Source organism: Triticum aestivum, chromosome 7A (assembly GCF_018294505.1).
Source record: "Triticum aestivum cultivar Chinese Spring chromosome 7A, IWGSC CS RefSeq v2.1, whole genome shotgun sequence".
NCBI classification, from domain to species: domain Eukaryota; kingdom Viridiplantae; phylum Streptophyta; class Magnoliopsida; order Poales; family Poaceae; genus Triticum; species Triticum aestivum.
This window is the reverse complement of record NC_057812.1, coordinates 598,436,187-598,508,275: the sequence shown is the minus strand read 5'-3', so window position 1 is coordinate 598,508,275 and position 72,089 is coordinate 598,436,187. Positions and strand designations below refer to the sequence as shown.

The 72,089-nt window shown below is 46.1% G+C and overlaps 2 protein-coding genes and 2 pseudogenes across 2 annotated transcripts; 1 reads left to right on the top strand and 3 right to left on the bottom strand.

Annotated features, from left to right (window-relative positions):
- Positions 1-12,650: 12,650 nt before the first annotated feature.
- On the bottom strand, positions 12,651-46,298 carry LOC123148526 (uncharacterized; annotated as a pseudogene).
- LOC123148527 (uncharacterized) lies at positions 41,601-44,617 on the bottom strand. Its single transcript, XM_044567962.1, has 3 exons — positions 44,491-44,617; positions 42,007-42,873; positions 41,601-41,899 (listed from the first exon to the last, which is right to left on the bottom strand). The coding sequence occupies exons 1-3, from the start codon at positions 44,507-44,509 to the stop codon at positions 41,853-41,855; spliced, it is 933 nt and encodes a 310-aa protein (XP_044423897.1). The 5' UTR covers positions 44,510-44,617; the 3' UTR covers positions 41,601-41,852.
- A 3,773-nt stretch (positions 46,299-50,071) lies between the features above and the next one.
- On the bottom strand, positions 50,072-53,125 carry LOC123148528 (V-type proton ATPase subunit E). The gene is made up of 6 exons (XM_044567963.1): positions 52,829-53,125; positions 52,272-52,372; positions 51,902-52,058; positions 51,065-51,261; positions 50,858-50,957; positions 50,072-50,433 (listed from the first exon to the last, which is right to left on the bottom strand). Exons 1-6 carry the CDS (start codon positions 52,928-52,930, stop codon positions 50,398-50,400), a joined length of 693 nt encoding a protein of 230 aa, XP_044423898.1. The 5' UTR covers positions 52,931-53,125; the 3' UTR covers positions 50,072-50,397.
- A 14,898-nt stretch (positions 53,126-68,023) lies between these two features.
- Positions 68,024-69,216, top strand: LOC123153546 (salutaridine reductase-like; annotated as a pseudogene).
- Positions 69,217-72,089: the final 2,873 nt, after the last annotated feature.

Genomic DNA, 72,089 nt, shown 5'->3' with positions numbered 1-72,089 from the left:
CTCATGGCGGCTGCTGTAGCTGGACATCCTCCTCCAACCCACCCCCTATCTGACAAACTTGGTGAGCTCTACCCATCCCCCCTGATTGATTTGATTTGATTTGCACATGAACGCTAGCGATTCTTCTTCTTCTTCCGGACACAAATTGGTCATGTTATGCTGTTGCAGGAGAACGTCGGGCCATGGAGCAGCCCTTCCTTGTGTCAACTTGCTGTTTGCATATTTCCCTTCTCTTTTTCTGAATGATTGATTCATTGATGCAGAAAATTATCCATCTTCTCACCGTGTGTGTTGATTCACACTAGTCATGTAAACTTCACATTTACACTGTAACTCCGCTGTAGAACTGTAAATATACTAGTGCATTCAACCGATTCACTACTGTAAATTACAAATGAGGTTCACAAACTTACACTCATTTATAGTGGTATAATCTACAGTTCTTACAGTGGTTATATGCAGCAGTTTTTTTTCATAATTTTCAAGATGTACTCATGTTAATCACATTGCAATTTTTGTTCTACTGTTCATCTACTTTGTTCTCATGTATACATACTACTGCCTGCCATCATGTGCCACCATATGTTCTAAGTAAGACTAGCAGACTATTAGTGGCTTGTGTACCAATTTTCTCGTGCCCATGGTTGGCGTGCACTGGGGTAAACACAGGACCACGCACTAGTAACTGCACAACTCTGAAATGCTTCCTAATGATTACTCATCTTTGTTACACCATGCATGCACCTACAGCTACAGGGATCTGTACTGCTTACTGAATGAATGAATGATGTGCATCTTTCTTCAGTTTGATTGAGAAATTCCCCCTTTACTGTGCTTAGATATGCCCACTAAGCCACCAGAATGTTTTAGTTACAGCTTAATATTGCCAATCGTCTGACTTTTTGACTATTAATTTTCAATGATGTGATTACCCCTCTGAAAAAGCATGTCCTTTACTGGTATTGACCAGCAGTGATTATATTTCTGAATTGCTGTAGAGGTGACTGAATTTCTTCTATGCATGCAAGGTTGAACTGCCATTTGTTAGTACTGAGATCATAAGCCATGTTCTAGATTAACCCTGGATCAGATGCCAAGTCTGGACTGCAGGTTTCCATTTCGATGTCTTGTCTCCTAGCAGTATGCCTTGTTACCTCACCCTCTAAAGAAAACATGTCCTTAACTGCTAGTGTCCAGGATTACTATGTTTTTGTATTGCTGTAGAGGTGACTGAATTTGTTCCGTAGACGCAAGTTTGGACTTCTAGGAATGATTGTGTGTACCATTATCACATGCCATTTTTTTGATTAGTAAAACATCGTTGACTTGGAACAAGGGTTGGTATTGGTTACTGAATGATGTGCGTTTTTTCTTTAGTTGATAAAAATGCCACCGTTTTTGTGCATAAACACATCTGCCCACCAAGTCACCAAACATGTTGCAAGGCTTAATATTGTTAATGATGTGACTTTTTGAATATTGATTGTCCATCTCACCCATGCTTAATATTGATTATTGCCAATGATGTGATCACCCCTCTAAAAAAAGCATGTCCTTTACTGCTACTGACCAGCAGTGATTGTGTTTCTGTAATCCTTTTATGTCTTGTGTACTAGTGCTAAAATCTTACAGCAAAATACATCTTTCTTTTGAATAACAATATATGAGATTAGCAAGAAATTATATGGTTTGAATTTTGGCGCTGACCTTGTTCTCAATTCTTTTGTAGACTGCTTTCAATGGGGGAAGAAGCTTAGAGAACTTCAATTAAATAGAAGAATTATCCATGATTTCATTACTATGAAGGTGATTGAGTTGGTGTTCTATACCAGTTCCTTATTTACTTTGATGGTTCTTGATACGTGAACTGTTTCATAGGGCATAGTTGTCCATGTTGCATTCTAATCCCTTATTTGAGTAGATGCTTCCTGATTATCCATGTTGCATGTGAATGTGTTGAGTAGATAGAATTGGAGTGAGCAGATCACTATAGGACTAAGGAAAAATCAAAAAGTATGTGTAGGAAAACATCACCGTTCTTGCTCACTTTGCAAAAATGACGAGTACTGGAAATTGTCCCCTTTCACTAATATTTGCTGTTTGCTGATGGTTATACGTCTTTTGCTTGATCTATTATGATTCATGCACACAGGTTGGCTAGAAATAGCCCTGGTTATAGATATTTTTATTATTTTATACATTAATGTATGTTGTTATTATTTGTATGTGTGATGCTTTCAACCTGTTTTACTGTTTCCTCCTCGATTGATCTATTCATGTAATGTTATGTTCTTGTAGGAAGGCAAGTTATCGCACCTGGAGAACTTGCCCATCAGAGGGAGCAATGAAGACATTGTTAGGACAGTACCAGATGTGCTCCTACATGTTGAACAATGTTATGTAGTAGTGAGATAAGGCAAATTATGTAGACATTGTTAGGACATTGTTAGGACAGTACCAGATGTACCAAATCTGCGTGTTGAACAATTCCTGTGCAATGAAATTTTGTATTCCCTGTGTACATGTTGCTTTAATGCCAGATTGTGAAAATTACTCAATTGCCATGATAGTATTGTGCCTGAATTGGCCATGACCCAGAAATAAACGTGGCACAAACGTGGTCTGGGGTGAAAAGGCCATGGCCCAAACAATATTTTTCTGGAAGAAAAAAAACTAATAAGAAATGCATTATAAGAGGCCATGGCCCAGAAATAAAAATGCTAAAATTTGGGCTTGGCCCATGTAGTCAACCAAATTAATACGGAAAAAATATACAGTAGAAAGGCCGAATTGTTGGGCTAGGCCCATGTAGAAAACTGAATTGGACCGGGCTGAATCTTATGCCACACTGGATGCCTACGTGGCCTGGGGAGGTTGCTAGTGATCAAAACGCCACAATGGACATATTTTGGTCATAAACGTCGTCGACCATTCCACAAGAAAGGTCGCTATAGTCAGTTTATGACGGCCAGCTTTTGACCTTATGTTTTTGGTCACAAAAAGGTCACAAATGGAAATTTGTGACCATTCAGTGACCAATAGTGGTGGTCACAAGTTGACATATTTCTTGTAGTGTAACTCTCAGATAGAGCTCACGAGGTTCTTCATCTTCTTTCGTTGCAAACTCATCGGCTTCATCTTGCACCACTTCATAGTTGGAACGTTGAATGCTTGCGCTTCCTCGATAAAGGGAAACCACCTTGTGCCAAGCATCTTTGGCTAGGGAGTAGGGTCGGAGATGAGGGAGGTCTTTGGGAAGGATTGCTTCTTGGATGATGAAGAGAGCATTCTCATTGAATTGATGGTCCACGACTTCTCTAGGAGAGAAGTTGCTCGGGTCATGCGGATAGAAACCTTCTTCAATGATTCTCCAAAGGTTAGTGTTCACATGATTTAAATGACGCTTAAAACGATAAACCCAAGAATCAAAATCCTCCTTTTTATCAATCTTAGGAGGTGGACCGGCATGATTAAAATGAGTAGAAGGAATCGGTCCACCATAAACGGGAGGAGGTTGCACATGGGCAAAGATGCCGGTGCCATTCTTACCACTAGACGAGGGGGCTTTCTCACTAGTAGCTTCCCCCTTATCGGGGTTAGCATCCGTCCCCGTGTTGGCGGGATCACCCACTTTCACGGGTGCGGTGAAAAGTTTAAGCCCTTCTAGGAATTCCTTAAACATGTCCTTGACCTCGGTCATCATGGAGGTTTTCAATGTGTCCAACGCCACATTGAATTCCTACGTGAGATCGAGTTACCCCCATCTCTCGTAGACGATATCGGATTCGCACCGGAGTGCTCTCCCACATCGTCTACGACGTCAACCATACTCTTCGGATGGTAAAGTCCTTAAAAAGAAACCTGGCTCTGATACCAATTGAAAGGATCGATATAGTTGACTAGGAGGGGGGGTGAATAGGCAACTAACAATTTTTAGCTTTTCTTGACCAAATTAAACTTTGCATCAAAGTAAGTTGTCTAGATATGCAACTAGGTGGAAAACCTATATGATGCAATCAACACAAGCACACAAGCAAGCAATGATAGAAGCACAAACAAGCTTGCACAAGTAAAGGGATAAGATAACCAAGAGTGGAGCCGGTGGAGACGAGGATGTGTTACCGAAGTTCCTTCCTTTTGAGGGGAAGTACGTCTCCGTTAGAGCGGTGTGGAGGCACAATGCTCCCCAAGAAGCCACTAGGGCCACCGTATTCTCCTCACACCCTCACACAATGCGAGATGTCGTGATTCCACTATTGGTGCCCTTGAAGGCGGCAACCGAACCTTTACAAACAAGGTTGGGGCAATCTCCACAACTTAATTGGAGGCTCCCAACGACACCATGAAGCTTCACCACAATGGAATATGGCTCCGCGGTGACCTCAACCGTCTAGGGTGCTCAAACACCCAAGAGTAACAAGATCCGCAAGGGATAATTGGGGGGAATCGAATATCTCTTGGTGGAAGTGTAGATTGGGCCCTTGTCACCCAATCCCGAGCAAATCAACAAGTTTGATTGGCTAGGGAGAGAGATCGGGCGAAAATGGAGCTTAGAGCAACAATGGAGCTTAGAGGTGGAAGAGGTAGTCAACTAGAGGTAGGAGACGCCCCTTATATAGTCTAAGAAAAGATCCAACCGTTATCCACTTAGACCAGCCTGCGACACGCGGTACTACCGCTCCAGGGGCGCGGTACTACCGCACGGCCACGCGGTACTACCGTGGGGAACCACAGTACTACCGCGGCAGCTGTAGAGACTATACCATAGGTAGAACTACCGCGAACGCGGTACTATCGCACCCACCTGCGGTACAACCGCGAGGCAGGTTAGGTAAGGTCTGGAAACGGCACGGATGAATAAAATTACATCCGTGCCTACTTCCGTGGTAAAAGAGACGATGCAAATATCCGTCACGGTACTACCGTCCACAGGGCGCGGTACTACCGTGCGGGTGCGGATGTAAAAAAAGTATGTCCGCCCCTACTACCGTGAAGCCACGGCACTAGGCCAGGGAACCACGGTAGTACAGCTCGGAGGGAGCGGTACTTCCGTGGGACCCACCGGTACTACCGTCCTAGGCGTGCGATACTACCGTGCGGGTGCAGACGTAAAAAATTACATTCGTGCCTACTACCGCGGTGCAGTGGTACTTAGCCTAGCTGCCATGGTACTACGACTCCGAGGGAGCGGTACTACCGTGGGCTCCTGCGGTACTACCGCGCGTTGGCACAGTACTACCGCGTGTGCCTGCGGTACTACCGCTCCAGGGAGCAGTACTACCGCAAGCTCAGCAACAGTAGACAGACATTCACATAGAGGATAGACGGGGAGAGCTCCAAGGTGCAAGAGAAAGGAGGAGACAATGAAGAAGACATGTACGTGATGATTCCTCCCAAACCTTTCCGACGCAGACCCCCTCTTAATAGTACGGCTTTCCTACGACTCAAATCCACCAAAAGAAACGTAAAACAACGCTGTATTCAATAGTCTCGAGGGGCACCGAATCTTCTCGTGCCTAGTGATGAAGCATCTGAGAAACTCAAGGCACACGATTAGTCCGCAAATGCATTGTCATCAATCACCAAAACACCTAAGGGATAAGTATGCCCACTCATCAATGGAAATTCTCATGGTTTTGAGAGACTCATTGATATCATGCTTAGGAGGAATAGATCTCAGTTTTAAAGAATCAAGATCAAGAGAAATTCTATCAACATTCCTAGCCAATTCATCAATTTTAAGCAATTTTTCTTCAAGCAAGGCATTGAAACTCTTTTGTGAATTCATAAATTCTTTAACACTAGTCTCAAATTTAGAGGGCATCTTATTAAAATTTCCATAAGAATTGTTGTAGGAACTACCATAATTATTAGAAGAATTGCTAGGATAAGGCCTAGGATTAAAGTTTCCTCTATACGCGTTGTTACCAAAATTATTCCTACCAACAAAATTCACATCCATAGATTCATTATTATTCTCAATCAAAGTAGACAAAAGCATATCATTAGGATCAGAAGAAAAAATCTTAGTAGCAAATAATTTCATAAGTTCATCCATCTTTCCACTCAAAACATTACTTTCTTCAACCGCGTGCACTTTTTTATTAGTAGATCTTTCAGTGTGCCATTGAGAATAATTAACCATAATATTATCTAGAAGTTTAGTAGCTTCTCCTAAAGTGATTTCCATAAAAGTGCCTCCCGTGGCCGAATCTAAAAGATTTCTAGAAGCAAAATTCAATCAGGCATAAAAAATTTGTATAATCATCCACAAATTCAAACCATGAGTAGGGCAATTACGTATCATTAATTTCATCCTCTCCCAAGCTTGTGCAACATGTTCATGATCAAGTAGCTTAAAATTCATAATATCGTTTCTAAGAGAGATGATATTAGCGGGAGGAAAATACTTAGAGATAAAAGCATCTTTGCACTTATTCCAAGAATCAATACTATTTTTAGGCAAAGACAAAAACCAAGCTTTAGCACGATCTCTAAGAGAAAAAGGAAATAGCTTCAATTTAACAATATCATTGTCAACATCTTTCTTCTTTTGCATATCACACAAATCAACGAAGCTATTTAGATGAGTAGCGGCAACTTCACTAGGAAGGCCGGCGAATTGATCTTTCATGACAAGATTCAACAAAGCAGCATTGATTTCACAAGATTCAGTATCGGTAAGAGGAGCAATCGGAGTGCTAAGGAAATCATCATTGTTGGTATTGGTAAAGTCACATAATTTGGTATTATCTTGAGCCATCGTGACAAACAAGCAATCCAACACACGAGCAAACAAGAAACGGGCAAAAGGAGGCAAACAGAAAAGAGAGGGCGAATAAAGCGGCAAGGGTGAAGTGGGGAGAGGAAAACAAGAGGCAAATGGCAAATAATGCAATGCGGGAGATAATGGTTTGTCATGGGTACTTGGTATGTTGACTTTTGCATAGACCTCCCCGGCAACGGCGCCAGAAATCCTTCTTGCTACCTCTTGAGCACTGCGTTGGTTTTCCCTTGAAGAGGAAAGGGTGATGCAGCAAAGTAGCGTAAGTATTTTCCTCAGTTTTTGAGAACCAAGGTATCAATCCAGTAGGAGGCTACGCGCAAGTCCCTCGCACCTACACAAACAAATAAATCCTCGCAACCAACACGATAAGGGTTTGTCAATCCCTACACGGTCACTTACGAGAGTGAGATCTGATAGATATGATAAGATAATATTTTTGGTATTTGTATGATAAAGATGCAAAGTAAAATAAAAGCAACGGAAATAACTAAGTGTTGAAAGATTAATATGATGGAAAATAGACCCGGGGGCCATAGGTTTCACTAGTGGCTTCTCTCAAGAGCATAAGTATTTTACGGTGGGTGAACAAATTACTGTTGAGCAATTGACAGAATTGTGCATAGTTATGAGAATATCTAGGTATGATCATGTATATAGGCATCACGTCCGAGACAAGTAGACCGACTCCTGCCTGCATCTACTACTATTACTCCACACATCGACCGCTATCCAACATGCATCTAGAGTATTAAGTTCATAAGAACAGAGTAACGCTTTAAGCAAGAGGACATGATGTAGAGGGATAAATTCATGCAATATGATAAAACCCCCATCTTGTTATCCTCGATGGCAACAATACAATACGTGCCTTGCTGCCCCTACTGTCACTGGGAAAGGATACCGCAAGATTGAACCCAAAGCTAAGCACTTCTCCCATTGCAAGAAAGATCAATCTAGTAGGCCAAACCAAACTGATAATTCGAAGAGACTTGCAAAGATAACCAATCATACATAAAAGAATTCAGAGAAGATTCAAATATTGTTCATACATAAACTTGATCATAAACCCACAATTCATCGGTCTCAACAAACACACTGCAAAAGAAGATTACATCGAATAGATCCCCACGAGATAGGGGGAGAACATTGTATTGAGATCCAAAAAGAGAGAAGAAGCCATCTAGCTAATAACTATGGACCCGAAGGTCTGAGGTAAACTACTCACACTTCATCGGAGAGGCTATGGTGTTGATGTATAAGCCCTCCGTGATTGATGCCCCCTCCGGCGGAGATCCGGAACAGGCTCCAAGATGGGATCTCGTGGATACAGAAGGTTGCGACGGTGGAATTAGGTTTTTGGCTCCGTATCTGACCGTTTGGGGGTACGTAGGTATATATAGGAGGAAGGAGTACGTCGGTGGAGCAACATGGGGCCCACGAGGGTGGATGGCGCGCCCAGGGGGGTAGGCGCGCCCCCTACCTCGTGGCTTCCTGCTTGATCTCTTGACGTAGGGTCCAAGTCTCCTGGATCATGTTCGTTCCAAAAATCACGTTCCCGAAGGTTTCATTCCGTTTGGACTCCGTTTGATATTCTTTTTCTACGAAACTCTGAAATAGGCAAAAAAACTGCAATTCTGGGCTGGGCCTCCGGTTAATAGGTTAGTCCTAAAAATAATATAAAAGTGAATAATAAAGCCCAATAATGTCCAAAACAGAAGATAATATAGCATGGAGCAATCAAAAATTATAGATACGTTGGAGACGTATCAACCCTTTCGCCCCCTAGAATATATATACTCTTCTTCTACCTACGTTTTAGGGTCAGCATTGGTTTTAGATCATATGAGAGATAGACCTTTTCTCATCCACTTGATACCTACTCCATTGGAGACCGAGGCCTCCTAGGAGAAGATCCCCCAAGTGGATTCAAGACCCCGTCAAGGGAAGATCCTCTTGTGGATTCAAGCCCCCATCTCCTCACGGATTGGGAAGAACTACCGACCATTTGTATTGTCCCTCGTTGTGTTTGGATCATGTGTCTCGTTGTGTACTCGGGTCTAGCACATGTGTAATCGAATCCTGTTGATTTGAGTGTTTGCCCTCGTGTGTTCATCGTGTTCTTCGTAGGATCCGCTCTAGTTGTGAAAGATCGGCCCCTAGGGTTCCACCCTACATCACCCCGTGTCGGGTTTCCCGGTCAATGGGCCAACCCCCGTTAAACTGTACTGTCAGTAGCCCCCGAGCTTGTCTAAATTTTGGAGTCCTACTTCTTCGAGAACGAAATCCAAGCATGCCCCTTTCATATTGGCGATAGGTGCAGTCTGGTCTTAAGTAGCCTGGCTTCGAGATTCTTCGAGCTCATCAACCGTGCGGACTAAATAGTGTATCTTCGAGGCCTTGGAGCTTCTCATCTCGAGGTACCGTGGTCTTAAGGCTTCGCGGCCTATAGTTTTTGACTATGTGGCTTCTAATATTGCAGCCTACAGCTCCTAGCTTCGTAGGGTCGAGGCATCATAGCTTCTAGGCATGCGTCTTCGCAGTAGGGTTTATGGCTTCCCAGCTTACATCTTGATGGTTTTGCATCATGTGCCTTCATGTCTTCGCAACCTACGTCTTCACGGCCTCGCATCGTCCACAGCTAGCCATAAGAACCAAGGCGTTGCTGCCTCTTGCCCCGTCACATCACGTCACCATTGTCGTAAAGGTAGGGAGACGACTAGTTGTCGGTCCTGCTTTGACCACATCGTCGTGATGATAAGGCATGGATCTCTGTGCCCATATTTTGTGTAATGGGAAATCGTAGAGGAAATGGGACATGTGTGATTCACCGAGGCTATCGCTTGGGTTTCCCGATAGGATTCCTAGAGAAAGAGGCATTTCCCCACCTTTTCGTTCCCATCACAGATCTGCTAGTGCTCCTCCTTCCAAGAAGGGGATGGTTGTCATGCCCCCTGAGGAGGAACATGACAATGACGACAGCAAGGAGGACGAGGACAAAGATGACGAGGATGATGATGAGCCCTCCGGGAAGGAGGGAGACCTCGCCGGTGAGGAGGAGGCGCAGCCGGCTTTGCCCGTGCAAGGTATGAAGAGGGGCCGCGGCGACAGGACTTCCGCCACCGGGGCTCAGCCACCGAGGTCTCCCCAAAGATATGAAGATCTCTTGAGGAGGCTGACGCACCACCGATGTTGGTCCTGCCGATCTCGGTGGTGAGGCCTCCAAGTAAGCACAACACTTTTGCGCCCAACCGATGATCCCTTCATCATTTACTTGACCATAGTATGTGGTAGTTGATTTCCCTAGCCGTTGATTTCGGACTTTGTTGTTTCAGACCCGCCCACGCCATCGACGAGGACAACGTGGAGGCGTCCTCAATGTTGAGGATTGCGACTATTGAAGCCCCTAAGTTTGGTCTACTAGGGCGGGGTTGGCAGCTAGAGTACGCCGCCGGAGGTTGCCGCTTTGGAGATCGTTAGGTACAATGTCTTTAGGTCCTTGTTCATTGAGTCCTTAGGGATTTTCACCACCGTATAGTGTGAATCTTGTCATCCTTATGGTTTGCAAGTGTCCTGCCTCCGGCCAGCAATCCTGAGGCCACGGAGGCAATAAACTCTGAGTCGCAAGTTCCGGATCGGTCTGCCGTTGGCAAGGTAGAGATTGGAGGCCCTGGCCCCAATGCAGGTGAGGCCACAGGGTCAGGCGGAAATTGGGCGGTGCGAGGCCGGACGGCTGAGGCCACTGTGTCGCATGTGGCACCACCGGGGACGAGGCACATTGCCTTACCTTCTGTTCCACGGTCTAGTGTGTCGCCCACCTCCTAGCCTAGTTGTACAAGGTGGCTGTAGAGGTGGCCTAGCCGTGACAATGTCCTGCGAGAGCTATATCTCGCTTATAGTGAGTATAGCTCTCGTCTCACTTAAATGTTTTTCCTTCCCAGTCGTTAATGGGCTGACTCGTTTTGGTGTTTTTTCGCTCGCTCACTCTCCTTCGCTCAATCAATCATGTGTTGCTCGGTTCGATTTTCTTTTTTTGTTGTCTTTATTTATTCATGGTTTTCTTCAGTTTTTTTACTTTCTTTTTTTTCATCGGTTTTTTAGTTTCTTTCTCGGTTTTCAATGGGTTTCTTTCTTTTTCCTACGATTTATTTGGTTCCTTTGTTTCTTCTCAGTTTTCACTGGTTTCTTCCTTCGTTTTTTTATTCCCTTTTTGGTTTTCTTTGTCTCTTTCTTATTTCCATTCTTTATCATTGGTTTTCACTGGTTTTCTTTTTCTTTTTAAATTTTTATTTGTCTCTTCTTTTATTTTCATTGCTTTTTTCATTTCTCTTTGTTTCTTTGTCATTTTTCATTGGTTACTTTTTTGTCCAACACATGTCTATTTTTTTCAATACACAATGTACATTTTTAGTGTACACGTGAAACGTTTTGTTGATACTCAGTAAACATTTTTTAATGCATGATGAAAAGATTTTAAAATATATGTTTTGAACACATTGGAATACATGGTCAACACTTTCTCAAATACACGGTGAACATTGGTTTAATGGAAATAAACTTTTTTCACGCACAATGTTCGTATACATAAAAAATATTTGTATATACAGGATTTTTTTTAAAAATGAAGTATAATTTTTTATGTTTGTTGTACATTTTCCGTACACAACATGAACATTTTTATACATGTTATCATTTTAAAATGCAGATTGCACATCTTTTGTATACATAAGAAAAAAATCTATATACTTTAAACAATTTTCAAATCCATGTTTAACATTTTTTTAGATATATATTTTGATGTCTACTTTTTTCATACACATTTTATGTTTTTGTATACATAAGAAACATTTTTCTTTTACACGTTTAACATTTTGCATGTACATGATTAATATTTTCTTCAAATATGTGTTATGATGTCTACATTCTTTTTACATACTATACATTTTTGTATACATATGAAAAAAATTATACATGTTAAACATTTTTAATACATGAGCCACTTTTTTTTAAATAAATGTCTTCAAACATTTTTTGACACACGTGGACATTATTTTAATGTATCTACATATTTTAAAATTAAGCTAACAATTTCTTTACACAGCATTTAACATTTTTCATATTCATAGTTTTTTTCAAGTATTTTTAAGTGCTCGAATTTATGTTTTTAGAACGTTTTCGAAAATATGAACAAATGTAAGAAACAAAAAAAAACAGAGTGAAAAAAATGTACGGATATGCCAGGGGTCGCTACATATAGTCATGCCCTTAGAGCTTCTGCAATAAGGATGGCCGGCATAACCAATCCAGCATGCCTTGACGCTCTTGCCTGTCGGGAGGCTCTAGCCGTATCTACGGACCTGGCATTATCGCATGAATTGATTGCTTTGGATTACCAAAGGGTAGTCAATGACATTCACGGGGACACATAAGAGCATGGTTAATAGCTCAGCCGGCTGCTGGCTTTAAACCATCTCCACGTCACCTATAAAGCCTTCACGCACAATAGACAGGCTTTTAGGCTGGCTGTAAGACTGGCCCTAATAATTACTTAGACATTTAATACTGCATGTGTATATCACCTGTTGTGATCCAATATAAACAACAACTTTGTGGCCATTTCAATCAGCCTCCTAGTGTCAAGTAGGAGTATACTAGATGATCAACTCATACCACATCTAAATTGGAAGTTTCAGATGAACATGCAGCCATGACAGAGGAAAGGACAATGCAGCCTAAAAGAGCAGAGTTGAGATAAGTAGGGGCACTAGTGTAGCTACAAGCATCAGATATATAGAGCATGTCATATATGGAGCCATATATGATACAGATTCAGCCTAAAAGAGCATGGCATATATGGAGCCATATATGATAGAAATTCAGCCTAAAAAAGCATGGCATATATGGAGCCATATATGAAACAAAGCACAGCAGCTTCACATCATACAGATTACAGAGCATGTCACATATGGAGCCATATATGATACAAATTCAGGGTTAAAAAAATGTCATATATGGAGCATATATGATACAAAGCACAGCAGCTCCACACCGTACAGAGAAAAGACGCCTCAAAAGCATCTGATTTTTCAGAGTTGAGATAAGTAGGGACACGAGTGTAGCTACAAGCATCAGATTCTGATTAACTATGTTAACCTAGATGCATACCATGCTTGCGGATCGGAGTCGTCAATATTCTCAGTCGTGTAGCCAAGCAGATGTAGCAGGCGGCGCCCAGCAACGGCCTTGACCCGAAGTACCTGCTACACTCGTTGCTGCAGCCTCGTGAGCAAACATGTCCCGTGCAAAGGAGGCCGCCAGCGGGATGAGGCCGTCGCAGGACGGGCTGCGGCGCCGGCGGGATGAGACGAGGCGTCGCCGGTGAGACGGGTTGAGGCGCCGGCTGGACAAGATGTGGCGTCGACGCCCACCTGCTTGCTTGATTTGACGCCGCCGGTGGTTTAGGGTTGGGGATGGGCTGATTTATGGGTGATTTGGAGGCTTTGAGGCTTCGATTTGTGGCGTGCAGGAAGCGATTTGGGGCTAGGCATGGGAAGAATTGGCGCGCAGGGAGAGGAAGAAGCGCGGGAGGCGCACCGGATCGGAATCGCCAGCTCTGGCGCCCGCCTCAGGCTGCAAGCGGGCGGCTGTTCTTTGGTTTTGGCGTTGTAGCCGGGCGACTGACGGAGCGCCTGCTCCCTTCTCTTTCCTCCCTTCTCTTCCCTCCAGGTAGGATTTTTCTGACGTGGAGTGGCTTGCAGCCGGCTGACTAGACTCTATTGTACTTGCTCTCATGCGAGCACAGTGAAGGAGATCATGACACGGCGGAACAATTCGACAAGCGTTCCTTCATCTAGGCACATAGTCTCGCTAGACTGGATTTTGGTCGCCATATTGGGCTGCTCACACCTAAAGACGTTCATTGTATCCCTATGTTTACTGATTAATAAAAGTGTGTTTAGACTAAAAAAACATACAGTCGAGCCCACTTTGTCCCGCTAGCAGAAGGTAGTCAGCCGAAAAGAAGTGTCATCACCGTAGAAGAAGACAGGACATACAGTTTTCTTTTTTGAGGGGTGACAGGACATACAGCTGAAACAGATGCCGAAGTTCAACAACGGAATGAATGAGTAATCAGCCCGGCCCACCACCACAATCAGGACACTTCCATACTGATGAGAAATTCCTTCCCTGGAGCTCAGAAACCCTCCAAGCTTCTGAAGAAAATCGTAACTGTGCAACCGCGCGGCCAATATGCTCGTTAGAGTACACTTTCGTTCACACGCTGCTGGAGCTGCTCACCTCCGTGTCGTCGTCGAACAAGGTCTTTGACACGGACCCGATCGACATCATCTCGTCAGACCCCGACCCGGCCTGCTCCGGCTGCTGCTTCTTCGCGACCGTCATGGGCGTCTCGCAGACCATGTCGGTGCACGCCGCACGCCGCTTCCTCCGCTTCGAATGCTGCCTGGACCGAGGCACCGCAACCGCCAGGGGAGGCTCCTTCCCGGGGTGCTTGAGCGCCCACACGCGGCGCAGGTCCGGCACCCAGCTGGTGAAGGAGGAGAGCCTGCGCTCCCTGTTCCGCCGCTCACTCGCTCGCGCCAGCTGCTCCTCGTGCCTGTCCTGGTGTCTGCTCCTCGTGTGAAGCGTGGGAGCGCTTGAGCTGCTGGCGCAGTTCCTCTGGCTGCTCCGGCTCTTGTTGCCCTTGCCCTCATCCTGGTTGCTGCTGCTAGGTAGAGAGTCTGAACATGGCAAGTCATCTTCGTCAAACAGATCAAACTCCATCTCTGTGTATATCTTCTTGATCACATCCTCCATAGAGTCCATGTACCTACACAATTTTCAGCAGTCTCATTATAAATTTGAACTGCCTGTAAGTTACTGAGCAGCAAATTATACATTTAACTCGGTGTCACTGTAGATGTAAGTTATTGAGCAGTCAAATTATAAATTTGAACTACCTGTAAGTTATTGAGCGGCCAAAAATTGGACAGGAATCCAGAGTTCACTTTTGTTACAAAATGGCTCCAAGAGATCTAGTATGCACTGCTGTTCGGCAGGATAGTATTCTAAATTCAGCATATAAAATTACCATTATAACTTTCAGTTTCTTCTTAAGGAATAAGCAACAAAGATACATGACTCAACAATGAGAACAAATAAAGGCTAAAACAACGCATGTGTCATATACTCATATTTATGACCATTCAACACAAAATATCATCTCGTTTCAATTGTCATTAGAAGTTACAACAATGTGCTCTACAATGTCAGCAATGCTTTCATGCTCCTCAAAGGATCAAGGAAAATGAGCACCACTTCTTTTTCTTTTCTTTTTTTGAGGGGAATGAGCACCACTTCTTTGTGATGCTCCTATCTCACAATTCTTTTCACATGATTGGAACTAAAGCATGAGAGCAGTTATAGGTTATAATAGCACACAGCAAATCCCTAGCAGTAAAATGGGTTGTAGCCTGCAGTTTAGCAGTAGTAGAAGAGATAAGTATCTCAAGTTAAGATTTCCATCAATATGTAGCGATAAAAGTGATCAAACCAAAGATTGTATTGAAGCACAAGGTTTTCATCTGGCAACGGAAGCAGTACCGAGCATGCATATATTTTGTTATCAAAAGGTATTGTGTTTACTTATAATGATGCATGCAATACTGGTTTTTCTAACCAAATGCATGATCAATTTGTTTGTATGTTCCTTGTACAATTTTCTTGAAGTAACCTAGCATGGTTCTGTTGGCTCAGGTAGCAAGAAATGCAATCATCACTGTACCTTACAAAACTACTTATGCTTCAACGCTAAACATTCACAAGCATCAACAGAGCTAATAGTTCAACAAATAAAGCCCTGTGATGGTTACAATGCATTCAAAACACAGGCCAATGCTAAACATTCACAAGCATCAACAGAGCCAATAGCTCAACAAATAAAGCCCTATAATGGTTTTTTTTTTTGAAAAGGGGGGATCCCCGGCCTCTGCATCAGCACGATGCATACGGCCATCTTATTAAAAATAAAACATCCACAAGGTCTCGAAGTCTCAGTAGTAGCAAACTAAAAAAAAAAACGACAAGGCTCACACAGAGCCCAAAGGCTAGATACATAAGCTAGCCCAACAAAGGATAAACCACAACCGGTTGGCTGAACAAAAGACAGGTAAACTAATTGCCTATCCTATTACATGACCGCCATCCAAACCGGCTGAAGATATCCCGTGCTACCGTCTCCCATCGGATAGCACCAGTAACCAAACGCTCCCTGGCCTCCGTCGGAGTGAGTAGCGACCAGGAACGGATAAGTGCCGTGGCTCTGAAGATAACCTGCAAAACATGAGTGTTTGTTGTTCTGTTAAAAACAAGATCATTTCTGCAATTCCAAAGCGCCCACACTAAGGCGCACACCCCCACGCGAATATGCTTAGCTAACCCGGGCTCTACCCTGTTAAGCCAAGCTCCAAACATCATGTTCACCGAAATTGGTGGAGTAATATTGAAAGCCACATGAACAGTTGTCCAAAGAATTCTAGCTAGTGGGCAATCAAAGAATAGATGCTTAATGGTTTCACCCTGATCACAGAAACTACACCTAGTAGGACCTGTCCAATTGCGCTTTGTTAAATTATCCTTTGTTAAGATAACTTGTTTATGGAGAAACCACATAAACACCTTAATCTTCAAAGGAACTTTAACATCCCACACATGCTTGGAGGTCGGGATCGAGCTGGAATTAATAACAGCAACGTACATTGATTTAACAGTGAATTCCCCGGACCTAGTGAGGTTCCAGCGCAGTTTATCAGGTTGTTGTGAAAGCTGGACCTGCATGAGTCTCCCAACTAGATGCAGCCACTGTTCCCAACGATTGCCCACTAACGATCTTCTAAAATGAATATTAAGTGGAATGGAACGAAAAACTGTTGTAACCATAGCATCGCGCCTTTGTACAACACGATACAACGCCGGATACTGGATTGCAAGGGGCGTATCACCGAGCCAACAATCCTCCCAGAATCTCGTGCTGGCACCGTTTCCAACAACATGCTTTGCCCTCTGAAAGAATGAAAGCTTAACTTTCATTAGCCCTTTCCAAAAGGGTGAATCAGTCGGTCTACCCGTGACCTGAGACAAAGTTTTGGTTTGAAGATACTTATTACGAAGGATTTGTGCCCAAGTGGCTTCAGTTCCTGAAGATAACTTCCATAACCACTTGCTAAGAAGGCATCGGTTCTTGACCTCGAGATTTTCAATCCCCATACCCCCTTGGTCTTTAGGCCTACAAATGATATCCCACTTCGCTAACCGGTATTTTCTTTTTAGCTCATCTCCCTGCCAAAAGAAACGCGATCGATAGAAGTCCAGTCTTTTCCTTATCCCAACCGGTACTTCAAAGAAAGACAGAAGGAACATGGGCATGCTCGTCAGCACCGAATTAATAAGAATTAACCGGCCTCCATATGACATGAGCTTACCCTTCCAACAGCTTAGCTTTTTCTCAAATCGATCTTCAATACACTTCCATTCATTGTTCGTAAGCCTACGGTGATGTATAGGAATTCCTAGGTATGTGAATGGCAGCTCCCCCAAACCACACCCAAACAGTTGTTTATAGGATTCTTGTTCCTCTTTGGCTCTACCAAAGCAGAATAACTCGCTTTTATGGAAGTTAATTTTGAGCCCACTCAATTGCTCAAACAAACAAAGCAACAGCTTCATATTTCTCGCTTTTACCAAGTCATGCTCCATGAAGATAATAGTATCATCAGCGTACTGCAGGATGGAGATACCTCCATCAACTAAATGAGGCACCAAGCCTCCAACTTGGCCTGCCTCCTTGGCCCTACCTAACAGAACAGCCAACATATCCACAACTATGTTGAACAGAATAGGGGACATCGGATCTCCTTGCCGCAAGCCCTTGTGTGTCTGGAAATAATGACCAATGTCGTCATTCACTTTAATACCAACACTACCCTTCTGCGTGAACGATTCAATCTGGCTCCTCCAGCCCTCGTCGAACCCTTTCATACGCAAAGCTTGTTGCAGGAAAGGCCACTTAACTTTGTCGTACGCTTTCTCAAAGTCCACTTTAAAAATGACTCCATCGAGTTTCTTTGAGTGGATTTCATGGAGCGTTTCATGCAAAACCACCACCCCTTCTAGGATGTTTCTATCTGGCATGAAAGCAGTCTGGGATTGCTGCACCACAGAATGCGCAATCTGTGTGAGTCTATTCGTCCCAACCTTGGTAAAATTTTGAAACTAACATTCAAAAGACAAATAGGCCGGAACTGCTCAATCCTCAGAGCATCTGTCTTCTTTGGTAGCAAGGTTATGGTTCCAAAATTCAGGTGAAATAGATGAAGCCGTCCAGCAAAAAGGTCATGAAACATGGGTAAAAGATCCCCCTTGATAATATGCCAACATTTTTTATAAAACTCCGCCGGAAACCCATCCGGCCCAGGAGCCTTATTGTTCTCCATCTGGGTAATGGCATCGAAAACTTCCTTTTCCGTAAACGGTGCAATCAAGGTAGCATTATCAGAAGCAGTTAGTTGAGGCATATCCTCAGTCCTGGACTCATCGAGGGACACCGCGCTATCCTCCGGCGGTCCAAATAACTGCTTATAATAATCGGTGATGTAGATCTTCAGATTATCGTGACCCACAATTGTGCCTTCATCTTGCTCTAGCTGAAAAATTCTTTTCTTTCTATGTTTGCCATTTGCAATAAGATGAAAGAATTGAGTGTTCGCATCCCCTTGGATTACTTTGCGAACCTTTGCTCTGAGCGCCCACTTCAGCTCTTCTTCACGGAGAAGTTCCTTCAACCTCTTCTCCGCATCAAGCTTACAAGACAATTCAGCAGACTGCAGAATTGTAGATTCAGCTTTAACATCTAAGGATCGTATAAGATGTAGGAGTCTATCCTTTTCAATCTTATAAACTCCACTTAGGTGTTTGGCCCATCCCCGTAGAAAGCTCCTCAAATGCCTGATCTTATTCTGCCATCGCTCGACGGACGATCTTCCCCCAGTATCCGTAGCCCACTCCCTAGCTACAAGATCCAGGAAACCTTCTCGTTCAAACCACGCCGTTTCGAAAGAGAAGGTATTTTTGTTTCCCACGTGCCTTGGTTCACCGGAGTCGACGAACAAAGGCGTGTGGTCCGAAATCCCTCGCGTGAGAGCCTGAACCGTGACGAGAGGGAATTTCTGCTCCCATTCGGCACTTGCTAGCACCCGATCCAACTTCTCATATGTTGGATTGGGTAAAGAGTTAGCCCAGGTGAATTGGCGACCAGAAAGCTCGATCTCTCTCAGATCCAAGCTCTCAATGATGGTATTAAACATAAAAGACCATCGGCCGTCAAAGTGATCATTATTCTTCTCCTCCCTCCTCCTAATGATGTTGAAGTCCCCCCCAACCAAAATGGGAAGTTGTTCAGATCCGCAAATACGAACCAAGTCTGCCAAAAACTCCGGTTTAAGCTCAGGTTGTGCGGCCCCATAGACCGCCACCAGAACCCAGTTAAACCCATCAACTTTAGACCTGACTCGAAATTTGACCGCGAAGTCACCCATAACAACGCTCCGGACTTCCAGTGAGTCACATCTCACACCAAGCAAGATGCCACCGGACCTCCCTCTTGGAGGAAGACAATGCCAGTCGAACTCCACTCCTCCCGACAACGTGTTAAGAAACTGTGGTGCAAAATTATCCCTACCAGTTTCAGAGAGCGCAATGAAGTCCAAACTGTGCTCTAAAGATGCCTCCGCTAGAAACCTACGTTTAGCCAAGTCCTTAAGACCTCTGCTATTCCAGAAGATTCCTTTCATAGCTCATCATGGAATTTTTTAGCAGTACGAATCCTAGCACTCCTACGTACCGCGGATGCGGGATACACCTTCCGCTTCCACTTACGTTTAGGAGTGTTATTTCCCGCAACCCGGTCCTCATAACCAGGCTCCGGTTGTGCAGTTACTACTTCATCCACACCGACTTCCTCTTCATCAGACTCCGCAGACGGAGGAACAAGATCCGCACAGAAATTGTCAAGCACCCGTACCCCCAATGCATCAATTTCCGCATCATTCATAGGTCTTACAGCCGCCAGGTTTCTAATGGTTTCTAAGGCTCGTTCCGCTTCCAAGTCTAAGAGATCATTAATAGAATTTGAAATTTCAGAATTATCATTCCCAAGCGATACCCCTACTTGGTTGGCATTATTAATAATCTCGTCCTTAGAAAAGTGCAAAATGGAATTAGATAAATTAACTGACATACCAGTAGTGGCCTCCACATCCCGGAGCTTGGCCGCCCGCATAGCGCACCGCTGCTGAATGTCATCCACCTCCGGTAGGTCCTGGATACGTGAGCTCATCCGTCTCCCCTGAGAAGCCGGGTCCGGGATCCCCCCGAACGCAATTACCTCCTCCCGAGTAATGGCAGTCGGAGGGGACCGGATGGGGGGAGACCTCCGAAGGTCGGGGGAGAAGCCAGAAGGGAGATGCGCCAGAGCCGCCTGCCCTAGTCCCTCCCCCCCAGCTCTCACTCCTGCAGACGAGAGCACTGCCGTCTCGGCCGCCGCCGAGACAAGAGGATCCAGGGCCACCCGCCCCAGCCCACTGGCCATCGCCTCCGGCTGGCTCGCCACCCGCAGAGCTCCCGAGAGGCAATCATCCAGGGCCACCCGCCCCAGAGATGGATCACCAACACCGACCCCAGGCGCCACAGGGGTCGACACCTGTGACAAGGTAGGAGGAGAGGTAGTCGTGGCCGCCTGCCCCGACACCCCTCCCCTCGGAGAAAGAGCCAAGCCGAGCTCCTGCCGGCCGCTCGATGGCACCGACGGCCCTGGGAGCACCGGCGACCCCTGAGACTCCACCGCGCGCCCAACCATCGCTCGAGCGCCATCCATACGCCGAAGAGCCGGTCCAAAGTCCAAGACCGGGAGCGAATGCTCAACAGCCTCATCAGAGTCAACCCGATCACTCCACAGGCGAGGAGGGGCTGACGACGACTGAAAGGACCCAAACCGCAAAGAGTTATGAGGCGTGGATGAAGTGTGAGACGGCTCCACTCCGGCTCCGTTCCCAGGCTCCTGAGCTATAGGTCCCGAACCGTTGGACTCCTGTCCAGCCTCCTCAGTCGGTCCCCCAGATCTAGCAGCATCCCCTCCCCCTTCGTGCATGTCCACATCAGTACCCACGGCCACCACAGCAAACAGTTCCGCATCCTCAAACTCTATGTCAAGGGGAAATACCTCTCCCCTATATGTCCAATTGACGACATCCGGAACATACTCTATGTCCAAAATACTGACTCGCAGTCTGGCCACCCCCTGTGCTCGAGTGAACGCCATGTCAACCTTCTCCGTCTTACCAACCAACCTCCCCAAACTAGCCACCACACGAACATCAGCCATAGCCTCAGAAGGCGCTCCAGAAAAACGCAGCCACAGCTGAGTAAGCGGCTTCCCCTTAGGCTCAACTTTCTTCCATTCATGAAACTCTAAAATACCAGTAGAGCCTGGCACCTTACACATCCCAAAGCTCAGCAATCGCTGCAAGTCCTCAACTGAAGGGAACTCAACTCTGAACACTCTCTCCTCAATAGAAACAAGGTCCCACTGAAAATCACCCGGAGCCAGCTGCTGCAGTCTCTGCACAATCTGAGCCTGTGAGACATCTCCCTGGGTGACCTTCACTAAACCAGTAGTGAGACTCTGAGCATCAACTGGAATCTCCCTCGCAGCTGTTGACTCAAAAAACATAAGCTCAGCACAGTACACGCCGTAGACTGTAAGAGCTGGAGTCTGCTCCCTCAAAAAAGGACACTCTCCCGACGCATGAGCCGGCTTGCCACAGGAGTCACAAAGTTGGGCCACACATTCCGCAATGAAATGACCTTTCTCACCGCACCGGTAACAGAGCATCCTCTCTTTTTTACGAGCATACTTGGATGCCCGCTCTACCTCAGCCCGGTCAGCCGCCTCGGTGTCTTTTGCAGTCCCAGGAACATCAACAACAGCAAGAGCATTAACCACCTCCATAGCCTGGGATGGTAACTCCGGGGCAACATGGTCCGTATCCATTACCGCATCGGCAGTGTCAGCCACCCTGGGTGGAGGCGGCCGGCGAAACCTCCCTCGGCCTCCACCACGGCCACGGTATCCGCGAAACCCTCCTCTCTGTCTGTGATCCGGGCCTGACGCCCCCTCAACAAAGCCTCCAGCTGGGCCTAGAAACGGTCTCTCAGCCGACCCGTCGCTCTGCCATGCAAACCCACGGCCTCCTCCCGTGGAAGAAGAACCTCGATGTTGACCGACACCATATGCGTCATAACCGTCATCACCCCACTTGCCTCGTGGAGGAGCAATTTTACCCCCACTATTGTTAACCTGCCCGCCCTGAGCCTGAGTCTGCCCAATCCTGTTTTGCGCATGCGGAACGGCCAGATGATGCGGTGACGCCCGCTGCTGACCACCATGATGCACACTCCCAGACTCGGTTGATCCTCCCGCCCGGCCGGCCGCATCTATCCCCGGCGCCGCGGGTCCGGTCCCGGTCGAACCCACCGCAGCAGTCACCGATGAAGTGGCCACCGGAAGGGGGGGCCGATGCTCACCCCGGTGAACCGGCGCCACAGGCCTTAGTCCGCCCCGACCCGCCGTCGTCGGCAACGTCGCCGAGACCCGGGCTCCCTGGGTCGAGGGGACTTGGTTGCCTCCCGGCTGCCGTAAAGGAGGAGGCGGAGCACTGCGGTTGTGCTGCGGCGGGGGCGCACCACCACGCCCAGCAGCGCCCCCGACCGGCGCAGGCGGCCGAAGCCCGATCGGAGGGGCTTCACGGCCAGACCCCTGAACCGGCGGAGCAGCTCCTCCCCGACCTGCCACGCCGCTTGCCGCGGGCGGAGGCGCATTCCCCCGGCCAGCCATCGCGTGCAGCTGTCACACCCTAGCTAGTCATGCATTAGAGTGTTGCATCATGTTTACTCTTTCATCAGAAACTTGAAATGGGGATGACAGAACCCCCAGTCCCCTCTGAAACCAACTAGGGTTACTAAAATAATTTTTCAATGAACCTGAAATGCCCTTCTAAAATGCCCATCATTTTTGTCTTGGTTCAGAACCTCTGCCAAAAGTGGTGCACATTTTCCTAGGCCATCCTAGGGTTTTTGAATTAAATCATAAATATTTGAATTTGGGCATTTAAAATAATATAAAATATTTAAATGCTCAAATATCTCCAAACTAAAATGTTTCATGTTGGAAATAATCCAACTATGGGCCAGGAATAGTTTGGTGATTTTTGAAGTTGCCTAGGTATTTTATTAAATTCAACAAAGTTGCAGATATATATTAAATAAATCAGAAAACAGAAAAAAAAGGGGAAAACTTACCTGGCGCCACCGCAGGCCCACCAGCCAGCCCACCTGGCCGGCCCAGCCCGGCCACCGCTCCAGCGAGCTGCTTGGCTTGCCAGGCAGGCAGCCAAGGTGCTCGGCGGCGGCACCGCAGCTCGCCACGCAGCTGCACGCCGCCCGGCCTCCCCCTCTCGCCGCCCTGATGGCCTGGACGAGCTCCACGTCGCGCCCCGACCCTCCTGGACACCTCCATTCACCCCCAGTTCCTCTCCCTCGCGCTCCCACGCCATGGCCGACGCCACCGTCGCCGCACCACCGCCGTAGCCGTGCTCCCCGTCGTCTCCACGCCGCGCCACCCTGTCCAGAAGCTCCGCCGTCCTCTACTCCTTCGAGCTAGCCGAGCCCCGAGCGCTCGCGTGCCTCGAAGCCGCCGCACCAACCTCGCCCGAACCGCCATCGCCGGAGATCCCCTTCGCCGTCGCCGCCGCAGCAGCTCGTCCCCGACCACGCCGTCCTTTCCATCAAGACCGCAGTGAGCTGGGCTAACTTCCCCTTCCTCTCTTTCTCTCTCTCGAGCACCACAGCGAGCGCACCAAGCTCACCCGCACGCACCGTCGCGGACCTCGTCGCCGACGTGCTCCCGGCCACACTCCGGCCACAAGATGGTGTCCATCTTACTCACCGAGTCCCACAGCACCTAGCTAGCCACTCCACGAGCCTCACCGACCCCCCTAGCGCCAAGTTCATCCTCGACCGAACCCCGGTGGCCGCCAAAGTCGTCGCCGGCGCCAACTCCGGCCACCCCGACCCCAACGGACTCCGCCAAGAGCTGCGGTTTGTCCTCAGCTCCACTCCGGTGGTCTCCGCGGCCTCTTTGGTGGCCGAAATGGCCAAAACCACTCCCGCCGCCGCGTCTGGCTCGCCGGCGGCTAAACGCCGGCGTCACCGGCTTTGACTTTGACCACGGGTGGGCCCTGGTTGACTCCCCTGAGTCAATGACAGGTGGGGCCCAGCCCTGCTAATTATACAGGATTAGTTTTAATCAAATCTTAATTAAAATAATCACCCTGACATGCGGGACCCACTGTCAGGTTTGACCCAGACCTGTTCCGTTGACCTGCTGACGTCACACTGACGTCAGGCTGACGTAGTAATTAATTTCTGGATTTAATTTAAATCAGGAAATTCCAGAATATTATTTAAACTTCAAAAATTCATAACTTTTATTCTGTAACTCCAAATTGGACAAATTATATATGAAAAATGATCAGAAAAATCCAATCTATCCATCTGTACTATTTTCATGCATGAGCAAACAAGTTAAATTGATGTTTTAAGCAGAACAAGGAAAAGCACTTTAAAAGGCCATATTTGAATTTGAAATTTGAATCCTTGATTCAAATTTGTTCAAACCCCTCTGATTTTAGTTGCATTAGCCCAACACACTCATATTGCTATGTTTCATGCATGCATCATATTGTTGCATATTGTTTGGTGATGGTTGTGTATCGGTGTCCTTTGCGACAGGTTCTGCCCCCGAGGAGTACCGTGATTACCCTAACGAAGAACCATATCAGTGCATCGTACCATCAGGCAAGCAACCAACCATTTGATCATATCGATACAATCCCATGTTCTCGCTCCTGCTCTCTTTTACTGCATTAGGACAACGCGATTCAAACTGCTGTGTGCTACGGTAGTTGAACCCATTTCCTCTGCATGACCTGTCATTGCCACAGTAACTAGATGAAACCCACTAGCATGTGTAGGAGTTGATTGAGCCCTATGTATGTGTTGTTCCTACCTTGCTATGCCTGCTATGCTTAGAGTCGTGTCAGGTCTGGTCCATCTGGGTGATGGGCTAGAGTGAAATGATTATGTCGGTAATGAGAGTGGTGTGGTGAACACGATTTGGTAAAGGTATCGATGAGAGGCCATGTAGGAGTACATGGTGGGTTGTTTCATTGAAGCCGACCTTAAGCACTGAGAGCGTGTATGAAGAAGTACACCCCTGCAGGGTTAACATGATCTATTCGAATAGCCGCGTCCGCGGTAAAGGACTACTTGGTTGCCTATACAGTTCATAGACAAGTAAATGGAAACTACTAAAAGCCTCAAGATAAGTGTGAGTGCCGAGGATGGCTCTTCTGTAGGAAGACGGAGGTGGATCCTCGGTAGTGTATTGAAGTGGTGAGTAGTGGACTCGTGTGCGCAAAACCATTTCAAGTTGGAGTATCATAGGTTAGCCTAGCCAAGAGTCAAAGCTGGCTTGCTGCAATAACTCCACCAACCCTTCTTGATACTATGCATGTATGTAGGATCTGATGTAAGTCTTGCTGAGTACCTTTGTACTCATGTTGCTATAATCTACATTTTTACAGAAGACGCTGCAACCCCTTCTGATGGGTTCTATGTAGACGTTGACATCAACGAGTAGGCTAAAGACCCAGGTGGTGACCCTGAGCTTGTGAAGGACCACATAGTATAGCTAGGCTTTCCAAGCCTCTTTTATTTTACTAGTTGTCTGTACTCAGACAAGTTACTTCCGCTGCTGGTTTGTATGACTGTATGACTTGTATGTGGGGTCGTGCGACCCGTACCTTTGTGTATGTTATGTATGGCTCCCTGAGCCTTAAATAAAGTACTTGTGTCATAGAGTCATGTTGTGTTGCTTCGTTGTATTTACACATATCGAGCATATTGTGTGTTTGATTGAAATGCTTGGTATGTGTGGGATCTGACTATCTAGTTGTTTATCTTTAGTAGCCTCTCTTACCGGGAAATGTCTCCTAGTGTTACCGCTGAGCCATGGTAGCTTGCTACTGCTCTGGAACACTTAGGCTGGCCGGCATGTGTCCTTCTTCGTTCCTGTGTCTGTCCCTCCGGGGAAATGTCACGCTTTGAGTACCGGAGTCCTGTTAGCCCGCTACAGCCCGGTTTACCGGAGTCCTGCTAGCCCAGTGCTACAGCCCGGACCCACTTGCTGATGACCGACACGTTCGAAGCTGGGTCATGGATGCCTGTCCCTGTAAGTCTGTGCCACTTTGGGTTTACGACTAGTCATGTCAGCCGGGCTCTTTATCATATGGATGCTAGCGACACTGTCATATACGTGAGCCAAAAGGCGCAAACGGTCTCGGGAACAGGTAAGACGACACCCGTGGGGATACCGTGCGTGAGGCCGCAAAGTGATATGAGGTGTTACCAGCTAGATCGGTGTGACATCGAGTCGGGGTCATGACAGCGTTGGCATCAGAGTCGGACTGCCTGTAGGTTCTCCAAGCCAAACTGGTCGATGTTGAGTCTAGAAATTCTTTAGTTATATGTAGGGGAATTGTTTGTGGGTTGGCACGTAAGGCTCTTTTACTCCTTATACCTTATGACTTTCTGATCTGAGTCAGTCCATTCTTCCACCGGGGATAAGAAATTAGGATCTACTCTCTCTATCAGGATCACGTGTTACAAATCAATAGTACCTTATAAGTTTGATGGTTACAAGCCTAGTTCAGTTCTACTACCACATTATGTTGCCAGAATGGTTTCAGAACTTTGACATGATGATGTTGAGTATGTACGAAATCCTTTGTCAAATGTCTCAAAATCCTTTTTGAGCATTCACAGCTGTTATGCTGCCGAAATTTTGCTAGAAATTCTAATGCCTTTGCATTATGATTATGCTTTCAGATGGCCACTCGCGACCTCAATCAAGTGGTTCGCCTGACTCGATGCCTAGATGTACCCGGCCATACTGCTAAGTTGGTCAGGGTAATGACTGAGGCTGGATATCGCTGGTATCCTGAGTACACGGTCGAAGAGCAATTCCGGGACTTCAATCAAAGCCAGTATCTCTGCACTGTCAGGATATTTCCATCTTATCCTGGATCCACCGAGCCTCTTCACTGCTCCTATGGACTCGGGGTTACTATTGAGATGGCTGTGCAGGACGCCGCCTACTCTATGATGACCATTATGCGAGTCAGATCTGGTTTATTTCGGGACTCTGACTTCCGGTATATGCCAGGATCACTTCCGGGAGCACAAGGGTATCTCCAGGCTATCTATGCTGACCCCACTCAGGAGGATTCACGGACTCGCACCACTGCTGAGATGCTCGAGGATAAGGACCGTGAAAATCGGGCCTTAAGGTTAGAGCTCTTCAATACCCGTGCTGACCACTGGGCTACTTTGACTCGGTTCGCACCGGCGGTGCAAGCTGGATATTCAGATATGCGCGATCTCTATCCTGTGAGATCTGCTCTGCCGGACGTGATGGTTTGGCGTGATGTAGGAGGCATCACCCCACCTCGCGGTCCCCGTAGGCCACCGTTTGTTGGTCCAAGGCCTCATCCTAGCCCCTATGGTCCACAAGCTCCGCGAGACCGTCTGTTTCCGGATGATCATGTTGAACTTCCAGGCTATGGAGGCGACTTCTACGAGGACTACTACGGATCGGTCTGAGTTAGTGGTAGTATCACTAGTTCGCACTAGCTGTGTCTTCTATCGTCCCGCGTGACTCGTGGGATATGACCTAGTTTGTACTCTTTCCGGAGGAGTAGAAAAATAATGTATAGGAGCTTGGAATGCCTCCGATGAGATGTAATCCTCTTTTCACCGTAATAGTACTTTGTTTGGTCTTGTACTAAACCCTGTATGGTGTGTATGACGATGGAATAAAAGAAGCAGTTTCTGTATCTACCATGTCATACGGATGATCATCTTGCATTCCGAGTTATTCCTTACATTTTGTATCCCATGTTGGAATTTTATCATCCTGACTAAATCATTGTCTTGTTTACCTAGGATGGTCAACACGCGCGCTAACCCTGCTTCTCAAGAGCAGGCCGAAGGCAGTGAAGTCAGGGATGCAAATCTGCCTCATCCTCCTTCACTAGCCGAGGTTATGATGGAAGCTGAGAGAAACAAGCGGGAGACCAACCGTTTGTTGGAGCGTATTGAACAGAATACAGCACACCATCAGAGGGCTAACGTGGTGTCACTCAGTGATTTTATCAAATTGCATCCACCCACGTTCCACCACTCCGTCGAGCCTCTCGACGCTGATGACTGGCTTCGCAGTATCTCTCACAAACTGCGTTCCGCGCTGGTAGCGGAGGCTGACAAGGTCACCTTTGCTGCATATCATCTTGAAGGCCCCGCCAGTCTATGGTGGGAGAATTATGGAGCTATGCGCCCAGCGGGCCATGTCACTACTTGGGCTGAGTTCAGCGAGGCTTTCCGTGAACATCACATTCCGGAGGGTCTCATGGACCGTAAACGTGAAGAATTTTGCAGTTTCACCCAAGGCCGACTTTCTGTGGATGCCTATAGCAGGGAGTTTGGTAATCTCGCCCGATATGCAACTGAGGAAGTGTCTACTGACGCCAAGAAGCAAGCAAGGTTCCGTAAGGGACTTAGTCCTGAGCTTCGCCGCGACCTCCGTCTGCATGAGTGCACATCTTTTCAGAAACTTGTCAACAAAGCCATCAGTGCTGAAACTGGTCAGACTGACTATGACGCAACACGCAAGCATGGCCGTGACATGGGTTCCTCATCCGGTGCTGGTCCTCAGAAGCGCCGCGTGTGGGTGCCCAACACCGCCCTGCCACCCAGGTTCACACCGAGGCCATCTTACCAGGCGCCTCGCCCCGTTCAACAGTCTGCACCGGCCAAGCCCTATGGGGGTCCAACCAATAATGCTCCTCCACGTACCAGTTCCGTGACTTGTTTCAAATGTGGGGAATCTGGTCACTATATGCGTGAGTGTCCCCAGACCAACCCCAACCAATCTGCTAAAGCTGTTGGCCGTGGCAAGCCGACAGGAAAAATATTCCACGCTAAGCCGGTCGCCGCTTCACGTGGCCATGTCAACTGTATCTCTGCCGAAGAAGCTCAAGAGGATCCCAACGTCGTTCTCGGTACGCTTCTTGTTAATTGCCACCCGGCATCTGTTCTTTTCGATACAGGAGCCTCTCATTCTTTTATATCTGAAAACTATGCTCGCTTGCATAACGTCGCATTCGGTGATATGCCAACCTCTATGGTAATCCAAACTCCGGGATCCAAATGGCAAACTTCTAGAGTAAGCCATGGAAATGAAATCCAAGTCGACAGACTTGTTTTTCTCGCATCTTTGATAGCCCTTAAATCTTCAGATATTAATATCATTTTGGGTATGGACTGGATGTCAGCTCATCAAGCCAAAATTGATTGCTTCTCTAGGACTGTTCAACTCACCCATCCTTCGGGGAAGATAGTCAATGTCTTGACCCGAATAGCCAAGCGACAATTATATTCTCTTAACGCCAGCCCTTTGCCAGACCTTGAGGACGTGCCGGTAGTCTGTGACTTCCCGGATGTCTTTCCAGAGGAATTGCCAGGTGTTCCACCTGACAGGGATGTTGAGTTCGTAATAGATCTCATTCCAGGAACCGTTCCGATTGCTAGAAGACCCTATAAGATGGCACCACTAGAACTAGCCGAGCTTAAGAAACAACTCGATGAGTCCTTGAAAAAGGGTTTCATCCGCCCTAGTTCATCTCCGTGGGCTTGCCCCGTCCTGTTCGTTAAGAAGAAGGATGGTACGGACCGGATGGTTGTAGATTACCGACCTGTCAATTTGGTCACAATCAAGAACAAATATCCACTTCCCAGGATCAACGACCTGTACGATCAGCTCGCTGGATCCTCAGTCTTCTCCAAGATGGATTTGAGGTTGGGCTACCATCAAATAAAAATCAGAAACGGGGACATTCCTAAAACGGCCTTTGTTACTCGTTATGGCCAATACGAGTACACCGTCATGTCCTTCGGTTTAACCAACGCTCCAGCCACCTTTTCTCGGTTAATGAACTCAATCTTCATGGAGTATTTGGATAAATTCGTCGTAGTTTATCTCGATGATATACTCATCTACTCCAAGAACGAGGAAGAACATGCCGAACATTTAAGGCTAGTGTTGAAGAAACTTCGAGAGCATCGCCTTTATGCCAAATTTTCGAAATGTGAATTCTGGTTGTCAGAAGTGACCTATCTGGGTCATGTAATATCTGGTAAAGGTATTGCTGTTAACCCTGAGCGAGTTCAAGCCGTCCTTAATTGGACTCCACCTGAATCGGTCAAGCAAGTTCGGAGTTTTCTGGGCTTAGCGAGCTATTGCCGTCGCTTTGTCGAGAACTTCTCCAAAGTTGCTAAACCTCTAACCGAACTCCTCAAGAAAGATAAAAAGTTCGAATGGACTCCACAATGTGAGCACAGCTTTCAGGAACTGAAAAGACGCCTGACCTCTGCTCCCGTGCTGGTACCGCCAGACTTCTCCAAGGACTTTGTTATCTACTGCGACGCCTCGCGACAAGGACTAGGTTGCATTCTTATGCAAGATCGACACGTAATTGCTTACGCTTCACGGCAATTGCACCCACATGAGGAGAATTATCCTACTCATGATCTAGAGCTTGCAGCCGTAGTCTATGCACTTAAGACCTGGCGACATTACCTCCTCGGTAATCGTTGCGAAATATTCACTGATCACCAAAGTCTGAAGTACATTTTCACCCAACCGGATTTGAATCTCAGGCAGAGACGTTGGGTTGAATTGATCACAGACTTCGACTTAGGAATAACCTACACCCCAGGGAAAGCCAACGTCATGGCTGATGCGCTAAGTCGTAAATCTTATTGTAACAACCTGATGTTACAACAAAGTCAACCGCTTCTCCATGAGGAATTTCGGAAGCTTAACCTTCACATTGTACCTCAAGGTTTTCTTTCCACCTTGGTGGCAAAACCTACCCTTACGGATCAAATTATCAAAGCACAGAAGGTAGATCCGGGAATCTCCCGCATCAAGAGGAACATTCAGAAAGGAACTGCGGATTGTTTCTCCATTAATGATCAAGGAGTCGTATACTTCGGGAATCGACTAGTGGTTCCCAAAGTGCGCAACCTAAGGCGATTAATCCTTAAGGAAGCTCATGAATCTCCTCTCACCATTCATCCCGGTAGTACTAAGATGTATCAGGACCTACGCCAGAGGTTCTGGTGGACTAGGATGAAGAGAGAAATTGCTCAGTATATTGCAAATTGCGACGTCCTGTCGTCGTGTAAAAGCAGAGCACCAACGGCCTGCTGGCACCCTTCAACCCTTAGCTATTCCTGAATGGAAATGGGATAAAATTGGTATGGATTTCATTACCGGTTTTCCCAGGACCAAGAGAGGGAATAATGCTATTTTCGTCGTGGTCGATCGTCTTTCCAAAGTAGCCCATTTCTTACCTGTTCGTGAGAGTATAACCGCTAGTCAGCTGGCAGATTTGTACATCTCCCGAATAGTGTCCCTCCATGGTGTTCCTTTGGAAATTAACTCGGATCGAGGAAGTCTTTTCACCTCTCGATTTTGGGAAAGTTTCCAAAATGCTATGGGGACTCGTCTCTCCTTTAGCACCGCTTTCCACCCTCAGTCGAGTGGTCAAGTGGAACGCGTCAATCAGATTCTAGAAGACATGCTTCGAGCCTCTGTTATCTCATTCGGAATGGACTAGGAGAAGTGCCTTCCATTTGCCGAATTCGCCTACAACAACAGCTATCAATCTAGCTTGGGTAAAGCCCCTTTTGAAGTTCTCTATGGACGACGATGTCGAACACCCCTTAACTGGTCAGAGACCGGGGAAAGACAATTCTTTGGCCCGAATATGATTCAGGAAGCAGAAGAACAAGTTCGCATCGTTCGTGAAAAGTTGAAAACAGCCCAATCTCGTCAAAAGAGTCAATATGACCGAAAGCATAAGGCTATGACTTTCGAGGTTGACGAGAAGGCTTATCTTCGGGTCACCCCTCTGAAGGGAACCCATCGTTTCGGTATCAAAGGCAAATTGGCTCCTCGTTACATTGGACCTTTTCGCATTCTCGCCAAACGAGGAGAAGTTGCCTACCAATTGGAACTACCTCCGCACCTCTCCAGGGTCCACGATGTCTTCCACGTTTCTCAACTCAGGCGTTGCTTCTCGGATCCTATCCGTGAAGTGGACCACGAAACGCTTGATCTCCAAGATAATCTTACATATCGAGAGTACCCCGTTCGTATCCTCGATCAGGCCGAACGTACCACCCGACGTCATAATATCAAGTTTCTCAAAGTGCAATGGTCGCACCATTCTGAGGATGAAGCAACTTGGGAAAGGGAGGATCGTCTTCGACTTGAATATCCCGCCTTCTTCCTGGAGGAACCCAAATCTCGGGACGAGATTCTTTTGAGTGGGGGTGAGTTGTCACACCCTAGCTAGTCATGCATTAGAGTGTTGCATCATGTTTACTCTTTCATCAGAAACTTGAAATGGGGATGACAGAACCCCCAGTCCCCTCTGAAACCAACTAGGGTTACTAAAATAATTTTTCAATGAACCTGAAATGCCCTTCTAAAATGCCCATCATTTTTGTCTTGGTTCAGAACCTCTGCCAAAAGTGGTGCACATTTTCCTAGGCCATCCTAGGGTTTTTGAATTAAATCATAAATATTTGAATTTGGGCATTTAAAATAATATAAAATATTTAAATGCTCAAATATCTCCAAACTAAAATGTTTCATGTTGGAAATAATCCAACTATGGGCCAGGAATAGTTTGGTGATTTTTGAAGTTGCCTAGGTATTTTATTAAATTCAACAAAGTTGCAGATATATATTAAATAAATCAGAAAACAGAAAAAAAAGGGGAAAACTTACCTGGCGCCACCGCAGGCCCACCAGCCAGCCCACCTGGCCGGCCCAGCCCGGCCACCGCTCCAGCGAGCTGCTTGGCTTGCCAGGCAGGCAGCCAAGGTGCTCGGCGGCGGCACCGCAGCTCGCCACGCAGCTGCACGCCGCCCGGCCTCCCCCTCTCGCCGCCCTGATGGCCTGGACGAGCTCCACGTCGCGCCCCGACCCTCCTGGACACCTCCATTCGCCCCCAGTTCCTCTCCCTCGCGCTCCCACGCCATGGCCGACGCCACCGTCGCCGCACCATCGCCGTAGCCGTGCTCCCCGTCGTCTCCACGCCGCGCCACCCTGTCCAGAAGCTCCGCCGTCCTCTACTCCTTCGAGCTAGCCGAGCCCCGAGCGCTCGCGTGCCTCGAAGCCGCCGCACCAACCTCGCCCGAACCGCCATCGCCGGAGATCCCCTTCGCCGTCGCCGCCGCAGCAGCTCGTCCCCGACCACGCCGTCCTTTCCATCAAGACCGCAGTGAGCTGGGCTAACTTCCCCTTCCTCTCTTTCTCTCTCTCGAGCACCACAGCGAGCGCACCAAGCTCACCCGCACGCACCGTCGCGGACCTCGTCGCCGACGTGCTCCCGGCCACACTCCGGCCACAAGATGGTGTCCATCTTACTCACCGAGTCCCACAGCACCTAGCTAGCCACTCCACGAGCCTCACCGACCCCCCTAGCGCCAAGTTCATCCTCGACCGAACCCCGGTGGCCGCCAAAGTCGTCGCCGGCGCCAACTCCGGCCACCCCGACCCCAACGGACTCCGCCAAGAGCTGCGGTTTGTCCTCAGCTCCACTCCGGTGGTCTCCGCGGCCTCTTTGGTGGCCGAAATGGCCAAAACCACTCCCGCCGCCGCGTCTGGCTCGCCGGCGGCTAAACGCCGGCGTCACCGGCTTTGACTTTGACCACGGGTGGGCCCTGGTTGACTCCCCTGAGTCAATGACAGGTGGGGCCCAGCCCTGCTAATTATACAGGATTAGTTTTAATCAAATCTTAATTAAAATAATCACCCTGACATGCGGGACCCACTGTCAGGTTTGACCCAGACCTGTTCCGTTGACCTGCTGACGTCACACTGACGTCAGGCTGACGCAGTAATTAATTTCTGGATTTAATTTAAATCAGGAAATTCCAGAATATTATTTAAACTTCAAAAATTCATAACTTTTATTCTGTAACTCCAAATTGGACAAATTATATATGAAAAATGATCAGAAAAATCCAATCTATCCATCTGTACTATTTTCATGCATGAGCAAACAAGTTAAATTGATGTTTTAAGCAGAACAAGGAAAAGCACTTTAAAAGGCCATATTTGAATTTGAAATTTGAATCCTTGATTCAAATTTGTTCAAACCCCTCTGATTTTAGTTGCATTAGCCCAACACACTCATATTGCTATGTTTCATGCATGCATCATATTGTTGCACATTGTTTGGTGATGGTTGTGTATCGGTGTCCTTTGCGACAGGTTCTGCCCCCGAGGAGTACCGTGATTACCCTAACGAAGAACCATATCAGTGCATCGTACCATCAGGCAAGCAACCAACCATTTGATCATATCGATACAATCCCATGTTCTCGCTCCTGCTCTCTTTTACTGCATTAGGACAACGCGATTCAAACTGCTGTGTGCTACGGTAGTTGAACCCATTTCCTCTGCATGACCTGTCATTGCCACAGTAACTAGATGAAACCCACTAGCATGTGTAGGAGTTGATTGAGCCCTATGTATGTGTTGTTCCTACCTTGCTATGCCTGCTATGCTTAGAGTCGTGTCAGGTCTGGTCCATCTGGGTGATGGGCTAGAGTGAAATGATTATGTCGGTAATGAGAGTGGTGTGGTGAACACGATTTGGTAAAGGTATCGATGAGAGGCCATGTAGGAGTACATGGTGGGTTGTTTCATTGAAGCCGACCTTAAGCACTGAGAGCGTGTATGAAGAAGTACACCCCTGCAGGGTTAACATGATCTATTCGAATAGCCGCGTTCGCGGTAAAGGACTACTTGGTTGCCTATACAGTTCATAGACAAGTAAATGGAAACTACTAAAAGCCTCAAGATAAGTGTGAGTGCCGAGGATGGCTCTTCTGTAGGAAGACGGAGGTGGATCCTCGGTAGTGTATTGAAGTGGTGAGTAGTGGACTCGTGTGCGCAAAACCATTTCAAGTTGGAGTATCATAGGTTAGCCTAGCCAAGAGTCAAAGCTGGCTTGCTGCAATAACTCCACCAACCCTTCTTGATACTATGCATGTATGTAGGATCTGATGTAAGTCTTGCTGAGTACCTTTGTACTCATGTTGCTATAATCTACATTTTTACAGAAGACGCTGCAACCCCTTCTGATGGGTTCTATGTAGACGTTGACATCAACGAGTAGGCTAAAGACCCAGGTGCTGACCCTGAGCTTGTGAAGGACCACATAGTATAGCTAGGCTTTCCAAGCCTCTTTTATTTTACTAGTTGTCTGTACTCAGACAAGTTACTTCCGCTGCTGGTTTGTATGACTGTATGACTTGTATGTGGGGTCGTGAGACCCGTACCTTTGTGTATGTTATGTATGGCTCCCTGAGCCTTAAATAAAGTACTTGTGTCATAGAGTCATGTTGTGTTGCTTCGTTGTATTTACACATATCGAGCATATTGTGTGTATGATTGAAATGCTTGGTATGTGTGGGATCTGACTATCTAGTTGTTTATCTTTAGTAGCCTCTCTTACCGGGAAATGTCTCCTAGTATTACCGCTGAGCCATGGTAGCTTGCTACTGCTCTGGAACACTTAGGCTGGCCGGCATGTGTCCTTCTTCGTTCCTATGTCTGTCCCTCCGGGGAAATGTCACGCTTTGAGTACCGGAGTCCTGTTAGCCCGCTACAGCCCGGTTTACCGGAGTCCTGCTAGCCCAGTGCTACAGCCCGGACCCACTTGCTGATGACCGACACGTTCGAAGCTGGGTCATGGATGCCTGTCCCTGTAAGTCTGTGCCACTTTGGGTTTACGACTAGTCATGTCAGCCCGGGCTCTTTATCATATGGATGCTAGCGACACTGTCATATACGTGAGCCAAAAGGCGCAAACGGTCCCGGGAACAGGTAAGACGACACCCGTTGGGATACCGTGCGTGAGGCCGCAAAGTGATATGAGGTGTTACCAGCTAGATCGGTGTGACATCGAGTCGGGGTCCTGACAGCAGCGGTGGAATCCTCCTGGCTCGGCGAGCACCGCAGACAGGATAGCCACGACGCCCCGACCTTCGAACCCTAGCGCCTTCCACTGACGGCGCAGGAGCGATCGAGTCTCTATGATTGAACGTGCATGGCTCGATAGAAAAACCGGTATGGGCTTCAGAACTAACATGGGCCGCATACCCATGTTGATCCGGCCCAACGCCCACATCGGTCGCAACCGAACGCTCCGGCCCAGCCGCACGCAGCAGCCGAGCGAGCGCTGCCGCTCTCGAGGTTTGAATCGCGGCCGCCGCAGCTGCCACTGCCGGCGCCGGTGATCTCGAACCCCGGGGCGAACTCCGCATCTTCTTCTTCCGTTTTACCGTAACCCATTCTTTCGGACGAATCAAATCAAAAACCGTAAGTTTCGGCAAACTAACCTTGGGTATTGGACCTTTCCATGGCCGAAGCGCCGAAGCCGACGTCTTCCGATGAACTATTCGACGGATTATCTCAACCTTGTCGCCGGCCTGCAGCCCCGCACGAGCCAGATCCTCCGGAGGTACAACCCGATCCACCGTAGTTGCCACTTCCTCTTCAGAGTACCCGCAATGAAAGAACTCGCAGATCAGATCGGAAGGTGAAGGTGACGGCGGCGACTCCACCGGCGGTTCCGCCCCATCGTCTTCTGCGTCCTCCTCGTCATCAGTCGCCAACGCCCAGAATCTTCCCCCCACCCGCCGCCGATCACCTGCGCAAGCCAGCGGTTCCGCCGTTGAACCCTGAACGCCCTCACGAGCGCCCCCCATCGAGCAACCGTTTTTTTAAAATGGGAGAGCCCCTATAATGGTTACAATGCATTCAAAACACAGACATACCTGGACTTTATAGTCTTCTCAGCAAACTTAACAATACTGTCAGACTGAAATGAATCCCCTTGGAGGTTTATATCAATAAACTGCAAAAGAGAGCAGATCTCTTTTATCATCTTCTGTTTTGAACCTTCCTCAAAGCCTGGGCCAAGTTTGGACCTGATTATTTCCAACCTAAGTAATATCTGTAGTTCATGCCTGATACATGCTTGTTAAGGCGTACAAGACAAAAAAATCGTATTGCCTACATGTTACTATCGTAGTGGATATTACCATATGAAATAATTGCAGGGCTGGAAGAAAAAACTGAGGACTAAAAAGGATACTCTCGGATTTTGTAATTTACGTTGTATTTTGAGGTTTGTTCTGATCCAGCAGATGCTGAATTGTTGTCTTTGTACTTCAACAGAAGCTCTTTGGGTTCCCTCAACAGAATAATGGAAGCTTCGGAAATAAGTTTTGCATCAGAAGCATCATCTACTTCCCTGTGTTCAAAATATCTCACCGTAATCTTTCCATTCTTAATCATCAGCGCATCGACAGACAAGCCAACCAAGCGTTCAGCTAGATTTCCCAAATCAGCATCTTCAGAACAAAGACCTTGCTCAATCTTCTGAGGAATGCTCCCAAGAAATGCTTCTAAATCTTCCATTGAAGAGAATGCTGAAGTCTCCTCGTCCACTTGTTGCTCCACTTTGTTGCAATCTGCATCATCCACTGGTTTGTCAACTTTGTTACAATCTGCTTCATCCACCGAATGAGGAGCCCCATCCTCCTCTGAGACTTGAAGTTTTGCTTCTCCTTCATCCTTTGAGGAAGGACGTGTCTCGCCTGTATGAAGGCTCGATGAAGTACCAAGAGATGACAATTTCACTTGTTTCAGCCAACATTTCAGAAACCGCAACTTTTTGGATGCAGTGCCATACCTACTGAAATACAGGTCTTCCAACTCCACCACTGGCATGCTGCCATCAGCATGTTTGAGGAGCACATCACAGAAGGTGCTCCAACTGGCTGCCTCAAGTAGCTTACTGACCAGCCTGATTCTCTTCCTCCTCGTGTTGGATTAATTATGCATCTATGAGATGCCATTAGCAGAATCTAATTGCACCTAGATCACCTCACAACATGAACAGAGAAGGGTTTAGGGTTTCTTTACATGTCACGGGAGTGGACATGATCGCCTGCTCGGTGCAGGCGTGATGCAGGGGTGATGTAGTCGAAGTAGATGTTCTCCTCGACGTCCTGGTTCCTTCAGGACGCCACCGGGACTGGCCGGGGACGGCGGCGGCGGCTGGCTTTGGTCTTCCCGTCGCTGCAGCGCTCCCCCTGATCGGATGGGGTGAGAGAATATCGGGAGGGGAGTGAAACCGTACGTGAATTGTGATCGCGCAGGTGGCCAGCTCTCTCCTGTATCCTTTTATATGGCGCTGGCGACAGGGGACCCAAAACCTGAGTTGGTTTTTGGGCGCCCCCGATCAGGGCGCATTAGTTCTGATCGAGGCTCACGTACGTTGGTACGTGGACCCTTCACTTACCGTTATCCCTTCTTTCCCTTTTTTCGGTTAGACTAATAGATCTAATCTGGCTTGTTTAAGCCGTCAGATCAAAACCAACATTCTCCCCCTTGATCGTTAGGCTTAACTTCATTCGCCCATTCTACATAGGAATGATGTACCAAAGTGAGGTGTTACAACAGCTCAAAACGCCATAGAACCTCAACACTTATAGTACACCCGCCTATTTCGAAATGGAAAACATTTTGCTAATTGGGGAGTGGTTTATTTTAATGGTCCTCTTATTCCAGAATCATCAGGCCTCCAGTAGTCCCATGCCGGCAACATGCTCACGAAAAATACTGGGTGGTAAGCCTTTTGTTAGCGGATCCGCAAGCATATGCTTCGTTCTTATATGTTTAACATCAACTGTTTGATCCTGGATTCTATCTTTCACAACACGATACTTTATGTCAATGTGTCTGGCAGCATTACTTGACCTGTTGTTACTCGTATAGAAAACTGCTGGTTCATTATCGCAGTACAATAAAATTGGTTTAGATATGCTGTCAACCACTTTAAGTCCGGGTATAAAATTCTTTAGCCATACAGCCTGCCCGGTGGCCTCATAACATGCTACAAATTCTGCTTGCATCGTAGATCCAGCAGTTAACGTTTGTTTGGAGCTTTTCCACGATATAGCTCCTCCCGCGAGTGTGAATATATAACCTGACGTGGATCTCATACTATCCACACACCCGGCAAAATCAGAGTCTGAATAACCAACAATTTCTAGGTTATCAGTTCTTTTATATGTAAGCATGAAATCCTTAGTTCCTTGCATATAACGCAAGACTTTCTTTGCGGCCTTCCAGTGGTCCGGTCCTGGATTTGATTGGTATCTGCCAAGCACCCCGGTTACAAAACATAAGTCTGGGCGTGTACATACTTGAGCATACATGATGCTTCCAACAGCTGAAGCATAAGGAACCGACTTCATCTGATCAGTTTCACATTGGTTCCTCGGACATTGAAATGTCCCAAACTTATCGCCCTTAACTATAGGAGCAGGTGAGGGTGAGCACTTATGCATATTGAATTTTTTCAGTACTCTCTCAAAGTATGCCTTTTGAGATAGTCCTAACGTTCCTCTGGACCTATCTCGATGAATCTCGATGCCGAGGACATACGAGGCTTCACCAAGATCTTTCATATCAAAACTGGATGACAGAAAATTCTTGGTCTCATGCAGCATATCCTTATCGCTACATGCCAACAATATGTCATCAACGTATAGGACTAAAAATGTGAACCTACTGCCTTTAAACTTAACGTATATGCAGTTGTCCACAACATTTTCGGTGAAACCAAAAGTTTTGATAATTTTATCAAACTTGAGGTACCACTCTCTTGAAGCTTGCTTCAAGCCATAAATTGATTTCTTTAGACGACATGCTAAATGTTCCTTTCCTTCCACAACAAAGCCTTCTGGCTGAGCCATGTAAACATCTTCTTTTAAGTCACCATTTAGAAATGCCGTTTTAACATCCATTTGGTGTAGTTCTAGGTCGTAATGAGCTACTAATGCCATTATGATTCTGAAAGAATCCTTGGTTGACACAGGAGAGAAGGTTTGCTTATAATCAATGCCTTCTCTCTGTGTATACCCTTTTGCCACTAGCCTTGCCTTGAACCGTTCGACATTCCCTTTGGAATCATACTTGGTTTTGTAGACCCACTTGCAGCCTACTTTCTTAGCTCCATCGGGAACTTCTACTAAGTCCCATACGTCGTTTGAGCCCATAGATTTCAACTCGTCTTCCATGGCAACCAACCATTTGGACGAATTTTCGCTTTTAATGGCTTCCTTATATGAGGTTGGATCCTCCACCTTTCCCATATCATTCATGTCCTCCATCAAAAAAGTGATATAATCATCTGATATGGCTTTCTTCCTCTCACGCCGTGGTCTACCCATGGGCGGAGGTGGTGGTGGAACATCATCATTTTCATTATTTTCTCGGAGATCCTCATTTGTGTTTGGACTCTCATTATTAGTTTCTGGATCACCATTCGACTGAGAGACTGAACCGTGAGATTCAGGATCATCAGATGTCGCATTTCTTTGTATTGGAAAAACAATCTCTTGGATAGTTGGGGATGGTACACAAACCCGCTTCTCCTCAAGATCGATCTCCCTTAAATTTGTGACCTCATTATCCTCAAAAAATACCGCTTGTCTAGTCTCCACAAACTTGGTGGTGTGACTTGGACAATAAAAACGATATCCCTTTCCCCTATGAGGGTATCCAACGAAGAAACAGCTAACTGTTTTTGGATCCAGTTTCTTAAGTTGTGGATTGAAAACTTTAGCTTCGGCAGGGCAACCCCACACCCGTAAGTAATTCAAGCTTGGTTTCTTTCCCGCCCACATCTCGTAAGGTGTGTTCGGTGCTGACTTAGTTGGAGCAAGATTTAGTATGTGTGTAGCTGTCTTTAATGCCTCTATCCAAAGGCTTACTGGTAAACTAGAGTGACTAAGCATGCTTCGCACCATATCCATAAGGGTGCGGTTGCGGCGCTCGGCCACACCATTTTGTTGTGGTTCACCAGGCATTGAGTACTGAGCAATGATTCCATTTTCAGATAAGAACTTGGCAAAAGGTCCAGGAATCTGCCCATAAGGAGCATGCCTACCATAATACTCTCCCCCGCGATCAGACCGTACAACTTTGATTTTTGCGTTCAGTTGATTTTCAACCTCCGCTTTATAGACTTTGAATTTCTCCAAAGCTTCCGATCGGTCACGTATGGGATAAATATACCCATAGCGGGAAAAGTCATCTGTGAATGTAATGAACGAATCAAAATCATCTACAGACTTAACATTAAGGGGTCCACATATGTCGGTGTGAATTAATTCTAAAACCCTTGTGGCTCTAACTGCTCCTTTCTTAATTGTTTTTGCAAATTTTCCTTTAATGCAGTCGACACATTTGTCTGCATCTGAGAAGTCTAATGGGAGGAGTATTTCATTTTTAACTAAGTGTTCCATTCTCCCCCTCGAAATGTGGCCCAAACGACAATGCCACAATTTCGAAGAATTACTTACTCCTTTCCATTTCTTCTCAACATTAATTTCATCACTCACATGCATAACTGAATCATTATGAAGAGATAACATGTATAGTTGGCCTCGTCTAACACCGATGCCTACATTCTTATTACATTTGATCAAAGCAAATTGTTTCTTGCCAAAATGGCACTCATACATATCATCATCTAAACGAGAAACTGAAATCAAATTCCTACTTAAGGTAGGCACATAAATAACATTATTCAATCTAAGAGTGTGGCCAGTGTGTAGCTCCAACGTGAGAGATCCCACAGCTTCAACATCGGCCTCAACTCCGTTCGCAACCTTAAGCTTTCTTGTTCCTCCTCTTATGGTTTGGATCGTATCGAATCCCTGCATAGAGTTAGCAACGTGAGTGGTTGCCCCTGAATCAATCCACCATGACTTTATTGAAAAATCAACATAAAGTGATTCATCTACAAAAGTAATTTCATCAATACCTCTTTTGTTCATCCATTTTAGAAAGCCTGGGCAGTCCCTTTGATAGTGTCCCTCTTCTTTGCAGAAGTTACAAGCATTTTCTCCAGCAGTGGAGCTGCTAGGAGCAGAAGAAGAACCACCGGCTTCTTTACCCTTGAATGCCTTAGGGTTGAATGGCTTAGTGCCTTCTTTCTTGACTTGCCTTTTCTGAGGCTTAGGGAAACCTTGTCCGTCATGCTTTCTCTTGTTAGAGCCAACATGAAAGACATGGTCTTTCTTCTGCCTCATGATCCTTTCTTCCTCCTGGACGATCCTTGCGGTCATCTCAGAGAGTGGCCATTTTTCCTTTAGAGAGTTATAGTTGACCTTAAATTGTTCAAACTCTTCAGGAAGAGACTCAAGAATAATTATGACAAGAAGGGCTTCACTTAAAGAACACTCCAAAGCCTTAAGCTTGGTGAAAGCATTTACCACCCTCAATATGTGCTGCCTAACATTTCCGTCAATAGTGTATTTCTGAAGAAGTTTAGCAAAAAGCTCATGAGCATACACTTTGTCGGAGCCTTTAAATTGCTCCTCCATTTCAGTGAGGAAATCTTTAGCAGTATCTTTCTTAGGGAGTGCTTCAGAAATGTCCGGCGATATTGTCGCTTTCATGATGAGAAGCGCAATATGGTTGGACTTATTCCACTTTTCCATCTTAACATCATACTCCTTCTTGAGTTCTGCATACCCTGTGACACCTGCCACAGGTGCCACAGGTTTTTCTTCCCTCAAGGCATAGTCAAATTCATTACAACCCAAACATAATTCGACTTGGGACTTCCAACGAGGGAAGTTACTCCCCGTAAGTGGTTCGATCGTGTCGGACCGGAATGGAGCGGAAGCTGAAATCATCATAAAAGTTCATAAGTAAACTTGCATGATTATAAATTTACGTTGGTAAATAAACAAACATGCCAAGTATTTAATTTCAACTCCATGTCAAAACACCGTTGGGCAGAAAAAACATGGAATTAAAATATCATAGGGGATGACTCATAATAATAAAACAACGTTGGTCCGAATTAAAATTAGAGTCATTTCATTCTTAATTTAAACATCAACATAAAAGAAAATATCATTATTTTTATGTCTAAAAATTCATCATGCAAAACACATAATAAATCCTGAATAAAAAATCTCGTTGGTTCAATTTTACCCAGAATAATAATGTGTTCATTTTATTTTTAGGCATTTTCTGTTTTAAACAGTGCAAAACATGAAAGATATTAACTTACAGTGCACTGGAAAACACAGAAAAATACGACGGCCCAAAATACCCACAGTTATTCAATAGCCCAACCGAGCAGCGAAAAACCGTAATAAAAAACGCGCTGGGCTAAGGCAACCCAGGCTGAAGCCCATGGCCGAAAATGGCCCATTAATGCCCGCCGGCCCGAGTCGGCACTCCGCGTCGCTGTGAGCCGTCCGATCGAATTGGACGGCCGGCGCGGCTTGCGGCCGGAACAAAAATGCCGACCGGCCTAACCCTAGTCTCACTTTCTCCCCTGACCCCCCGCGTTTAGCGCTACAGAGAGCGGCGGCGACATTCAACGGCGGCTCGAGGCGCGCCGGCCATGGCGGCGCGGCGGCTGCGCTCGCCGGAGGAGCGTGCAGCAGGATGAATCCCGCGTGCTCCCCGTCGAACGTGGCCCCGGCGTCCGTGCTTCATGGCGCATCAAGGGAGGAGGGACGCCGGCCACCGCGACATGAGGGGCGACGGCGACGAGCTCGTCCATTCGAGTAGCGGCGGTGGCGGCTAGTAGACGTTCCGCGCGTCGCTCCGGTGGGAGGCGACGGCGTCGCGGCGTCTCCGCCCTCACACTACGGTGGATGCAGTGCGGGCCCCGAAGGGAAAGGCGGCTACGCGGCGCATTAGGTGAGGATTCTCCTCATTCTTCTCCAATTCGTGTACATAGTGCGTGATTTGTGGTGAAAACACTCCTAATTTCAGAATTAGGGTTCTTTCGAATTGGGGAAAAATTCTAGGGTTCTTGAACATGGGAGGGTTTGCTACTGTTGATCCCTCTGCCTTCTAATTTGTTTATCAAAAACCGGAATCAGTACTTAAACATGATTGATTCTAATTAACCGTGACATAACCATGAGCATTAATCTTTAACATGGGTTAATTAAAAGGAACTGACATTAACAGTAATGATCCGAAGCAAAATTAGTGTATCACATAATTATTTGCAGATGGCAATTGGCATGAACGTCAAACAGTAGCATGAGCATCAGGCTAAAACTTTAAATCTTGATCATAAAAAAACCCTAATCCTGACTTGATCTAAACTTGATGTTGATCTACAGATCAATAATATAGGGACCTAATGCAATCAGAATTGGCGACTGATACCAATGTTGGATTAATTATGCATCTATGAGATGCCATTAGCAGAATCTAATTGCACCTAGATCACCTCACAACATGAATAGAGAAGGGTTTAGGGTTTCTTTACATGTCACGGGAGTGGACATGATCGCCTGCTCGGTGCAGGCGTGATGCAGGGGTGATGTAGTCGAAGTAGATGTTCTCCTCGACGTCCTGATTCCTTCAGGACGCCACCGGGACTGGCCGGGGACGGCGGCGGCGGCTGGCTTTGGTCTTCCCGTCGCTGCAGCGCTCCCCCTGATCAGATGGGGTGAGAGATATCGGGAGGGGAGTGAAACCGTACGTGAATTGTGATCGCGCAGGTGGCCAGCTCTCTCCTGTATCCTTTTATATGGCGCTGGCGACAGGGGACCCAAAACCTGAGTTGGTTTTTGGGCGGCCCCGATCAGGGCGCATTAGTTCTGATCGAGGCTCACGTACGTTGGTACGTGGACTCTTCACTTATCGTTATCCCTTCTTTTCCTTTTTTTCGGTTAGACTAATAGATCTAATCTGGCTTGTTTAAGCCGTCAGATCAAAACCAACACCTCGCACTCAGCTCCTTCGGTGGATCAGGCATGGAACTATCCAATGTTTCAGGACTCTTTGCAACCACCTGTTCTAAATCAGTGCCATTCTTGTCGACATGCAGTAATGCATAGTTCATCGAGAAAGGTACGAGAAGGCCGTCTACAGACTTCTCCTCTCCATCAGAAATCGAAACCATTTGCACAATAATTTTTCCTATGAAGAAAAACCAGAATGAGCTGCCAAATAGGCATTCCAGCCCGAAGGCAATTGCCCTCATCGGCAAGAACCAACTCCAGAAGCCGATGTGGGAAAAACTCCCTGTCCACAGCTCCTTCACCGTCACCCTTGCTCCTATCATGTGGCAACCCACGTACCACAACAACCTCGCCATCTCTGCCCATCAACTGCTCGCAATTCCCCACCTCACACACCGCCTTCACATGTATCCTGGACACACCATGGCTACCCACCTGCGACGGTGTGGAGCTAACAATCTCAACCTCGCAGCCCTTGCAGACCAGTGGCTTCCCTTTCACATCGGCGATCTCCAACACTACCTCACCTCGCCGTCCACCTCCCCCACACCCAAATCCAACACCTCCCCAGACGAGCCCTGGCGGGGCAACCGCCGACCCCAACGTGACTGCATCTGCTGTCGTAAACCTCCACCCTAGGTCTGTCACCGCCCTCCGTATCCCCTCGCCGGTGGAACCAACGGCAACCCAGCACACCTGTATGCCCCTGGATTGAAGTCGGTCCCTCACTGGCTCGAAAACCCCACGAAACCTCTTTTCAGAGCCCGTGGCCTCCCCGAATTCCTCGAAATCAGAGACGGCCGTGAAGAGAACCGCCAAATTGGGCGGCCGGTCGAAGACGCGGCGGCGGCGGCCGTGTTGGGACTCGGCGTCCCAGGAGTAGTCGTGCTCGAGCTGGAGGAGCGACTTGGCGATGGAGGAGGAGGCAGTGACGCGGGGGTGCGGCGAGGCTGGGAGGGCGAGGCGGCGGAGCGGGGGGAGGGAGGCGAGGGTGGCCGGGGGGAGGTGGAAGGAAAGCGGGGTCGGGGCGGAGGGAAGGTGCTTGGGGAGGAGGGAGGAGGAGAGGATCGGGGAGAGGGAGGAGAAGAAGAGGCGCGCGGCGGAGAGCGAGGCGGGCGAGGGGGAGGCGGCGAGGAGGGAGGCCGCGGTTGGGAGGACGGCGGCGAGGTAGGAAGAGGAGGCAGCGGACTGGGCAGTGGGGGCGCTAGGGTTTGGAGAGGGGAGGAGGGGATTGAGGTCGACGAGGAGGACTACGCGGTGGGGCTCGCCGGCGATGGCCGTCATGGGTGGGGGGCGGCGGCGGAGGAGGAGGGGTGGGGAATTTGGTTGGAGCAGTAGATCTGTGTGAGGGCTTCAGATTTTCTTTCTTTTTCTAGTGTGGGCCTGTGGAGAGGGATTCTAAAATTTTGGCGGGAAAGCTGAGCGAGCCGGCGAACGTAGGCGGTGCCCCCGTAGTTATGGTGCAACCCTTTCACCGATGACCAGCGAACGTTTGCTCGGGAAGGAATGGTTTTTTTTTAACACAGTACAGATGCAAGCGTTTGTAGCTGGCCAAACTGGCCGGTCCGGCACGACATGGCCCATCCTAATCGTGTCTGGCACGGCCCGGCCCGCCGACGCATGATTATCATACGAGCCGTGCATTGAATTAAAAAGAAGAAGGTTGGAGGTTCCCTGCGAACGTATCCGGTGCAACCCTTACACCGGTGACCAGTGAACGTTTGCCCGGAAGGAATGGTATTTGTTAATGATGTTGATGACAATTTGTGTTAGGTTGAGCACGACAATTTTAGTTAGCCTTTTTTTAGAACAAAGCCTTAAGCAGAACCCGGCTTTGAATTAACAAAGTCATCAACCGGCAAGGATTACAACTTCAGGTTACAACCACACACACGAACTAAAGGAAAGGAAAAAAAGGAAAGGCAAAGATAAAAGGTCGTCGAGGAGCAGCTCACAATGAACATACAACAAACTAGCTAGAAGAAGGACATAGAACATGTAGCTTGGAGATGCCAGGGACCCCTTACACGCCGAAAACCAAGGCGAAAGCGTTAACCGGCTCAGGAGAGGGCAACCGACGACGATGCAAGGTACGCCGTTGCCAAAACACCTGGGCTTGAAGAAGACACATCCATCCAGATCCATCGTCAAAGAAGGCATATGCCTCCTCGCCTGGCTCGAAGGCGCCGCACCATCGAACGATGGACATGCTCACCCTAGAACCTGGATGTATGGCATCGAAGAAAACCACTGGGGCAGAACCAGGCATTCCAAACCTGCCGACGGCGACTCACCTAGAGCAGAGCAACGCCAAGTGCTAGAGTTATGGCTTGAAAGGGGGTGAGCAGTCAGAATGCACAAATGGGCAGTAACAATGGCCAACACCAAATCGGGAGCTTCGGCTCGCTCGACGAGCTGAAGTGCAACCACCGAAGGAGGGGAACCCTATCCCCTCCCGCCCTGGAAGACCCACAGGCACCGGAGGAACACATTGCAGCCCAACGAAGAGCACAAAAACGACTTGACCCCACACCAAGGGAGACATCGTCGCCGCTGGAGACACGCTGCCGCCACCGACACACTCCACCTCCACAAGGAAGCCCATAACCTATCTTTGCTCCCAAAACAACATTTCAAGAAGGTCACGACGCCATGGGCGTCGCCGTTGCCCAACAATGTTGAGAATTTCACCCGGGAGACAAATGGGAAGGGGGTAGGGGCAAGACCTGACCGGCGCGCACCAGGAAGGTGAGTGGTGCCCGCGCGCGTCGCCGCTAGCACGGCTGGCTAGGGTTTCCCCCGGTCTTGTATCCCCGTCACCCACTCCCACTCGAAGAAGACCGGAGCCCCCCGTTGAAGCAGGTCGGATCTGGGGGGGAGGAGCTCGCTGGAGAAGAAGGGCAGTGAAGGCGGCCAGATCTGACACAGCCGGAGCCGAAGTCGCCGTTGTGCGCAGGCCTGCATCCTCCGGGGATCTCGCCGCCCGCATGGCCGAGAAACGCCGACCTGCGCCCGCGCCACTTGGTGCCGAAGAGCCGGCGATGCCACACAGGTCGGGGCTGCCGCCCCGGATGCAAAGGTCCCCCGCGGGCGAGGGGGCGGCAAGGACCCCGCCGCCACCTTCATCAGCAGCGCGCCAAAGCTTGCCCGGTGGCAGCTGCCTCATGCGGCTGCGAGGGGAGGGAAACGGCGGGGCTAGGGTTTCGCCCCTCGGGTCGCCCAAGCGGGGCGACACGAGGGAGCGTAGCGAGCATGGCAACTCGACTGCAGTTCTACTTTTTGTTAGAAAATTGTCATGCTTGCGAACTAAGATTGCCATCTTTGCCATCCTCACAACAACTGAATTTTTCATCAAAACGTTCGCAATTGTCATCCCTCCCAATGAACACTTGCTGATTATGATTACTCAAAATTTACTTTACACGTTATCAAAATATTTGAAAATAATTTAAGACATACTAGACATAATATACATAATGACATGAAATTTGAATCTAGATATGAAACAATTGCTTGAGAAATAAAAACAACAAATCCAACATTGACTATGTTGGAGGCCCAGATTCGTGGTCTAACATTGATAACTACTATTCAAAATATGAGTTGACGATTTTGTTTCTCTAGATGTAGGTTGAATTTTAATCTAAGATTTTGCAACATGGCAAACATATATTGTATTAGAATTGTGTTTCATAATATGATTTGAGTATTTATAATCTCGGGCTGCATAGGATATGTTTTCAAGATGGTTTTTCAGAAATTGGGCGGGCTATGTAATCTGATAGTGGATCCCTTATCGCCATCAGGGGATAAAACACCCCCTCGGCTTAGTGGGATACCTAATGGGGGTGTTGGCCATAGCGACGTGGTGGCAAGAAAAAAAGAGGAGACAATTCTAATACAATAACAATTCGCTATGTAGCACTGAGTGTTTTTTTGTTGTTAGAATTGAATTTCTACATAACAATTCTATGTTCCATGTTCCTTCGGTGTCTCACTTTTTCCCATTCTTGTCGCCCTCCCTCTTCTCTCCCCTCAACGAGCTCGTAGTCTTTCTCTTTGTTGTCATTTACACTAGGATCAACCGCCATTACTAACAAGGTTGGCATGATGATAGTGCACGGGGAAGGGCGATGCGGCGAGGGACCACTGTTGGGAAGAGAAGGTGATCAATGTGTGTTTGTCCGATGTTCCTCAAATGGCGGGCAAATATTTGGACAATGAAGGAAACATACATTAGATCTCTTGACTCGTTGGATTCTAAAATACACAGGATTAGAATGCCATGCCCATTCAATTACTTTAGGATTTTGGTATGTTTGTTTACATCACAAAAGGATATTTTTCAAGAGGTGTGAACTGATGTTGAATTTCTTATGAAATGTAGTGCGGATGTTCTTTAGGGGAAAAAAACTTAGGGTCTTTTTGATTATCAGGATTGTAAAAGTGCAGGAATAGGAATATGATGCCCATTCAAATCCTACACGATTTGAGTTTGTTTAATTGTATCACAAAAAAAAGAATTTTTCTAAAAGGTTTGAGTAGATGCTAGATTTCCTATGAAATGTCGTACAAATGATTCATTAGGAAAATTCTTATAGGATTCAATCCTACGCAACCAAAGGATCGACATAAGAAAATTTTCTAAGGATTATAATACTTCAAAATTCTTATAAAATTTCTTTGTTTCAAAGAGTCCCTAAAGGATTCAATCCTATGAATCAAAATATATAGGAAAAAAATTCTAAGGTTTTCAATTCTCCAAACGAGAGCATTCCAATCAATAACCTATAATGGGGAAACAGACGTTCCATATTTTAGGTGTTCTGTTTACTGTCCCCATGATTATTGAACCCAAAAGGCTTTATCCTATTCATAGTTTCAAATGGATTATCTTAGCCATGATTAGGGATACAAATCGGTGATACTTAGGATACCCTCAAACTCTCTCTAGTTCAATGAAATAAACTAAGTTTTGAAATAGATTTTAAAAATTATATTACTTTTAGAAATGTACTACTTCGTTTGACTGAATGAAAAAGGGCACCTAAGGGTACACCCCTGGCAACGATGACATCCCCTACTAGTGCTATCTGTGTGATGTGTCAGTCAACACTTCTTCTTAATCAGATATATGAAAATCGAAGAGGCCAATTTCATCAAGGTAACAAATTACGTTGTACACGTAAATGGCATCACTACACACATCAATGCCTTATTAAGAGAAATCGCCCAATGACTGCGTAGTTCATCTTATTATGCTTGCCTGGCGCAATTAAGTCTCGAGTCATCGGTGACAAAGGGCTTTTCCCCCTGACAAAAGAGTGAGCCTGTGTAAATTACTGGTGAATCATAAAAATGATTTCTCGAAGATCATCATCAAGAGGAGCCGAGCAGCAACTGTGCAGCGTTCTGTTTACAAGAATTGTTCATGCAGCTACCTGCCCAATAAGGCTTTGACGGATCTGAAAAAGGTACATGTGCCACACAAACGTTAACAGATCGTGATAGCAAGGAGAGAAGACATATCGCTAATTACGCAGTCATATAATATGCTCAACAGAAAGGCAGACGACCATGATCAAGTGGGGAACATGACAATGGGCCCAACAAGAGCCTTTCTTTCTTTCAGAAAACAGCATACAGTAAAGGATCAAAGGTATATTTGTGTTGGATAACTGCAGGGCTGGAACATGGAAACTGTAAGTTGCATATGTTCACCAACAAGATAGTTTTACTATCCCACACAAAAAAAAGGCTTTACTACCAACCACAGGCACATCAAATACACTAAAATGCTAAACTTATCTGCATGATTTCCCATTGTGTACATTCAACAGGATCACTTAAGAAATGACAAGGCCAAATAAAAAGGAACACAGTACATACCTCTGGCAGCTTCTTTCTGAAAACCACTTCTAGTCTAGCATCCAACGTGTTCTCAAAGACGATTTTTCCATCTTGAGAAGCCATTACAACTCCACCAGAGCTAAAGTAAAAGGTACAAGAGTAAGCTTTAGACATTCAGATCTACACTATTATTCAATGAGCATGAGGATTTGTGGCTTATTACCCACAGAAGATTGCTAGTATTACCAGGACAGGTCATGTTCCTTGTAATGACTGGGAGCAGGCTGCAGATAGACATGGCGGTCTACCATGATTTCAGGCGGATATACATTTTCCTTTTCCGCATACTCATTCCTCGCAGATTCCAAGACCGACTCAACAAGCTCAAGATCCTCCTTCCTGCAGCGGAGAATGACCGCCGACTCTTTCAGACGCAGCAAGCTCTGGTCAGGTAACTTTATGCGTTAGATAATACTCAAGCACCAATTACATTCAATTTTCAGATTATGAAAGAATCATGGAAATGGAGGCTATTAAAAAAAGGCAGGTCCAAGTCAATGATTCCAGAACAACAGCAACGAGTACTTTGCATGCAACTATTGCCTACTTATGCTATAAAGTTCGTAAAATCAAAGAATATATATAAATTTTGAAAACTAGCACATACAAAAAGTTGAAAACACAGTAGAGTATTACGATTAGAAATCCATTCTAACAAGTAGAATGTTACTCTTCAGGGAGACAGAGAACACTTTTTTTTTTTGAAAAAAAAGTTTCACATCAAGTGCTGCGATTTTGGCTGACTAAATTCCAGAACAACCGACTCAAATTCATTACCACCCCAGGGTGACCAGGGATTGGCTTGAAAATGGTAGATGCGGCACTAAGGGAACCGGTTAGTTACTGAAATTCCGTGTGTCTCATTTTGAGGGCAGCCATTTGTACATGCCTAACAGGGGATGCATTCACAACCCATATGGAGATGTGTGTTGATTCAAATGAGCTATTACTTGCAATGGCTGCAACAATATTTATGCTTAATATTCACGTTACAGAAAATGATGCAAATTCCACTATGCTGACCTGAACAATGAGTATCCTGAGAAGTTTCTTGTAAGATTGATGGTCTCGGCTTTGGTACAGTAGCTCTTTCCGTGCTGAATCCATCATGGACTTTACTAAATCATCTTGAGCTTGAAGAACTTCAATTCGGGAAGCATTGAGCTGCATTGAGTATTCACTGCATAATGTAACACACAATCAACTTCAGAGAGTTATTCTTCTGTTCTGTTTTCAACTTTTCATTATATCCACATGAGCAGGCCATGTGCCAAAAAGGTGAAAAATTATATAATATCAATGACTTATGAGGAGCAAGTATTTGCCAGTGTGCAATTTGTAAAATAAAATAAAATAAACAGCACAGTCACCAGTCGGGAATGAGAACTTTTACATTTTCTTCTTGATATCAACTTGTTTCTCTTTCTTTTCATAGTCCTGCCTGATCTTCTTCTTTTCAGCTTCCACCAGTTGTAGTTTCTCGATTTGGAATTCCTGAGAAATTATCATTCATCAGTTCCAAGTTTCAAAAAGGCATCACACAAATCATGACAACACTAAAATATGCTAATTATCCAGAAGAACGGATAACTCAATGAAGGAAACAGAGTAATTCACGGGAACATAGGTATATCTGAATTTCTAGCTTTTCACTTTTCTGAATTTGCATTGTATCTTAGGCTCTTAGCACGCGCTTTTGTAATAGAGCTTGCTATTAAACGCAAGACAAACAACTCCAGCAAGCACTCGGGTAAGCCATGGAGCCCCAACACAGACCCCTACGATGACGCCACTGCCCGATCCACGCCCCAGTCCGCTCCAGTGCGCGACCCCAGCAGCAATGCAACAGATCCAACCCTCCGCGACGCGGATCTCGCCGATCGCAGCCGAGATCCGAAACAATCCAGACATCTAGAAAAGATGCGCAATATAAGGGAAAACCATAGTTACCTCGGCGGCGGCGGCCTCGATCTCGAATGCCTTCTCAACGGCTTCCAAGCGGATGAAGTCCGTCATCTGCTTGAGCTGCTGCGCCACATTCCCTTCGTCCATCTTCGCGTTTGGAGAGAGAAGTACACTGATCCCTTGTTCGCCGGTGATCGCCGGGGTCGGTGACAGGGAGGCGACGACGGGTTTTGAGTTGTCGATGCGGGTGGCGTTGTGGAGAGGGGATTCGTTTTCCTTCTTTGACGTGGAGGTGATTCGTTTTCAGTTGTTTATACGGAAGACGTGGCCGCTGGGGCTGGGGTCCGAAGAGGAGAGGTTTTGCACGCACGCAGGTGTTCGTGTCTGTGTGGACATTAGAGCATCTACACGCGGACTTGGGAAATCCGCTCCGTCAAACATTCACGGACGTGTCCAGTTCGTCTGCGTGATAGTGATTGATCAATACTGATTATTTTTTTAGCGAGACATCATGGGATTGGTCTGGTATCGGAGGTCATTAATAAGTAGAAGGTGCCCATGTGTGCACTCTGAACCTTGCTGAGTAGTTTGGTTTCTGTTTGTTGGATAATAAAGTTGTTTTCTTGTATGGGATAATTACTATCATGTCATGTTTTTTTTGTGTTCTCTTAGTTTGGAAGAGGAATGCTGTTGGCACACTTCTAAATCTGATTGTAGACTGACTATATTCTGTATGCCTTCATCGTTAGAGAATAACTGAAAACCGATTTGGTCCTCATTGCAGCACTGGCTAGTGGATTTTTAATCATGTTGGCTAAGTCCTTTTCTTGTTTGGACCCTGAAATAAGGGTACCTGCTAAGGTGGTAGATTTCTGTCAGTAGTCTGAAGTGCTATCTTCATCGTTGGTGATCCCATGCCCGCTCCTCCACACCGTTTTCTCTAATCTATTGCTTTGTTGTGCCCCTGGGATGGTGATTCTTTCTAATGGTCTGGCCAAGTCTTAGATCTAAATGATTTTGCTAGTTGGCTCTAGAGATAGTAATATTTCTGTTTTAGTAACAAATGGACTATGGTTAGCATTATTTATCAATTTGCAACAGTTTTCCTAGTTTCTATTAATAGGAGCCAAAACAGGAGAGAACCATTATGTCCTGTGTATAGCTTTCATCTGTTACGCTGTGTTCGGAACAAAGGGAAGAAAAACACAGGATTTGGCTAAAACAAAGGAAATGAAAAGGAACGGAGATGCATAACATAGGAAAGGGAAAAATTGTATAGATGCGCAGAGCTGACGTTCTGAACGTAGGGAAAGAAACCAAGGAAAATCAGTTCACATGGGCCCCTCTATGATTTTTAAAAGGTTATAAAAATTCAAGTCCTGCCTTGTGTATGTGGGTCCTGACATGTACACATCAACCCAACATGGGCCCCAATGGGTGCATGGCTCAGCAGCTTTTCATTGCGCTGCCTCGGGCCCGTGCGAAACAAGAGCTTTCGGTGGATGTTTATTTTCTTGTGAAAACGCAGGCAGGAGAACCTTTCCAGAGGATTGGCACAGACAGATTCCTTTGTACCGAACAGCCTAAAAGCTAGCGATTCCTTAGGAATGAGTTTCCTTCGGTTTTCCTCCGGTTTTCCTCCGTCCCGAACAGGGCCTTAGATTTGAATGGCAAGAAACCTATGAACTTGAAGCTATGGAGATTTTGTGCTATATTAAATGCGGAACATCTGCGCTCATTCATTCTTTAGTAGGTCAAGTAAGAGATAAATTTGGAATATCTTTGTGCATATTTCCTGCCAACTGGCTTACTTGATTGAAATTGTTGCTGCTGATTGCTTTGGCATAATTTACATCTATTTGGTTTTGTTAAATAACTCCATATAATAGAAGTCTCAGAGTTTTGACCGCAATTACTTGATTTGATTCTGCTCACTTCTGAACATCTGTTAGAAAAAGTATTCAACACGTGAGAAACCTGGTTGTCAGTCAGATATTGTCAGACAATAAACGGCTAGCTGCCTAGCTCCCCGTGGACATCCCCCTGTTGTGATTGTTTTCTGCTTGAACTTAATGTTCTGCCTATTTCTAGGGCAAGCTGTTCTTTTTTGTTAAGCACAAGTAACTTCGTAAGTTCTGATGCTCTGCTTACCGCAGATAGAATACTGGCAGGTTGGTGGTAACTGCATATATGCGTTGCATCATTTTGCTAGACTTTGCCTTCATCAAATAGATTATATCTAGTGTATAGTTTAGGATCGAACTTATGGTGGTTCTTTGCCGATTAGGTCTATTGATCATTTCTTGATTCATTCGCTTGATCCAGTAGGGCTTCAGGCTTTCAGCCATGTAATATCTATGAAACATATATGGTCGAAATGATTGTTGTAGAATGCAGCTGTTGAAGTATAGAGTGGATCTTTTTTTGTGCTCTAGATAAATCCTTCCTAGTTCTCAATGATTTGGTACTCGGCCTTAAAAATAGTAATGTTTATGTTTTAGTAATTAGTTAACTATGCTTAATATGATTAGCTATGTGCAACTGTTCTCCAAGTTTTTAGATATTAAGAGCCAAAATAGGAGAGAACTATCATTTGGTTGATGAATTGTAGAAAACTCATTGGTTGATGAAACTGTAGAAAACTGATGCGTGATTGAAGCTAGGATTGTTTCGGGGATGCCAAAGCACAAGAGAAATAGAGTGTGCATGTGTGTGGGGTTCTGGGGTATGGGGTACCTTAGTGTTCTTGTGAAATGTGGTATGGTCGTGGCACTCGTGGCTGTAGGTACTGCTGTTGTGATTTTCAGTTCATGATATACTTATTTTATCTGTAAAGCATGGTGATACTTACTGGCTTCCTACTCTTGGTTGATAGGTATACTTTGAGCTGCACGATTTTACTTCTGGAGAAGCAAAGTGAAAGGGCGTTCACTACATTTTCCTGTATGAAGACCTTGTTGTCCTTCACCAAGTGCTTGCGAGAGAGTTCTTTTTGTAAAGTTTGGCCGGTGGGTCGGTTCCCAGAATTTGACAGACCTGTGTGCTCTCATCTCGCTGGGGGCTCATAGCTTTCTCTTGGGTCGTGCCGTTCTGACTGGTCATGCGTAAACTTGTTAGCGCGTACTTTCTGGTTGCTTGGTTGTGAAACTCTTAAATGCTGGAGACAGTTTGTAATTGGTCCATGACACTATGTTTACTTTCTGGTTGTTTGGTTGTGAAACTCTTAAACGTTGGTTGAGGTTTTTGTTTTGTTTTTGAAATTCCTGAGGGAGACCGCAGGTTGAGGCAGTAGAAACGGTATGTGGATATCAATCTATCATTACACGTAAGCAGCTAGCATGGTACTCATCTGCGTGAGCACTAAGTAAGCACTTGGTTGGATGATATTGACATATGAGTGAATCCACCGCCACGTTAAAGTGATGTTTTGTCACGCATTGGATGACATCATATCAAATCTTTAGTTTTCCAAACCACTTTTACCTGCAGTACCCATTTCTTTCTCGCCCATCCGATCTGGCCCCATTGATGGCTCCGATCCCTCATATTGCCCGTCCGTTCTAGGGCCGCGCCATGCGTGGGGGGTCGCGGCAGGCTGGATCTGGAGGGGGGGGGGGGGGTTCGGTTAGAACAGAGGAAGGAGGAAGAAGTGGCTTGGGGCCGGCCGGCCGTGCTTGGGCTTAAATCCCAAGGCACGACGCCGAGCCGGTTAGCGCCCAGGTTCAACGGTACAGCGCCAAGGGCTGTGGCGTCGTGCTAAGGTGCCACGACGCCATGACTTTTGGCGCCGTCCTTTCCATATGAATTTCCTCCCCGCCACGGAGGATTCGACGTGGCAGGGGACGGCGCCATGGCCTGCGGCGCCGTGCTATCTTACTCCGGCACCAAGACCCTTTGGCGTCGTGCTCGGGGTCCATTTGTGGAATTGTTTCCACGAGAAGTCCATATGTAAAATTGTTACCAAAAAAGGGCCAAACTGCAAAAATAACTTGCCTCCCTCTCCCCGAGCCGCTCCATCAGTGTGACTCCCCCAACGGGACTATACCTGAGATTTAAGAAGGATTGCAAGACGACGTCGACCTCAAGGGACGATGGCCCTCTCATGCCTGAATTGACAATTCTTGTGGATCAGCAGCGTGATCCTGATCCCCCTGGCTGGCCGCCTTGCCGAATTAACTACCTGACCGTGATCCGCCAAACGTGTCGCGGCAAGTTGTTCTCGATTGGCAGCCCTGCCTAGTGCCTGCCCTATCGTCTAATTCTTCACGCTCGCCCTGCCTAATCACACCAACGTTGACGCGCCGCCCCTCCCTCCCCAGTCCACTCCCCTAGCTAGATGTCAATGTCATGCACGGTTCCACTGAAAAGCACAATTAGAATCCACTAGAAGCTTGAACCAAAAGCACAATTATTCAAACGTGACAATCCTTTTTACATCTTCATTAGTCAGTTAAGTTATTTCTTCCATTGCTTTTACGCCCAACCAACCAACCGACGGAAAGAGGCATGCGTCTGTCACTGGGGAAAAGATCTCCAGAGTTCTCCAGTCCACCTCCTCCTCCTCCTCCTGCTAGGTGGGCCTCCCTCGCCAACTACCCCCCTCAGGTTTGACCGAACTCAAGCGGGCCTGCCAGAAAACAGAAAACAAGAGGAGGAGATAGGAGCCAATTTTACCTCTTTTGCCACTGCGCTCCCCACCCCACCTCCTCCTTCCACCGTTCTTTGCCTCCCGGCGAGGCTCCGCTCGACGTGCCCGTCGCCGTGCCGCACCCTCCCCGGATATCAGCTCCCACGGGCTCCTCAGTGTAATGGACCCTTGGCCGCTGAGGATCGCCGGCGACGTGAGACAATCATAGAGATCACAGACAGGATACGACGGGGACAGATGAGGAACCCTAAACCCCTGAGCAACGCTCAATTCAGTTTAACTGGTTTGTACACATGAGTCTCTCCCCTCCTGAGCTCTCTCTTTTAATCGTTACAGCATCGGCCTTGGGCCCACATGTCATCGACTAACACACTGTAGGATCTTGAGAAGAGGTGTCTAGAGGGGGAGGGTGATTAGACACTAAGTACCAAAGTTGCAGTTTTTAATCTCTTTAGGTTTAAGTGGAGTTTAGGCACAAATTCAACATTCACAATACATAACAAGCAAGCATGCAAAGAGTATATGAGCAGCGGAAAGTAAAGCATGCAACTTGCAAGAATGTAAAGGGAAGGGTTTGGAGGATTCAAACGCAATTGGAGACACAGATGTTTTTGTCGTGGTTCCGATAGGTGGTGCTATCGTACATCCACGTTGGTGGAGACTTCAACCCACGAAGGGTAACGATTGCGCGAGTCCACGGAAGGCTCCACCCACGAAGGGTCCACGAAGAAGCAACCTTGTCTATCCCACCATGGCCGTCGCCCACGAAGGACTTGCCTCACTAGCGGTAGATCTTCACAAAGTAGGCGATCTCCTTGCCCTTACAAACCCCTTGGTTCAACTCCACAATCTTGTCGGAGGCTCCCAAGTGACACCTAGCCAATCTAGGAGACACCACTCTCCAAGAAGTAACAAATGGTGTGTTGATGATGAACTCCTTGCTCTTGTGCTTCAAATGATAGTCTCCCCAACACTCAACTTCTCTCACAGGATTTGGATTTGATGGAAAGAGGATTTGAGTGGAAAGCAACTTGGGAAGGCTAGAGATCAAGATTCATGTGGTTGGAGTGGAATATCTTGGTCTCAACACATGAGTAGGTGGTTCTCTCTCAGAACTGGTAAGTTGGAAGTGTAGGTTTGTTCCGATGGCTCTCTCCACGAATGAAGAGGAGGTGGAGGGGTATATATAGCCTCCATACAAAATCTAACCGTTACACACAATTTACCAATCTCCGTGGGACCGAATCAACAAACTCGGTCGGACCGATTTAGTAAACCTAGTGACCGTTAGGGTTTTCGGTGGGACTGACATGCATCTCGGTAGGACCGATATGGTTAGGGTTAGGGCATAACGTAATCTCGGTGAGACCGATTACACAAACTCGGTGAGACCGATTTTGGTAATTAGCTAACCAGAGAGTTGGTCAGGCAAACTCGGTGAGACCGATTACTCAAACTCGGTGAGACCGATTTTGGTAATAAGCTAACCAGAAAGTTTGCATTGTAATCTCGGTAGTACCGATTGCACAAACTCGGTGAGACTGATTTTGGTAATGGACATACACATAGAGATTACAATCCCATCTTGGTGAGACCGAGATCCCTATCGGTGAAACCGATTTGCCTAGGGTTTGTGGCAGTGGCTATGCCATTTGAACTCGATGGTGCCGGATAGAAAGAATCGGTAGGGCCGAGTTTGACTTTAGGTTTAGGTCATATGAGTGGAAGTGGGAAAGTAGTTGAGGGTTTTGGAGCATATCACTAAGCACATGAAGCAAGAGGCTCATTAAGCAACACCTCATCCCTCCTTGATAGTATTGGCTTTTCCTATAGACTCAATGTGATCTTGGATCACTAAAATATAAAATGAAGAGTCTTGAGCTTTTGAGCTTGAGCCAATCCTTTGTCCTTAGCATCTTGAAGGAGTTCCCACATCCTTTAGTCCATGCCACTCCATTGTTGAACTCATCTGAAACATACTAGATAAAAGTGTTAGTCCAACAAGAGATATGTTGACATTAATTACCAAAACCACCTAGGGAGCACTTGTGCTTTCAATCTCCCCCTTTTTGGTAATTGATGGCAACATACATCAAAGCTTTAGATAAAGATATAAAGAGTCGCAAGTAAAGCTTCGGAAAGACATGTAACAAGCATAGGCTCCCCGTACGTGTATGCAATCATGTAAATATGGAATATAGAAGCATATGAGAGCATAACCATGATAGAGTAGGCAATGTGTTACATGTATCTTGGCCATATGCATCAGAGCAAAAGATTATTAAGGAAAATACCTTCATGCTCATGAGTCCTTCTTGCAAACAGTATGTACATCAGCAAGAATTCCTCATACACATGATTGTGATGCATATACTTACCTTGTAGTCTTGAGTTGGCTTAGGATGGAATGAACCTGCACAAACAAGGTTAGATAACACAGGTACATCTACTAGCCAGAGCAAACAAAAGAAACCACAAGAATACCAAGACTGGGATGGCATGTAGAAAGTGAGTACTAAGTACCACATTGGATTAGACATGTCCCCAAGAATAAAGATATGCAAGTAATTTAAATGATTTCCTTCCCTTAGGTGTCTTGCTCCCCCTGAATCTAGCATGGGATACTGGGAGAAGATAGAGAACAGAAAATCAGAGCAGAAAATTAGAGCTGAAAGATATGAATGAACAGAGCTTAAAGCAAATAAGCACATATGAACATGTCTTTCCCCCAAAAATACATGTGGCATCTCTCCTCTTGAACATCAAGCATCTAGGATCCTTGAGAAATAATTTCTACTTGAGTATTCTCTCCCCCTGGAGATCTCTTTCTCCCCCTTAATATTCTCTCCCTTTTGGAAGTGATAGGCTTTGATGTGATCTCTCTCTCCCCCTTTGACATCAATTTCCAAGAAGGGTCTTCTGGAAGTTGTTGTGGATGGGTTCGGTCCTTGAGTCGCATCACAAAGCACTGGATAAAATTGTGATGCTTGTAGAGGACAAGATTCATTGAGTGGAGCTGGATCAGAAGAAACATAGAATAAGTGGCAAACTGTATTTCCTGTTGTGAAATCGGTGGCACCGAGTGGTATGCTTCGGTTGTACCAAGTGGATTCGGCTGGACCGAAAGCAAAAAATCGGTGAAACCGAGTTCATCACAGAGAAAACACTGGTCACCTCAGCTCACTAGACTAGTAAGACCTCACAAAGATTTGCAAGGAATTAACTGAAGGATATGCAATGAATTGGATGCAGGAAATGCAGAGCAACTGAAAAGAAAGAACGAAAGAAAGAAAGAAATCTAGATGAAGTTTTTTTTGAAAGGGAAAGCAATTATGCATGAGACAAATGCAAAAACATAGACAAGAACACGAGAGAACTTCATCTAGAGATGGTCGGTGACAAAGTCACCTATGTTAGAGTATAATGACTTATGAGTCAAGTGAGATCACTTGATCATGGGTCATACTCATCGTTTAAGCTCAAAATGGGGTTACCATTTTTCGTTTAAGCATTTTTATGTATTCACATCTTGTCGAGTTGCTTTAGCTCATGTCTCGGAGTAAAGCTTCTCTAAGATGGAATGACATACCTTGGTTGGTGGTGTTGACCATGTAGTTGAACTTGTGTGGGTTGCTCAAGGTTGATGTAGCTCATCAAGAGTTGGGAGCACCACTTGGAATTTGAGTCCATCTACCTACATGGGTTAGTCCTTGCAAGGAGTAGCACTTGTGTAAAAGAGAATTTAATCATGAAGCTCAATCATCGAGATTGTCAAAGGATATGTTTGAAAGATTCCGTGCTTCCTTGACTTCAACCACCATAGTGTAGTGACTTGGTGATGTAGAGATTGCTCAAGATGTGAGTGGTTTACAATCTCATGGAATTTGATTTAACCAAGTACCTACATGGATTAGATAACATGCAAGATGCAAATATATCCAATAATATATTCATCATAAGAGAGATATCATGGATTAGTCATAAGCTCATGTCTTGCATGTATCCAATGGAGTTTCTACTCCAAGTTTGAGGCATCAATGATGTTCAATTCTCCTCTTAACCTGCAAAACACTTTCTCATCAAGGGGTTTAGTGAATATATCCGCTAATTGCTTTTCGGTGCGAACATGCTTAAGATTAATGTCACCCTTAGCAACATGATCTCGAATGAAATGATGACAAACTTCAATATGCTTAGTTCGAGAATGTTGTATGGGATTATGACCAATTTTGATAGCACTTTCATTGTCACAAAGCAATGGAACATGTCTCACGTATATCCCATAATCTTTAAGAGTTTGGGTCATCCAAAGTAATTGAGCACAACATGAACCAGTGGCAATGTACTCCGCTTCGGCGGTAGATAAGGATACCGAGTTTTGTTTCTTGGAGGACCAAGACACAAGAGATCTACCAAGAAATTGACAAGTACCCGAAGTGGACTTTCTATCAACCTTGTCTCCGGCATAGTCCGAGTCGGAGTAGCCAACAAGATTGAAAGAGGCCCTCTTAGGATACCAAATGCCAAAATTTGGTGTGTGAATTAAGTATCTCACTATCCTTTTTACAGCCTTAAGATGACATTCTTTAGGAGCAGCTTGATATCTTGCACACATGCACACACTTAGCATAATATCGGGACGTGAAGCACATAGGTATAACAATGAACCAATCATAGAGCGATAAACCTTTTGGTCCACGGGTTTACCATCTTTGGTCAAATCAAGATGTCCACTAGTAGGCATGGGTGTAGACATACCTTTGCATTCTTGCATATTGAACTTCTTGAATAAGTCCTTAGTTTACTTCGTTTGAGACACAAAAGTACCTTCTTTAGTTTGCTTGATTTGCAACCCAAGAAAGAATATGAGTTCACTCATCATTGACATCTCAAACTTCTCCGACATTAGCTTTCCAAACTTTTCACTAAAATGAGGGTTAGTTGATCCAAATATGATATCATCAACATAAATTTGGCATACAAATAATTATCCATTAACCCTTTTATTAAAAAGTGTGGAATCAATTTTCCCAATTTCAAAGCCTTTTTCAATAAGGAACTTGGTCAAGCATTTATACCAAGCTCTAGGAGCTTGTTTAAGACCATAAAGAGCTTTGTGAAGTTTGTAAACATGATTTGGTTTCTTAGGATTGACAAAGCCGGGAGGTTGTTTTCTATAAACTTCCTCCTCTATTTCACCATTTAGAAAAGCACTTTTAATGTCCATTTGATACAAGGTGATATTATGGTGATTAGCATAGGCAAGTAAGATGCGAATGGACTCAAGTCTAGCAATGGGAGCATAAGTCTCACCATAGTCCATACCTTCGACTTGTGTGTAGCCTTGGGCGACGAGACGTGCTTTGTTGTGAACTACTTGTCCATCTTCATCTTGCTTGTTGCGAAACACCCATTTGGTACCGATGATGTTATGGTTGTTGTCGGGCTTCTCAACCAATGTCCAAACTTGGTTTCTCTCAAAGTTGTGTAGCTCTTCATGCATAGCATTTATCCAATCCGGATCTTCCAATGCTTCTTCAACCTTCATAGGTTCAATGCTAGAGATGAAAGAATAATTTTCACAAAAGTTAGCTAAACGAGTTTTAGAGCGAGTGATTCTCCCGGTTTGAATATCATTGTAGATTTGCTCGACGGGATGGTCTTTAGCAATTCTTGCTCGAACTCGTGAAAGCTTTTGCTTGGATTTCGGTTGAACATCTACTTCATCTTGTTCTTCTTCTTCTTGATCTTCTTCATTGTTGGCGTCGTTGTTCTCTTGTCGTGGTGGAGAAGGAGGTTGTTGATGTTCGTGATGTTCGTCCTCGTTTTCTTCATCTTGGTGTGTTCCACTTGTGGATGCTTCCGTATCAACTCTTGGTTCACCTTGTCGTGAAGTAGAAGCTTCCACTTGGACAGACAAGGTACTCTCCTTCACCTCCGTTGGACGGACCTTGCCAATAGACAAGTCTTGGATTGCTTCCGAAGGGTCTTTGTCTATCAATTGGCAATTGCTCTACTTGCGAGCCATTAGATTCATCAAACTTCACATCTACCGTCTCTTCAACCTTTCGGGTGAAATTTTTGTAGACACGGTAAGTGTGAGAGTTTGAGCCATAACCAAGTAGGAAACCTTCATGAGATTTAGGAGCAAATTTTGAACGACGATGCTTATCAAGAATGTAGCACTTTGAGCCAAATACTCGAAAGTATCCAACTTGGGGTTTGTTACTGGTGAGGAGCTCGTATGTCGTCTTGCCGAGTAGCTTGTGAAGATACAAGCGATTTGTTGCATGACAAGCCGTCTCAACTGCTTCCGCCCAAAAGTGCTTCGGTGTCTTGTACTCAGCAAGCATCGTTCTCGCCATTTCGATGAGCGTCCAGTTCTTCCTCTCAACAACTCCATTTTGTTGAGGTGTGTACTTATCCGAGAACTCGTGTGAAATCCCTTCCTCGTCAAGAAAGGTGTCCACATTAGCATTCTTGAACTCCGTTCCGTTGTCGCTGCGAACCTTCTTGATCTTCACTTCAAATTGGTTTTGGGCCTTCCTAGCGAAGTTTTTGAAGATCTTTTGGACCTGCGATTTATCATTGAGAAAGAACACCCACGTAAATCTTGAAAATCATCAACTATAACTAGACCAAAAGAATTTCCACCAAGACTTTTGTAAGCGTTGGGACCAAAGAGATCCATATGAAGAAGCTCGAGTGGCCTCCTTGTGGTCATGATGTTCTTCACGGGATGCCTTCCTCCAACCTGTTTACCTGCCTGACAAGCACTGCACAGTCTATCCTTATCAAATATGACATCGTTAACTCCAAGGATATTATTTCCTTTAATAAGCTTGTCAAGGTTTCTCATGCCAACGTGACCTAGTCGTCTATGCCATAACCAACCTTTTGAGGATTTAGCAATGAAGCAAGTTTTAGGTTGTGCCTTTTTAGAGAAATCAACAATGTAAGGATCACCTCTACGTATACCGGTAAATACCATTTTATGATTGTCTCGATGAAACACTTGGCAATCTACTTCAGTAAATAGGACATTTAAACCGAAATCAGCAAGTCTAGATACTGAAAGTAAGTTGTAGCCAAGAGACTCAACGAGCATGACATACTTTCGAGGACTATCATTTTCAGCAAGCTCACGAAACATGTCTTTATCTCCGGTCATGTGATCGGTACATCCACTGTCAAGAACCCATTCCTTTCCTCCTGACACATATCCCCGAATATTCGCCATAAGACCAAAATGTCTCATTGCATCATCAAGATCGAAGTCACTACCATCATCCTCATCATAGTATCCATGTTCAACATCGTCAAGTGGTGGATCAAGTCCTAGAGAGGGTAATTCGTTAGAGTGAGTTTGACAATGATCTTGCTTATGAATTCTTATAGCTTCGGAAATAATATCACCAATAATTCCAACATCTCCTTTGGCACGCATAAGGTCGGTGAGTTCAAACAGACGATCACCAAACATAGGATCGCTAGTATTCATCTTACTCAAGGCGATAGACTTATAGAGAATCTCATCTAGATTTTTCAAGGAATAATTTGGAAAGCGTTCCTCAAAAATTTCCATATGGTGTAGGCACACTCAAAAGTAGGCAAGATTCTAATCAAGTTTCTAGGCAAGACTCTAGTGATAAGATTAACAGTTCTAAGATTTCTAGTCATGTCAATAGCTTCATCAAGGGTAGGATGCATAGGATCAACATGAGGTGCACAAGGGCTAGCAATGTACTTGTTCAAATGATATTGATTGAAAATTACAAGCATCTCATTTTTCCACTCATGAAAATACTCTCCATCAAGAATAGGCACTCTATGTCTAAGACTCCCCAAAGTAGACTCATCCATCTTCCTCCAATGGTGATTAAACCAAGGCAATAGAGACCAATGCTCTAATACCACTTGTAGGATCTTGAGAAGAGGTGTCTAGAGGGGGGGGGTGATTAAACACTAAGTACCAAAGTTGCAGTTTTTAATCTCTTTAGGTTTAAGTGGAGTTTAGGCACAAATTCAAAATTCACAATACATAACAAGCAAGCATGCAAAGAGTATATGAGCAGCGGAAAGTAAAGCATGCAACTTGCAAGAATGTAAAGGGAAAGGTTTGGAGGATTCAAACGCAATTGGAGACACAGATGTTTTTGTCGTGGTTCCGATAGGTGGTGCTATCGTACATCCACGTTGGTGGAGACTTCAACCCATGAAGGGTAACGGTTGCGCGAGTCCACGGAGGGCTCCACCCACGAAGGGTCCACGAAGAAGCAACCTTGTCTATCCCACCATGGCCGTCGCCCACGAAGGACTTGCCTCACTAGCGGTAGATCTTCACTAAGTAGGCGATCTCCTTGCCCTTACAAACTCCTTGGTTCAACTCCACAATCTTGTCGGAGGCTCCCAAGTGACACCTAGCCAATCTAGGAGACACCACTCTCCAAGAAGTAACAAATGGTGTGTTGATGATGAACTCCTTGCTCTTGTGCTTCAAATGATAGTCTCCCCAACACTCAACTCTCTCTCACAGGATTTGGATTTGGTGGAAAGAGGATTTGAGTGGAAAGCAACTTGGGAAGGCTAGAGATCAAGATTCATGTGGTTGGAGTGGAATATCTTGGCCTCAACACATGAGTATGTGGTTCTCTCTCAGAACTGGTAAGCTGGAAGTGTAGGTTTGTTCTGATGGCTCTCTCCACGAATGAAGAGGAGGTGGAGGGGTATATATAGCCTCCACACAAAATCTAACCGTTACACACAATTTACCAATCTTGGTGGGACCGAATCAACAAACTCGGTCGGACCAATTTAGTAAACCTAGTGACCGTTAGGATTTTCGGTGGGACTGACATGCATCTCGGTAGGACCGATATGGTTAGGGTTAGGGCATAACGTAATCTCGGTGAGACCGATTACACAAACTCGTCGAGACCGATTTTGGTAATTAGCTAACCAGAGAGTTGGTCAGGCAAACTCGGTGAGACCGATTACTCAAACTCGGTGAGACCGATTTTGGTAATAAGCTAACTAGAAAGTTTGCATTGTAATCTCGGTAGTACCGATTGCACAAACTCGGTGAGACCGATTTTGGTAATGGACATACACAAAGAGATTAGAATCCCATCTCGGTGAGACTGAGATCCCTATCGGTGAAACCGATTTGCCTAGGGTTTGTGGCAGTGGCTATGACATTTGAACTCGGTGGCGCCGGATAGAAAGAATCAGTAGGGCCGAGTTTGACTTTAGGTTTAGGTCATATGAGTGGAAGTGGGAAAGTAGTTGAGGGTTTTGGAGCATATCACTAAGCACATGAAGCAAGAGGCTCATTAAGCAACACCTCATCCCTCCTTGATAGTATTGGATTTTCCTATAGACTCAATGTGATCTTGGATCACTAAAATATAAAATGAAGAGTCTTGAGCTTTTGAGCTTGAGCCAATCCTTTGTCCTTAGCATCTTGAAGGAGTTCCCACATCCTTTAGTCCATGCCACTCCATTGTTGAACTCATTTGAAACATACTAGATAAAAGTGTTAGTCCAACAAGAGATATGTTGACATTAATTACCAAAACCACCTAGGGAGCACTTGTGCTTTCACACACACATACCTATCGAACACGGTTTACTTTTTTCCCGCCTTGTCTTCAGAAGAAGTCGTCGCTGTGGATGTTGCTTCATCAACAGGCTTCACACCCCCCCACTTCAGATATTGCTTGACCCCAAGCAATGGCATCAAGAAATCTTTTCCGGAGAACATAGAGATCTTCCCATGTTGCAGAGGCCGCCGGGATGCCCAACCACTTGATCAAGCACCCGTGGAATGGCTCTTCCACCTTTCTTCACTAGGCGCCTGTCAAGAATTGATTCTGGTGCCAAGTCATGAACACTGAGATCAATGAGCTTAGGGAGTTCAGAAAATACAGGAGTATAGTTAGGGGTGAATGGCTTGAGTTGTGACACATGAAAAACTGGATGTATATGACTTTCTTTAGGCAAAGCCAATTTGTAAGCGGCCACACCAATTTTGTCAGTCACTGTATATGGTCCATAGAACTTATAGGCTAACTTGGGGTATGGCCTATTCACCACTGAATGTTGAGCATATGGTTGAAGTTCCAGAAGAACTTGTTCCCCAATTTGAAATTGCCTGTCAGTTCTGCTCTTGTCTGCTTGAATTTTCATTCTATTATGTGTTGTTGCCAAATGTTGCTTAAGTGCTGCCAACTGAGCTTCCCTGTCTTGCAGGAAGTCCATTGCTACATTGTTCTCTTGTTCTGTCAGTGAAATGCACATACCCAATTCTGCTGCATACCCATAAAGTGCCTTAAATGGTGAACACCCTAATGAAGTATGAAAAGTAGAATTATACCACAATTCAGTCAAGGGCAGCCATGCTTTCCATTGTTTAGGAGATTCATGAACATCACATCTAAGATACATTGATTGGCACGCTCTGTCTGGCCATCTGTTTGTGGATGGTAGGAAGTACTCTTCAACAGTTTGGTGCCCATCAGAGAAAACAGACTGGCCCAAAAATTGCTTGTAAAGATTTTATCTCTGTCTGAAACTACAGATTTTGGTAGGCCATGGAGTTTCACCACCTGATCCAGAAACAATCTAGCTACCCCAGGAGCTGTGAATGGATGTTTCAGAGGAATGAAATGACTGTACTTGGTAAGTCTATCCACCACTACCAAAATAGCATTGCTGGATTCAGACACAGGCAGTCCCTCGACAAAATCCATAGATAGGTCTTGCCAGGCACCCTGAGGGATAGGTAAGGGCTGTAGCAATCCACCAGGATGATGTTCTCATGCTTAGATTGTTGGCAAATTTAACATTGCTTAACAAAGTTTTCTACATCTAGCTTGATACCCTTCCAATGGAATACACATTGAAAGCTCTTCTTGTTCTGTAGCTTTCAGCTGCTTATCTATTTGAGTTATTCAATTTGGGTTCAGAAAGCTGGCTTTTTCACTAGTATCAAGAATGCATGTACTTTTCTTCTTCTTCTTTTGGGTATGGTTACGAATAGCATGTCGTCGGTACAACCAATGGTATGTGCTTCACTCACCGGTTAATATTTGTGTTTCAGACATCTGGCAGGGCTGCTAATCTTCTTAAAGACGTATTCCAGAATTCCTATGACGAGGCATTAAACTGTCTCAATACCAATTACTATGGATGCAAATGGGTAACAGAGGCTCTTCTGCCACTTTTGAAGCTATCTACATCAGGTGCAAGGATTGTTAATGCCTCCTCCCTTGCATTGGAGCTGAAGGTGCATCGTCTATATCTATTTTTTTCACCACTAAAATTCCTGCATTTCCACAAAAACTAAGAAGATATAGATACTAGCAACACTTACCGTAGCACATGTAATTGATTTTGTTACCAGAGAATGCCAAACGAGAAGCTTCGAAATGATTTGTGCGACATCAACCTCTAGGATGAGGACCGAATAGAAGCAGTGTTGAACACATTCTTGGAGGACCTGAAGAACGGGCGGCTTGAACAGGCCGGGTGGCCCATCATGCTGCCAACATACAGTGTATCGAAAATGATCATCAATCTGTACACCAGGGTCATGGCAACGAGGTATCCAGAGATGCGCATCAATTGCGTTAGACCTGGCTTTGTCAAGACTGACATCTGCTGGAATCTAGGGCTATTGACTCCTGAACAAGGTGCAAGAGGGCCAGTCATGCTAGCTCTTCTCCCTGACGATGGACCAACTGGGTGCTATTTTGATCAGACAGAAATGGTGAACTTTTGGTGATCAACAGCTGAATGGATCATTGTCAGATAGTTTGAGTGATATTATTTCCCTTATTGTGAGACAATAACAGCATCTTCATATCCTGACATAATAAACACAAAACACACGGTAAAATCTTCTCATGACCAGATGGTTGCTTGATAGTCTCTCGACTTTTCCCCTTAATACGATAGGTTACAGTACAGACACATTTCATAATTAAAGATATCCATTGATCATTAAAACCCAATTTCTGCATCATATTTTGTAGGAAACTCCATTCCACCCTATCGTATGCCTTACTCATGTCTAACTTTATTGTAGCCACCCCATGATGCCCCCTCCTCTTGGAATTTAAGTAATGGATAAGCTCATAGGCTAATAAAACATTATTTGTAATAAGACGACCTGGCACAAAAGCACTTTGGGAAGGGGAAATAATATGTGGCAGCAGACCTTTCAGCCTATTAGCTAGTACTTTAGAAACAATTTTATATAAAACAGTACATAAGCTGATAGGTCTGAGATCTTTAAATTTGAAGGATTTCTTACCTTTGGAATGAGGACAATAATTGTGTCATTCCACCCTTGTGGCATATCATCCCCATTCAAAACCGCCCTCACTTCTTGCTCCACGCGGTCTCCAATTAAATACCAGAACCGTTTATAAAAAATACCAGGGAAACCATCGGCTCCAGGAGCTTTTAGATCACCTATACTGCATCCCAAATCTCTTCATCTGTAAATGGCTTCAAGAGGCTTTCATTCATTTCCCGTGTCACTTTTCGTTGAACACATGCAAGAATTTGCTCTACACACGCTTCAGAATATAACAGCTGACCCAAATAGAGTAGAAAGTGACACTCCAGAGAAAGGCATAGAAGATACGGCAGCTGGTACTACAGGAGGATTGCCCTGGAGTGTTGCTTGTGGAGCTCCTGGTAGACCTGAAAGAGTTGTGTTAGGCTGAGTGAGAAGCTGAGACAGAATGCCAAAGATAGCCTGCACACTCTGCTGCATGGCTGCCATCTGAGCGTCCTGTCGTTGCACAATCCGCTTGACCATGCCCATCATGCACTCCTCAGACTGAGCGCGCTCCTGAGAGACCTGCTGCTGAAGCGGTATCACTCTCTGCTCAACTGCAGCACGCTATCGTACCTGCTCTGCCCGCTCCTGTGCCTGGTCCTGCTGCATCTTCAGAAGCAACTCATTGTGGCTCTGCTGGTTCTGAGCCAAGGTGGCCAGAACAGACGTGAGCTCTGCGGGCTGCCGGACCGTCGTCTCAGTGACTGTGACAGGCGTCTCTGTGTGTGGAGGAGAAGGGACTGCAGCCTGTGTGGATCCCCCTGCCTTTGAGTCATGAGCACCCTGTGGTGGTGGTAAGTACTCAAGCTCCTCACTATCAGACTCTGAGAGGTCACCCCAGTGGACTTCATCAGAGAGTCGTGCCTCTACCTCATCAAGCGCTGCATCCTCTACCTCAGATGCAGCCCTCTGTGCCGGTGTGAGCCTCTCCATCAACTCCTTGAGAGCCTGACGCCCCCTTCGAGAATCCTTCAAAGCTGCTGGTCTGTATTCCTTCAGCCTGGAGGTCTTAGGTCTATCATAATAGGCTCTGTGGGGACTGTCCTCTCCTCCGAGCCTCAAGAGAAGATGTGAGATCAGGTGGGCATATGGTAGTCGACGCCGAGCTCCTGCACCATCTACGGTAAAGTCCTCCATCTTAGCAACAAGCAGGTCTACTACATCAAATTGTATGTGGCTCATCAGGTGATAGACAAGTTGCTGCTGAAGACCAGTGAAGCCCTCAGCGTACCCAAGCCTGGGTAAGATAGTCCTTCGGGTGGCATTGAGCACCACCGAAGCCTCTGGAATAAGCAGATCAGGTGCTCTCTGGTAGGACACAGGGAACGGCTGTCAAAAGAGAAAGGAGATCTGCTCATGTGTTGGCGCCTGTCCTCCAATCAACGCTCTGTGAGGAGGGTCTGCTGAGCCATAGACCAGATGATGTAGAGAAACCTCTCCAAGCTGCAGACCTAGACTATCTGCAATCTGTTGACGAGTGAGTCTGTACGGCTCTCCACCAAACATGAACCAGATGGACATCCTATCCTGAGCAATATATAGAGTGGCGTAGAACACTCTGACCCAAATCCCAATCCTCGACCACCCTGTCAGAAGGAGTCTCCAGCAACTCTTCCAGCCCTAGGATATAGGAAAAATGCCTCCTAATATCCACATCTCCTGCAGCCTCACTCAGAGCAACCCAGTCCATCACTCTGTGCTCGAAAAGCAAGTGGATCCTGTGGGTCTGATATAAACTAGCCCGAAGCATTGTCCAGAACCTGTCATCAATATCCCTAGAGCGTGGTTGTGGCTGCCACTCGTGTAACTGCACCATCCATCTCAACTTCTTCATCTTGGGAGCCTTTGCAGTGGAACTCCCTCAGCCACACGAACAGCTGTGTCCATCCTCCTGATAGCTTCTTCAGCCTCCTTGTCCTCTGCACGGTCCTTTGTTGTGGGACGAGTGGAGCGAGCCTTCGTGGGGACAGTCTTGCCCCCACGACCACCCCTTGTGTGAAGAACCGAGCGAGTGGTAACTGGAGCATCAGTGGCCTCCTATGTCTCCTCGGCTGACCCCTGGCTAGGCTCATGGATCCGGAAACCACGAGCACGACCGGCGGCAATATCATCGGCCGCCTTTGCCGCTCTCTCGGCACGCTCGGCCGCTTTCTCGGCCTTTGTCTTCTTCTTCTTCTCTTGAACGATCTCCTTGCCATGCCTCTTTTGTCCGGCCATCTCGCTCTGTAAGGATTATGATTGAAATAATAAGAACGAGATCGATGCATGAAACATGGGAAACAATGAGCCGGATAAGGGAGCTAGAAAGA

Coding starts and splice junctions, on each gene's coding strand:
- LOC123148527 (XM_044567962.1), bottom strand. Junction 41,900..42,006: donor AAAATGGATGAACAAAAGAG/GTATTGATGAAA, acceptor AACTCTATGCAG/GGATTCGATACGATCCAAAC.
- LOC123148528 (XM_044567963.1), bottom strand. CDS start 52,930: ATGGACGAAGGGAATGTGGCGCAGCAGCTCAAGCAGATGACGGACTTC. Junction 52,373..52,828: donor TCGAGGCCGCCGCCGCCGAG/GTAACTATGGTT, acceptor ATAATTTCTCAG/GAATTCCAAATCGAGAAACT. Junction 51,262..51,901: donor TCAGGATACTCATTGTTCAG/GTCAGCATAGTG, acceptor TTACCTGACCAG/AGCTTGCTGCGTCTGAAAGA.